The following is a 70,606-nucleotide window of genomic DNA, read 5'->3' on the forward strand; positions in this document are numbered from 1 at the left end:
CTGAGCAGCTCGCGGCTCTGCTCCGCCGTTCTAAAAATAGCTTGCACCGACAATTAAAGGTAACAAACCTACTGCTATGACTATAGGGATTATGGCAATGATGATAATGAAACCGCAACATTCAACCTTCTTGTGGCTGTTAAATCCAACACACGTGACAGGATGTTGAATAAACTCACCTTTGTCACCGTCCGTCTTGTCGGTCAACGACTCAGACTGAAAACAGAGACAGAGAGAAACTGTGACTGTATTTATTCTGCTTCAAACTCAAAAGCAGAACCTCTAATACTTTCTTTTTTAAAGCTCTATTAATATATTATCTATCGACTCCACCCACCTTCTTCACAGCCATCCTCGCCCTCATCTCCGCCATCAGGTCCATTCCCATCACAGGAACCCCAATATGTCGGGGTATGTGTGGATGCTCCTTCTTCTCCACCACCTCCTCCTGTTGCTGCTGCTGCTCCTCCTTCTCCTTCTCCTCCTCTGCAGCAGCAGCAGCGGCAGCAGCGGTCGGACCAGACTCCACCTCAGAGTCCGTGTGGTTCGAGGACGGAGCCCTGTGGAGCTCCTGATGGGACTCGAACACGGCTGCGGCGGGTTTCGCGGGCGGCGTCGGTGGCCGCGGGGGCGTCGGCGTCGGTGTCGATGTCGGCGTCACCTCCTCGGTCACGGGGCTGACGGGCGTAGCGGGTGCGGGGGTGATGGAGGAGGCGGGCTGGGGTGGGGTGATGGCGGCGGCTCCGTGGCTCTTCTCCGAGCGCGACGTCCGGGATTTGATGAGGTTGAAGAAACCGCTCTTCCTGGACTCGCGTTTCTTATCCGCCGAATCCTGCGAGCTGGACGGTTGACCTCTGACGGAGGGAAGTCTGACGAAGATAAAAAATATTAGAATTAAAAAAGTGCACACGGGAATTTGATGCTAATGTTATCCACGTGGCCATAGCAACACTTTAAGTAGTTCTTTAAAGCAGAAGTAAGCGATCCGGTCGTTTTGGCTAACTTCCTGTCAGCCGATGGAGTTAGCAGTCCCCGCCCTCGTCCCTACGTCACCACATTCACGCGCATCCCTTGGCTGCACACACAGAGAGGACCGCCCCTTTATGCCGTTCTCTCTCCTTATTGGATAAAGGTTGTAGGATACAAGGAAAGTTTTCTCCTCGGCTTACAGCAGAGCAGAGTGACTGACAGACCCGTGTTTCAGACCAAACACTCTATATAAGTGATTGCTGTTGGAAGATATAACTATTTAAGACTTATATTAACGCAAACATTCCGCTTACTTCTGCTTTAAAGTAACAAAAACATTGGAAAATCTCACTTGAAGCCGAGTTTGGTGACTTTCTTGGAGAAAAAGTCGTCCAGACCCTCGTCCAGTTTTCCCATGTTGCTGTTCTGCTCCGGCTCTTGTGGCACCGAGCTGCTGGCTGCTTCCCGCTGAGAGGTCGATGGTGGCAAGAAAATAAAAGCACAAAAAATTAGAGTGACTTACATTGTAGGTATTTACTTTTACAGAAGTAAAAGAACTATTTCACCTTGGTCATCAATAATGTTTTAATCAATGGTCAATTGATTGATTCTTGAGATTTCACTAACAGATCAGTGCCAAAGATTTTTTTTTTTCTATTTTCAAGTAATGAGTTTTGGAAAAGATAAACAGAAAATCAATCTTTAAAGGGTTGAATATGAAAAACATTATTTTTTATTAAAAAATAAATCACTTTTTATTAGCTCTTCTAATTAACTCTTATTATAAAATGTGAATACATGCTTATGACTGATGACACCTACATGAGGTCGACTGGGTTTCGTCCTCTTCTTTGGTTTGGGTCGATGTTTGGTTCGATGCTCCAGCGTCACGTGCTCCACAGGCAGCAGCTCGCTCAGACACACAGAGTCTGTGTGCGGTGGGGGAGCGGCGGCGGCGGCGGGCGGGGGAGGGGGGAGGTCTCCCTGGTAGACCGACATCCTGTCCGATGACTGTGAGGGAGGAGGGGGAGGAGGAGGGGGGTCCTCCACGTGGATGGGAACCTCCTCCAGAGCTTTGTCCAGGTCGAACTCCATCTCTGTTACAGACGGAAGCAAAACCATGATGAACGGTTAGTTAGTGACGCCTCTCAGTGGAATTAACTGACTGGAAATAAAGAAAGACGTCAAACTCCAAACAAGCTGAAAGTCATTTTTTTATCATGTTCTTTAACTAAGCAGTCGAATAAAAAGAGATAATGTGTGTGTTTATTTACAAAGACATGAAAGAAGAGTCGTAGATAATATTACTAACTGAGTTATAAATAAACAACAGTGTTTTGATGTATAAAAAAGGAGTTTTATCTTAAGATGTTACTGAACAAAAACACTGTCAATGTTTCTTTAGATATGAGACTGAAGTTGATGAAACAACACACCACATTTAAAAAAATTTAAATTATGTTTCGCCCCTTTTGCATTAGTATTATATCATTTTTAAATTATGTATTGCACTCAAATTATGTAGCACAGTATTTAGCCTATGTCTAAGTTGATCCCTTTGCACTTGTAGTGTATATTCTATTGTTTTAGACATTGTAGGATATATTTTATCATATACTTCCTCTTTGTATCCTATCTATCTATCTATCTATCTATCTATCTATCTATCTATCTATCTATCTATCTATCTATCTATCTATCTATCTAGAAATTTTAATTAGAGCTCCAATCCAGAGCTGACTTTCATTATTATAATAATGTGATCAGGAAATATGAAGGGCAGTGACAAAGTACATGAAAGACCAACAAAGGGGATTGTGTTTAATTTCAGAGGATTTTCTGCATCACTCACCAAACGCCACGGAGACGGGACGCAGCATCCGGACCAGAATACTCTTCCTCTTGGATTTAGTCATCTGAAAACAGAAAACAACAGGTTTTATGTTGTTGTTTTTACTTCTGTCTTCTCTAAATACTTTAAACTCATCACTCTCTCCCACCATGCAGATGTCCTCTAGTCCGTGCTGCTGGTCTCGCTCCTGGATTTGTTTCTGCTCATGGTCCTGGTTCTCTGGTTGGAGGACCGTCTCATCCAGGACCTCCGCCTCCATCGGAGGCTCCGGACGCAGCAGCGGTTGACCCTTCCTGGTCAGGTGGTCGGACTGGAGGAGAGGGAAGGAGGGAGGGAGGGATGAATGGATGGGAAGACAGAATAAAAAGATGAGATATACAGACAGACAGATGGAGAGGAGACTCACCAGAGTGTGTTGTGACCTGGACAGAGACTCCAGGATCTCATCCACGATGCGGTCGGACAGAAACGACGCCATGCTGAGCTTCACTTCACTAGAAAGAAGAAGAAAGAAAAACAAGAAAATTTTAAAAGTTGGATCACAGTTTACTGGATATATTGATTTTTAATGAAGTATATGATCATTCATAATTAATTAAATGAATTAATAATTAATTTAATGTCATAAGTAAAAGAATGTTATGTCAAAATGTAAAAAGCAAAAGAAAAGAAAAGAAAACGATAAAGATTTTATTCTGTGGGTAATGGGGGCGGGACTAGATAAGATTTTGCTTCTCCCGCTTTCCCTTTCGGCCATGTGTATTGTATTACTTGAACTAAGATGAAGTGTGATGATGATGATTTAAATTTGACATGCCCGAAATAAACAAATAAATAAAATGTGTGAGAAAAAAACTATAAATAAGGAAACAAAGTTCTGTTTCAAACTGTCCATAAATTAGATAATCATCAGTTATTCATTCCTAATCCTGCCTATTTCCATCAACCTGTTCACTTTCTTTTACCACAAAGGCCCACTGACTGAGATGAAATGAACTTACAGGCTTGTTACTAAGTATGTACTAATTATCATGATAAAGCTCCATGTTGTCTCTGTGTGGTGTTCAGGGACAGTCAGGACAGTCTGAGGACAGAGCTCTGAGGTTGAAGTTTATATTAATGCACCGTGACACTGTGGCAGGTCTCTGTACGTCTTCACCACAGATCAGATGTTCAGCTGTAGGAGCGGAAAACTCAGCTGTTCTCAGTTCCACCGCGACGTGCGCCTGGCGGTTCTTGTTTTTTTCATATCAAACTCCGTAGCGACCCAGGTAAAATACAGGAGGACTATGGCGAGTTTATTGTGCCAAATCAAGGATTACCAGGAGTAGGAGAAGGAGCAACCTCCCCTCCCGTCGCCGTCTGAACGTGTGGATTTTTGAATGGGAGTGGATGGGACAGCAGATGAGAGACCGGCGGCGACGTCACGGCGAGTGCACTGAAGGAACGTGTGACGGCGGCGACGTGACGGCGGCGTATGTTAGAATTACCAACAAATTTACGCCTGCTCTGGACGTCTGAACTAAGTACGTCGTCACCACAAACGTGTGAAACGACGTGTGAAACACACGTCGTTGCTACTACGCCGTCGTCAGACTGCAGTGAAGTTAGTTTTAAGTTGGATATTTGACAGACATTCACTCCTTCTCAACACATTAAAAATCCATATAAAATATAAGATGTGTTCAAATACAATAAAAACAGGTGTGTGTCATAGAGGAGGCTTAGCTCTACCCTCCTGTGTTGATTTTGAGTCAACAGGTCACATGACCTGGGAGTTATTGTGCTATAATGCTCATATTTACTGTATAAAATACATACAAAATTCATATAAAATATTATTTGTGTTTAAATGCTATTAAAACAGGTGAGTGTCATAGAGGAGACTTGGATCTTCTGTCCTGTGTTGATTTTGAGTCAACAGGTCACATGACCTAGGAGTTATTGAGCTCTAACGCCCATATTTACTGTATAAAATAGGCCTATATAAAAAATTCATGTGACCTGTTGGCTCAAAATCAACACAGAATGGCAGAGGTGAGCCTCCTCTATGACACACACCTGTTTTTATTGCATTTAAACACATTTACTATTTTAAATGAATTTTTAATATATTTTATACAGTAAATATGAGCATTATAGCTCAATAACTCCCAGGTCATGTGACCTGTTGGCTCAAAATCAACACAGGATGGTAGAGCTAAGCCTCCTCTATGACACCCACTTGTTTTTATTGCATTTAAACAAATGTAATATTTTATATGGATTTTTGATTTATTTTATACTGTAAATATGAGCATTAGAGCTCAATAACTCCAGGTCATGTGACCTGTTGACTCAAAATCAACACAGGATGGTAGAGCTAAGCCTCCTCTATGACACACACCTGTTTTATTGCATTTGAACACATCTTATATTTTATATGGATTTTTAATGTATTGAGAAGCGAGTGAGTGAGCGAATGTCTGTCAAATATCCAACTTCAAACTAACTTCACTGCAGTCGTCGTCAGTAGGACAATATTATAGGGCCTGGACTCGATTTAATCTAATTAATTAGAGGCTTTGTAATTAGGCTAATTAATCGAAATTAAGATTAGCCTAGGCTACTGTATTTAATAGCCTACTTAAATCACAGCATAAAGTGATTTGTCCCTGTGTGATGTCGAGGGACAGGTCAGGACAGTCTGAAGACAGAAATCTCTGAGTTTGAAGTCCTGGACAAGTCTGTGTCTTGACCACATGTCAGCTGATCAGCTGCAGCAGTGCAACTCCGCTCTTCTCAGCTCCACCGTGACCATCGCTTTTTTTTTTTCTTTTTTTTTTAATGATGCTCCTAAAGACTGGAGGATAGGCTATTGTAACCCCCCCCATCTGGTCAGACAGAGCTTTTTTAGATCAAGTATCATTTGAACCACGAGCCTTCTCATCCCCCTACAGTAGCCTAGCGCACAGCGTCTCCCAGACCATCATATGTAGCCTACTGTAAATTCTCAAAAAGGAGGGGGGAAAAAAGGCGAAAAGGGAGATGCCGGTTGCACTGGGTCAGGTCTGTCTCCAGGTTTCAGCAAATAAAAGCCGGTCTCAATTAGAAGCCGGGTCTGTTTTGTACAAGTTCTAGTGAATGAACAAAACCTCTGAAAGTGCTTAATTCCTGCTACAGTTCTTAAAGACCTGATGGTCCGATCTGATCCGCTATTGCGGCCAGACTCACGTGCATTAATTCTCGTCCATTCTCGAATTAATTATGATTAGATATTATTTCCCATCTTTGCTGAGCTGATTTGTTTTAAATGAAATAGCTAAAAGCGTCCCATAGATGCTTGTCTATTAACATAACCTACTGTGTGACTATAAACTACAGGTCCACAGGTAACTTATGCTTAGCTCATAACCTGTTATGTTCAGAGTTTAATCATAAAATCGGATATAAGGGCGCCGCTGTTTCACCACTTAACTCATTTACAGCTGCGTCACCTTTACTTTGAAAGTCCAGTGGAGCTGGATCAGAACGGAGCGTTTGTACGGAGGGAGAGATCAGCTGATCCGCTGCTGTTGACTTTCTCTCTGAGCGTCTCCGCCGAGAGTTGTCTCCACCTATGATGTTCTCCTCACCCGTTGAGCTGAGTGTCAGGAGGTCATTAGCTATAGCCTATATTTTACTTTTATATACAGTCACCACTGATAGAAGTTGTTCGCTCGCAGCAGGACGGATAATCAGATGGATAATCGGTAAAGTTAATAATTTCACTTAATGTGGCCGTGAATAAATTAATTCCGATGTGTCGCCTGTTATATTTCAGTGTTGCCCAAACTCAAATCTTGAATAAGTTTCCACTGTTTTCACATTTAAAAAGGTCTTTGTTTATGAGATTTGCTTGTACCTAGCTGCAGCAGCACCTAAAAACACTCACTATAACCTATCCAGCCTCGCTTCCAATAAAACACACACTCGTGTTATAATTGCGATCAGTGAAATATTTAACAATATAAAACACAATTTAAAATGACAGTTGATGTTGCTCCTAGTTTAAATGGATAAAGCTTCATATTTAAAAGTAGCGCAAGAGCTGTCAGAAAAATTAAAAGCAGCCTCCTCTCGCAGCAACACTGTTGCTTCAGGCTGCGATCGTGCTTTTTTTTTATATCGCTCATACTCTCTCCATTAAAACAATTGCACTCCTCTGGGCTGAAATCATAGAACTTAAACATCATAACAAGAACATTATTGATTACAAGCTCTGTCACCAAGAAATGTATTTTTTTTTAATTGTTAATTCTATTGTTCTCTCTTTAGTTAACTCTTATGCTGTCATGTGTAAATCTAGCTATTGTACTGACACCTGGAATGTCTGAATTGTCTGTTGTTCAATAAAGTTGGAAGAAAAAAAAGTAGGCTACGTCGATCCCCTCATTGTCACTTTCCCCAATTTACAGTAATTGAGTGAATTCCAGTCTTTCAATATTGGATTCACTTTTTGTTTTTCTTAGGCCTAAGCTGTGTTTTATATGTACTGACGGTGCTTTGTGCAGCTTAGGCAGTAGTAGCTACTTTTTACAAACTGCAGGTGTGTGTGTGTGGTGGGGAGGAGGGATGGGAGGAGGGATGGGGGGTGGGGGCGGCGGCGTAGGTGAGGCGACGTACTTATCAACACGTAGGTGAGGCGACGTAGTTCAGACGTCAATTCCACACGACAGTCTCCTTTGGCTGGGTAACCGTGGCACTATCCACCCCTCATAGAGGACACCGTGCTGAGGCACCGGGCCGGTCTGAGCTGCGTTCATGTGCCTACTTTAAAACTCTTCAGTCAGTGACCTGCTGGCGGCTGTTTTGGCCGTCGGCATTTCATCCACGGCTTAGTGTTGTTTTATTCTAGGGGTCGGTGGTGGCTGTGAGACAGCAGCGGCTCCACGGTGAGGGGAGGAGGGGGGGCAGTTTCTGCTCACCTGACTCTGTGCAGCTTCTTCATTAAATCCAAACAGTCCGACACAGCGACGCACTGCTCCTCTTTGACTCTAAAGTCTCTGTAGCTCATCAGCCCGGAACTCCAGAAACGACGGCGGCGATTGGCCTCAGACGAGTCTCGGACTTCCAGAGCAGCTACAGCAGCGTTGTGACCTCAACCATGGTTGATGAGAGCAGAAATGTTGTTGTTGTTGTGAAAATGGGCGGGCTCGTGGAGACGCGAATTCACACAAAATGGTCACGAGTCAAAACGAGCGTCAATTCGCTTATCTCGCGTATCTCGCGTTTGGTCGCGCGTCAGAACTCGAGCGAAAAAAAAGCGTTCCTCACGATGAAATAGACGAAGACGCGATGGTCCCGTCGCCCCAAAAGAATCGCGTGTATTGCGTCGCAAAAAAAAAAAGTCGCGTATACCGCGTCTCGCGCCTAATCGCGTCTCGCGCCTAATCGCGTCTTTGCGTTACGGCCTTTTACACCGCGGACGTAACGAATAAACGGTGACGGTGTGAACGAACAACATAGAACAGGACCAGACGTGGCGTTGTTTCCTCTTTTCACCGACAGCTCCACTCTCCCTTACTTACACTAACTACTGTTATTGTTGAGCCCAGAGAATTGTGGGATTTGTAGTTTTTGACCAATCGCAGGTTGTGCTCTTTCTTTTTTGTGATTTTCCCAGTTCACACATGTTTGTTTTTTTTAGGGGCAAATGCGAGGCTAAAATTATTTAAGACTTGAACACAATAATTCAACAAATTTAAGACATTTTAAGGCCTAAAATTTAGATTTTCAAATTTTAGACTTTTTAAGACCCCGCGGATACCCTGTATATTTCATATAAAGTTTAATAGAGAAAAATATTGAAAATTGTGGGAATGTAATGACTAACATCGAAGTAAGAACCAGTCAGGGAGGAAACAGAAGAAAGGAGGGAGTAAAAAGTAAGGGAGTAAAGAAGGACAGAAGAGAGGGAAATAAGGAGTAGAGGTGAAGGAAAGAGTGGATGTTGGGTTCGTTAGCTGAGTTTGAGGCCGAGACAGAGAGCCAGCTCGTTCTTCTGGATCTTTCCATCTCCGTTGATGTCGCAGTGACCCATCAGAGCTTTCCTGAACTTGTCCAGGTCTGTCCCACTGATGCTGGGCTGCAGGAGGGTTTAAAGATAAGTGGTCAATACCTGCTCTTAAAGAAAGTGATATTCCAGCTGTAGCCCAAGCCTCATTTCAAACAAAGAACCAGTGCCATTAAAACTAAGGTTGCTGTTGATGTAATGCATGAAGACCTTTAATGTGAAGATTGATAAAGGAGGAAGTGTTTCACCTTCACCAGCTCCATCATGTCTTTGACAAATCCATCCACCTCCGGACCCTCCAATTCACCTGTCTGACTCTACACACACACACACACACACACACACACACACACAACAGTAAGGACTTTATCCATAACATGATCAGAAAACAAGAACAAAACGTATTGAATTCAGTAAACTGGAGGAACACCTCATTAAAAGCAGCTGAATTCACACTTACAACATCATAGTGAGCAAATATCTTCTCAAAGTCTCTCTTCCTATCCTCCTGGCTGCAGGCCTGACACCGAACACATCAGAAAATTAAAACAACACATGTTCAGAGGAGCACAAAGTATTAATATGTTAATGGGAACATTTAAAGTGATGTTTAATGACTGGGGGCAGATCTGTGCTTGTTATTGTGAAATATTTCTATTTCTTACATCCATCTTAAACTTCAGCAAGAAGTTTTCTTTCAGGGCCAAAATTCTGATGACAACAAGAAACACATAGAATTTATATTTAAATAAGACATTTAATATTTTACATTTCAAAGTAAAAGCATGAAATGACAGCAGGTTATAGACACTTATTCAGGGTTATTTTGTTTTTTTTTTCTTTTTCTTTTTAGCAATATTTAGCGAGGTTCATTGATCAGCTTCAGTGTGTACAACAGGTTCCAGGAGGTTTTGTATTTTTGTTTTATGATGAAAAATCTCATAAATTAACCTGAGTTTGTAATGTAAAATTTTACAAGATAAAGTTTTAGTCAGTACCTGGCCAGGGGCCTCATTTATCATTGTGGATACACGCTTTTTTACACGCTCTTTCCCCCATTTTGTGCGTACGCACTTTTCTCCGCCTAATTTGGGATCTATCAAACCAAAACTTGTCGGGAGTAAGTGCAAAAATTTACGACCAGTCCGACCATGGCGTACCGGCATTTACACGCTTTTTGAAGAACAAGAGGAATTGGCGACACCGCTGCAGAGTCAGAGAACTGCAGTGTGAGAGGGAGAGAGGAGCGCGGACACTGTTTGAAGTGTTGAAGTAGCAAGTGGTGGTGATGATGACCCCCCACCACCACCACCACCACCACCGCACACGTGTTGACGTCGGCACTTTACATGAAAAGCACAGCGACTCAGATTTTTCCCCTGTGCATTTACACTAGTTTGCTCCTAAATACTGGCTTTATAAAACGAATTTCGTTTTCTTTTGATATCATATTGATATTTTCACCCTGCATGTAGGCTACAACTCTTCCACAACCAGTCTGTCCAGTCTGGAAAATAATTTCTGCGACGTGCGTGTGTTAAGTAGCCAGACTGGACACACACAAGCAAGCAGCAAGCACAACTAGAAAATTTCCTCTCGGGAAATTTTGAATGGGCCACGGGAGCTACTGCGGGTTGTGCCATCTCTGTCAACATGGGAATCAAACCCACGATCTTAAGGTCAAGACAGAGCTGATCAGACAGACACATGATCATCTTTCTATAAGCACTGATATGGAGGAGCTGTAACCACATTAGGTTACGTGTGTGTGTGTGTGTGTGTGTGTGTGTGTGTGTGTGTGTGTGTGTGTGTGTGTGTGTGTGTGTGTGTGTGTGTGTGTGTAATCACATGAAGCTGGCTCTAGAGTCTGTGTGTGTGACTGACTTGACACATAGTTAGTTAGTAGCTGCATCCTGTGTCAGTCTGATTTAGCTGTGTCTGTGTTTATAAACATTTAAACGAGCGCCAGGTGGATTGTTTATGAAGTTAACGAGCTCTGGCCTGAGGATCAAAGAGGTTACCACGGCGATAGGGGCCCCCGCAGGCTGAGACAGACAGAAACGTGGAGAAAAAGAGCCATTTTCTGCCTCTAAACCGGTCTCACAATTAGGCTTAGCATGACAAAACGGTAACTCCTATCAAAACAAAACACAGATCAACGTTGCTCTAAGGACTTACTGAAAATTTCGGTACGATTTGGTGTTTCTACAGTAAATATTTTGGCGACGCTGGCAGTTTTAAAACATCAGGCCGTTCTGCTCCTCTCAGAAAATATTTGTATTGGACTCAATGAGGAGCAGGGACAGACGTGGCCGCACTCAGAGGCTGATTCTGTCAATTCTGTAAGTCTCTCTGATATTTTGAGCACATGACATGAGAGATAACAAGTTTGTCTTACAAATTCTGAAAAAATTATGTCTGTAGAGTGTAAATTGTGGCCGTGGTGGCAATTTATCCAGAAAAAATACAGAATGTTTCTTCACTCTCTCCCACTCTAACCGATGATGTCACGCACTCTGACACGAACATTCTGTCCAATACACACCCATTATAAACTCATAATTTCTCCAAAAATGATCATGGTCATTGATCAGGGATTGATCAAAAACTATATTACCTATCAAAACGTGGAGTAATACGACAATACACAAGACTTGTGTCTACTGTTTAAAGTTTAAATGGAGTCTCTAGATGAAAGTATGCCTGAGCAGTAGACTTTTGTTAAACTCCAATGATTGGTCTTTTTCGCTCTTTTTTTCCCGCCCGTCCCATTGACTTACATGCAAAAATTTTGCGCAGTAAATCGCGACTTACGTCGCGAATAATTCGTACACTGTTGAGAAAAGTAATAGCACACCGATCCCGATCAGGACGCACATTTTGATATATAATTTGTCCTGCAACTCTTCGAGTTGCAGGACTAGTAGCGAACCGAAAGTTGGCCGGAAGTGGAAAAATAACTAGATAAAGTATCATTTCCTGATGGAAATGCGTGTGACTGCTGAAAGCAGCTGAACGCTGTTGCAGAATTAGCAAATAGTGCAAGCAGTGATCACCATACAAATGGTTGCCCAAGGTAGGTATCGAACCCACAACCTCATGATCAGCAGACTTTCACTCTGCCTCTAGGCCAGTGTATACACAGTTGCAGAGACTGTTGTCTGTTGATGAACTGCACTCTGTCTCACTCTGAAGTTAACTAGCCCAAAGCTGTAGTTCCAGTGCAAATCAATCTTAGTGCAGTGGTATAAACAAGAAACATGTTAACATAAACCAAGATTGAAAGAGGTAAAGAGAATAGGTGGGGGCGCATATGCATTATCAAGTTTGATCTTGTGACCAGACCAAGTGGTATTGGTTAAAGGTCAAAGTGGCTGACACTAACAAGACTGCTCAGGTGGGATTTGAACCTGTGACCTTGTGATTAGTTGGCAGGAACCTTATCCACTAGGCCATTCCAACACTTCCAATGAAGTAGAGGTTGAGACTTTGATGAATGTGAGATTTTTCAATGATGCTTAAAGTCTCACTCCCCCGACCCTTTTCGGCCATTTTAAAACCAGCTCATTAGCCATGCACATTAGCAATTCACCTCTGGGGGGTGGGCGGAGACTGCACTGTTTTGCACCCGCCCAGCCACCTCCTCGCACCCCACCCCCCGGTTGCTGACAGCTGGACATTGTATAATTACAGATTCAGCGCATTTAGTGTAAAACTCTCCACTGGGATTTGATCCCAGACTGGAGCATAGTCCTTGCTCACAGTGCAAGCTGCTCTACCAGGTGAGCTATACCTATTATACCTTGACAGCTACACCGAGCTGCCAAGCCTTTCAACTCTGAGCCATATGAAGAACTTTTGTGACAGACTGTATATTGTAAAATAGCCAATCTGTTAAAAAAAATGGAAGACCAGAAAAATTTCTGCATCTGTTCCTGTGTTACGACCCCAAACGACCACTATGTACATACACGGGAGGCAACATAAGTGTGGAGACAGGAGTTACAAATGCACGTAAAAAGGTTTATTGTTACAAGCAGGAGGGATAAAACAAGCTGAGCAACGGAGGCGGCTGGACTGGCAGGCAAACTGAAACAAAAGGAAAAAGGAAAGGACGGCCACCGCAGCCAACCCACACAGGGCCGTCGGACCAGGCACCGACCTTCTTCCCTATCCCCAACAGAACCGGAACCTAAACCCTGAACAGAAACAAAAACCGAATCAAAAGGTCTGCCAGCCAGCCGCGAGCACCACGCTCCCGGACCCACGAGAGGAAGCGTGGTCGAGTGGTGGAGCGCAGGACCGGAGAGGGAGGAGAGATTACGGCCAGGCCAGCAGAGGGGGACAATGTAACACCCCCACCATAAGTCACTGAACCATGGCCAAGATGACAACATTAGCAATAATAATAAAGCAACACAATAGCTACATGGTTCAGTAAATCAACATCATTGGCGTGACAACGCGTCGGCCAACACATTGTCACGACCCCGCACATGTTTGATATCAATATTGAAAGCTTGGAGGCGCAAACTCCAGCACATTAAGCGGCGATTCTTGTTGCGCATCCTACTCAAAAAAACAAGCGGATTGTGATCCGTGAACACCGTAAGTGGCCAGCACGTCGAACCGACATAGACCTCGAAATGCTCGAGCGCCAACACGAGGGCCAGGGTCTCTTTTTCGATGGTTGAATACCACTTTTGATGACAGTCCAGCTTCTTCGAAAAAAACGACACGGGATGGTCCACGCCATCAGGACCCTCCTGCAAGAGCACGCCGCCCACCCCGGTGTCACTGGCATCCACAGCCAGCTTAAAAGGACAGTCGAAGCGCGGTGCTGAAAGGACAGGAGCATTGGAAAGTAGACTTTTAGTGTGTTGAAACGCCGTCTGGCAGGCCTCGGTCCACGTAAAGCTGACCTTGGGACTCAACAAATCAGTTAGGGAAGAGGCAACAGATGAAAAATTCTTACAGAACCCCCGGTAATAACCCACCATCGCCAGGTAACGGCGCAGCTCAGTGCGGTTAGTTGGAGCCGGAAAGTTCAAAATACTCTCCACCTTAGCATGGACAGGACGGACCTGTCCTCCCCCCACCACTTTTCCCAAGTATGTGACCTTCGCCTGCGCGAACTCACATTTCGTCAGGTTGACGGTCAACCCAGCCCCCTTCAGACGAGAAAACACACTCTCCAAATGTTCCACATGTTCAGCCCACGACTCCGAGCACACAACCAGATCATCAAGATACGCTTCACAACACGACAGACCAGACAAAGTGACGTTCATCAAGCGCTGGAACGTGGAGGGCGCGTTCCGCATCCCAAACGCCATAACCCTGTATTGGAGAAAGTCATCAGGGGTCACAAAGGCAGAGATCTCTTTAGCACGCTCAGTTAGCGGCACCTGCCAATACCCCTTCAGCAGGTCCAGCTTGGTCACGAACCGGGCCCCCCCCACACGATCAACGCAATCCTCCATGCGTGGAAGCGGGTAACAGTCAGGCTTCGTCACACTGTTTACTTTCCTGAAATCTGTACAGAAACGATCATCACCATTTGCCTTAACAACAAGCAAACACGGAGAGCTCCACGCACTACAACTAGGCTCAGCAATACCGTGCTGCAACATATAGCTCACCTGCTTTTTCAGACGCGCACGCTTCTCAGGACTGGCCCGGTACGGATGCTGTTTAATAGGACCGGAACCCTCCACGTCAATGTCGTGAGCTATCAGGTGAGTCTGAGAAGGAACATCAGTGAACAACTCACTATACGAACCTATCAAAGCAACCACATCAGCACACTGCGTCTCTGTGAGGTGAGACAATCGGGCAGGCAGCTCCGCCAGCACCGCAGAGTTTGACAGCTTCCCCTCCGTCAACGCCACTGACAGCGAGCTGTCAGTTTCAGCACTGGAGAGCTCCCCACCCGTCGCGCCTGTCACCAGGCTGACGCGCGGCGACACAGCTTCAGCACCGGACAGCGACTCGGGAGACCTGTCAGTCTCAGGTACCTGCACCTCTTCTCTCTCACAATAAAGTTTCAGCATGTTAACGTGACAAAGGCGGTGCTTGCGCCGCCGATCTGGAGTAGCAACAATGTAATCTCTGTCACCCACCTTTTCTTTGATCAGGTAGGGACCACTGTACCGAGCCTGCAGGCTACATCCAGGAAGCGGCAACAACACCAGGACCCTGTCACCAGGACGAAACACTCTGTTTTTTGCATTTTTATCAAACCAACACTTCATTTTAGCTTGAGCAGACTCCAAGTTCCCCCTGGCAATCTCACAAGCCCGGCGCAGTCTCGTCCGAAAGTCACACACATAGTCAAGCAGATTTTTCTCAGTGTTCTCATCCAGCCACTTCTCTCGTAACAGCTTCAACGGCCCACGCACCGCGTGACCAAACACCAGCTCAGCCGGACTAAACCCCAGGGACTCCTGAACCACCTCCCTGATCGCAAACAGCTGCAAATGCACCCCCTCGTCCCACTCTTTCTGACAATCCAGACAGTAAGTGCGCAGCATGCTTTTCAGCGTCTGGTGAAAGCGTTCAAGAGCACCTTGACTCTCAGGGTGGTACGCACTGGAACACGAGTGTTTAATCTGGAGCTGCTTCAGGACCTGCGCGAACAGACGAGACATGAAGTTAGAGCCCTGGTCCGTCTGCACCACTTTAGGCAACCCAAACAGTGAAAAAAACTTGGTCAACGCTCTCACAACCACAGGAGCAGTAATTTTCCGCAGAGGGAACACCTCGGGAAAACGAGTTGATGCACACATCACTGTCAGCAGAAACTTGTTGCCGGATTTCGTACGGGGCAGCGGACCCACACAGTCAACCAACACTCTTTCAAATGGTTCACACATCACAGGTATCGGGTACAGGGGAGCCGGCGGAATGACTTGGTTCGGCTTCCCAGCCACCTGACACGTATGACAGGACTTACAAAAACGCGCCACATCACCCTTCAACCCAGGCCAAAAGAAATTACGCAGAATGCGGTCGTAGGTCTTTCTCACTCCTAAATGACCAGAAAGAGGATTCTCATGAGCCAGACTCAGAATCTCAGACCGGTACGGGCGGGGCACAACAACCTGAGTGGACACACACCAGTCATCGGCCGGAGACACTTTCGGCGGCGTAAACTTACGCATCAACACACCATCCTTCACAAAGAAACCCGTGGACAGAGAGTCCACCGACTCCGCTGCCACGGCGGCTTCAAACAGCGAGGACAGTGACACGTCCGCCTTCTGGCTCCGGCCCAACTGTTCCCGAGACAGAGTCAAGTCCTTCAGCTCCGGAGAGACACCGGCCTCGGTGACCCCCTCAGACGGAGACAGGTCATCATTAACACAGAGGAAACTGTCCCTCAGATCAACCTCCTCCTCACTTCTCTTGTACCTGGACCGGGTGACAGCACAGGCAGCAAACACAGTGGGAAACTTGCGCGCCAACTCGTCTGGAGACTGACTAACAGGGACTGGCGTCACCGCCGGGGTAACCAGCACTTTACCCCCGGCCAGATCGTTCCCCATCAAGAACGCCACCCCCTGCACTGGAAACGCAGGGCGCACCCCCACAGTTACCTCGCCTGACAGCAGGTCTGACCGGAGATGAACCCTGTGCAAAGGCACATCTAAGTCCTCCATGCCAAAACCCACCACTGGCACATCTGAGCCCAGCGCTGACAGCTGACCCAGCGGCAACACTCCCTCCAGAATAAACGACTGAGAGGCAGCAGTGTCACGCAGTATTTTAACCGGGACCTCACGGCCGCCACCAGACAACGAAACCCAGCCATCCATAATGAACGGAGCAAAATCAGCGAGGCCAGCAGACACCCCAGGCACGTCCAAAGGCTTCTCCAACGAGTTGACCAAAGACACAGGCTTCACATTTCCTCTTCCCAACACGGGGCAATCAGCCACAATGTGCCCCCTTTCTTTACAGTAGAAACATTTCACACCCTCTTTAACAAACGGGCCGCCTCTATCAGGTTTAAAGGCAGGCCTATTAAACGAGGCAGGTTTCCTCTCACCTTCCGAGACCCCCACTGAGGCCCGACCGCCCTCAAAACTCCCACGGTTCAAACCCCCAACAGGTTTATTAAAGGGACGATCCACAAACACAGGTTTATGAGTCAATGTATACTCTTCCACCAACACTGCCGCTTTAAACACATCGTTAGCTTTGTGCTCATTTAAATATGTGGCCACTACTTCAGGGAGGCAGTTTTTAAAATCCTCCATCAGCACTAACTGCTTCAACTCATTGAATTCAGTCACCCCGCTGGAAGAACACCAACGGTCAAACAGGGCTTCTTTTTCACGGACAAACTCAACGAAAGTCTGGCCCCCTTGCTTCCTCAGCCTCCTGAACCTCTGCCGGTACGCCTCCGGAACCAGCTCATAAGCCCGAAGCACCGCCACTTTCACTTTATCAAAGTCCACACTATCCTCCGGGGGAAGCAACGAGCACACCTGCTGCGCTTTCCCCACCAAGACGCACTGTAACATCAATGTCCACACATTTCTCGGCCACTTTAACGTTGTAGCGACCCGTTCAAACAGCACAAAGTATTTGTCCACATCATCCTCATTAAACGGAGGCACCAAACGAATGTATTTTGCGACATCAAACTCTGCTGGTCTCACAATTGCCCCCAACTCCAACTCCTTCATACGAACCTCGAGCTTCCTCATCTCGAGCTCGTTCATGAGCCGCAACTCCCTCTCCCTGGTGGCTAAACGCTGCGACTCAACATCCAGCTCCTTAAGTCTCACCGACTCAGCACCAGACTGACGCGCCTGCCCAGGAGCCCTTTGCACAGCAGGCAGAACCCTTCCGCCAATCAGCGCTGCACTCACCTCCTGCAACAGCGCGGCCTTCTTAGCCTGCTTGTTCACTTCCACACCATAGTGGTCAGCCATCCAAAACAAATTATCCTTTGTGCAACGCCAGACCGCCTCCCATGACGGATCGGCCACAAACTCCCGTAAATTAAACTCCATCCCTACAGCCACAGCTGATACTTCTCCACACACTTCCTAGTGCAATCACAGCACTTCACTAAACCAATCCCGAAAGATCAAAAAGACGAGCCCCCAATTTATGTTACGACCCCAAACGACCACTATGTACATACACGGGAGGCAACATAAGTGTGGAGACAGGAGTTACAAATGCACGTAAAAAGGTTTATTGTTACAAGCAGGAGGGATAAAACAAGCTGAGCAACGGAGGCGGCTGGACTGGCAGGCAAACTGAAACAAAAGGAAAAAGGAAAGGACGGCCACCGCAGCCAACCCACACAGGGCCGTCGGACCAGGCACCGACCTTCTTCCCTATCCCCAACAGAACCGGAACCTAAACCCTGAACAGAAACAAAAACCGAATCAAAAGGTCTGCCAGCCAGCCGCGAGCACCACGCTCCCGGACCCACGAGAGGAAGCGTGGTCGAGTGGTGGAGCGCAGGACCGGAGAGGGAGGAGAGATTACGGCCAGGCCAGCAGAGGGGGACAATGTAACATCCTGCACCACATGATTACACACACCCGGTCCCTTGTCATAGAGGCACCACTCAAGGAGCCTGGGAAAGTAGATAATCTCACAATTCAGATGATGTTTACAGCTCGTCTCTATCATAAACAGTTCAGATGTTATAATGTCTTGTTGATGTTTTGCAAAACAAGTAATCATATCATGGTCACACAATGAATACTTGAAGTTTCTATTCAGCATAAACACAATTCTGAGTTGAGGACACCCCTAGACACAACAATATAGACTATTAGGCTACATTGTATCATGAAATACTCATAACATCTAAGACATGACAGGTGTGGCATGATAAGCTGGGGGCCAATTTTGGCCAGCTGTAGTCACTATAGAATAGAAAATACTTTATATTAACCTATATTATTTAAATTTCGCATTTTTGCATGTACGGTATGTATTATTTCCAAACTAGTTTTTATTTTCATTTAACATTCATTTATATGCCAATCAAGAGTGGGTGAGTGAAGGAGTGCAAGAGAAGCACCTGCCCACCTCTCATGTCCAAGAGACTTTGTCCTGTCCTCACAACATGAACGAGGAAGGATAGGATGATAGCCCAGGTTTAATTATTATTATAACCTTTATTTAAATTTGGAAATATATTGAAGAGCAACCTCATTTACTATAATAATGAGGATTAATGATGAGGAAACTGTCACTGTCACATCTGTGCAACACCACATCTAGGCCTGCAAGCCTGCCCGTCTTGTGAGTTCGGGCTGGGCTCCAGCTCACTGAACTCAAGTTACATTAGGCTTGTAAATGTGCAGAGAACCTGAGTTACAATGAGCTTTATACTATCAGGAATCAAAGACTGTCCAATGACAGCTGAATAATCGGAATCAAAAGTCAAGCAATGATGTGAAATGACTGAGGTAGGAATCGAACCCATGACCTTATGATCATTAAGCCTTTACTCTGCCACTCAGCTACAGAGAGCACACTGCTTTCAAGACTGTTGTCATTCATTGTAATGTGATGATGTGCTGCAAACTGGTATGAGTAATCAAGGAGATAACAAACACCTGTAACCAATTGAAGGCGGTGGAGGAGAGCAGAATTCAACATAACATAACAAGAGTTCTTCCCTTGGATTCGAACCAGTGACCTTAGGGTTGGCAAACGGCCACCCTAACCCCTACACTACAGTGAAGTTGTGGTGAAGAGAGGTTGAGACTTTGATGAATGTGAGATTTTTCAATGATTCTTAAAATAAAGAGAAATTAGTATAAATTAGCCACACCAAGTAAGAAGAGGACTTTTTTGTGACCTGTGACTATTTTTTGGTGAATTAAAATGAATTAAAAAGCACCTAACAGCAAGTTACAAAGTTGAGCTCCTTCTCCTGCTGCTGTGAAAAAAATACATTGAGCTGAATGAGAGCAGAGAGCTCCCTGGCTGCATTTAAAAAATATTTTAAATTATTATCTAAGTCTCTTTGCATTTTTGACCAGAATTTTAGCCAGAAGACAAGTGTGGCTACAAAACTGGAGAAAATAATTTGTCTAGAGTTTAATTTGTGGCCGTGCTGACAGTTTAGCCAGAAAAACTCTAAAATGTTTTTTTGCCTCTCTCCACTCTGGCACCACTCTGGCTCTGCTCGTTAGACGCAATACACACACATTATAAAGCTGAAAAAAATCAGAAAAAGTTAAATATTTTAAAAAGTATAAAGAGTTAAAAAGAGAAAAGTAATGCCGATAAAGTTCAAAAAAAGCTGCACGTTTTGATATATGAATTGTTGAAATAGCACAAAGTATGAAGGACTAGAAGAAGACCGTAAAAAGGCGGAAGAAAATGGCCAAACAGAAGAACAATAGTGTGACTGCTTCAGCAGTCACACTAATAAGAAAAAATCCACACAATAACAGTAGTGCCCGGGCTTCGCCCGGGCACTGGTCCCTGCAGCTATTTCATAGCTGTTGGGACCAGTGCCCGGTGCGATTGCCCGTGGCCCTAATAATGTCGGCGCAAATCAAAGCAAATGAGAAAACATGATCGATATTTTTTGTGTGAATAATATTTATTGTATTTAACAAAAATGGGTGCTGCCCAACATCATTTTAGGAAAAGTCACAGACTGGTGGACTTCAATGTTTTTTTTTTTTTTTTTTAATATATAGCTATGCACAAATGAAAATCAAAGTCGTCAGTGAACGGCAGTGGGGGGTTAGTGGAAAGGGGTGCAAAGTACTGACTGGCAGTGGAAACCCTGCTTTAAATTATTATGACATAATCTAAAATAAGGGGCAGAATAAATATGATTCTTCTTCTTTCTGTTCTGTTTCATTTAGATTTGGGAGTTTTTTGTTTTTATTGTAGCCTTTCAATGCAAGATGATGTTTCTGACTGATATTGCCGTGTTACCGTGTATCTCGCTTTCAGAGAAATTCCGCTTCTTTCTCCGCTCTCCGTCCGTCTGTTGTCTTCACCGTCTTCCACTGACGTCATTCCACACGTTTCCAGAGTGCACATGGCTACTTAATATGCACGTAACTGATTTGCATTGACCACATATGGTTGTATGGGGCCGTTTAGGGGGCTGGGTATGAGGCGTGTTCTCATCCACGCTTTTCTCAGGTCCGGTGTGATCTATCAAGGGAAATACCGTGCAGCCGTGTGTACGCGGAGTTTGATAGATCTGAAAAGAGTGTATATTTTTTGGTCGTACGCACATTTTGCCTTTCCGTCGTACTGAAAATTTAAGAGGACTTTTACACGCTCTTTGATAAATGAGGCCCCAGGTCGTTTAGATCCAGTCTGCCATCTTTGTTTTTGTCAAACATCTTCATCTACAGAGGGAAAATTTGTCAGAATGTATTTATCATTCGGTGATGGACCAATCAGATGATCAACCACCACTCTGCTTGTTACCATGGTGTCAGTGTAGTCATCCAGTTTCTCAAGAGTGACTGACTTCCTGTGTTGGAGGAACAGGTCCTGAAGGAAGCCCTGAAGGACCAAACAAGACACAGGGATAACAAGATTTACCACGTCAATTATCATCAAAAGTTAATTGCTTAGAGGCAAAAAGACAGAAATTCAATGTAGAAGGACCTGAAACTGACACAACACAGATAAAAAACTGACATAGTTTGGTGTACGTTTTAATTTTAGTTACCTTGAGCTCGACAGCTGAGATGTATCCGCTGCTGTCTGTGTCGTAGTTTCTCCAGATCTGCAAACGATACTGTTAGTCCCGATTCTTTGTATTGGAAGCCCAAGAACAAACCAGAGAAGTCTTTCATACAAAAGTAGTAGAGTTTACTCAGGTCACAGATAAAGTACATCAGCGCTGGACTCAAAGTGACAGAGCTCTCGCAGGATCTCGGTCAGGAGTGAGTCCAGATTTCAGGAAATGGGTCACACTTATCTTCTTGGGCTGGGCCTGCCCCGTACAGAGGTTGGATGTTCTCAGAATGTGATAAGCAACATGATGTGTGTGTTGTTGTTCAGGCGTGTATCTAATGCAACAGACCTAACTGACAGACTAGGAGAACTCTGCAGTTACAGTATGTCCTTGGTTATCAGGCTAGAGTCACACTATCTGGCTTCATGTTCACACACATCAGGTTATGTGCGTTCAAGTACTAAATTAGAATACATGATATCTCAAAGCATACATGACGTCATTGAAGTATAAAAACAAAGTACCTAACGTCCCAGAACAGGTCCAATTGTAACAATCCCCCTTTTGACATGATTTTATTATGTCAATCAAATAGAAGTAGGGACGTTATCCCTGTATTGTATCACATCTACTGGCAGTAGCCATCCCAGCAGGCCCCCAAACTGCAGGTGACCACATTCTTTAAGATGTAACACAACCAGGCAGGAGATTTTTATGTATCCCCCTTTTGATATAAATCATTCATATCAACAATCACCTAAATCAAATATTGTGCATAAGCAGGTCTTCATTGCAAAATAGCAGCCTATATGTGAGCGACTATGTGTAAGCTGTTCTTCTTTGCAATTACCAGCAGCAAGCATTTCTTCATTGCACACGCATGTGGAAATATTTAAACAGTCCCATGATTGGTTAAGTAAAAACATTTTTATTATTATTTTTTTTTTTTAACAAAAACACATTAAAAACACATCCTTTAAAGCCCTAGCAGAACTCTGCACTGAACATCCTAACTAAAAAGAAAAACTATAAGTCTCACGCCTCTACGTGTATGCAAGAACTATATGTAAAAAATGTAATAGGCATTAGCAGTTTGTCATGTATAGGGAAAGGGTTCAGGTGTACAAGTAAGGGTCTTCATCATCCTCCGATTTGGGTTCTTCAGTCTCGTCCTCTCCGGGCTCAGAGAGGGAGACCAGCGGCATTACTTCTCCAGGGTGTTGTACTAACTGGTAAGGAGGTGGTGTAGGGAATTTATCATCAATAGCTGTAGTAATACATTTTAGACAGAGGTGCCTGATGCATGGAATGCAGCAACATCCACATAATGTTAACAGGGTCACTGCTGCAATCAGTGAAAGAATTACTGATGAAATCAAAGATTTCCATTTGCCAAATGTTTTGTCTAACCAGTCAGCTAACGGATTCTCTATCCCTGAGTGTTCTGCTAACTCTTCAGACATAGTTTTGAGGCCAGAAAGGGCTCGAGTTATAGAGCCGTCTGGAGCAGTGTTATTAGGAATGAACACACAACAGTCCTGGCCAAACATGGAGCATACACCACCTCTCTCAGCTAAAAGAAAATCCATGGCTACTCTATTTTGGTAAGTCATCAGTGAGGTTGCAGCCAGTTGTTCGTGCAGGCCAGCTATGGCATCTCTGGTTAAGTTATTAAGTCTTTGAACATTAAAGTGGACATAATTCACTCTATCCACATTCTTGTTGATGGTTACCCACCAGAACAATGATGATTCAAATCCTGCAGCAACTTGGTTTACTAACTTATATTCATCAGGCACACCTCTGGGAACCCCAATTGCGTCTATGTAAGCAGGTGAGTCTAAATACAGATCAAAAACAGCTCTCTGGTGCACGTGAGAGTGGGAAGATGTTACGGAATCACGATGATAGGTTGACGGCCACGATTCTATTTCAGATACGGACGCTTTAATTACTTTTATCGGCGCAATTAATGACACCAGAGTGCAAGTCCCTGACCAATTATTAGGGAGTGTATTTCTCAACCGGTTTCCACCACAATATACCAGTAAACATCCGCCCGGGCATAGGTTAGTTGTGTGGCATTAGTCCAATTCGTAACATCGATGGTATCTATACACCAGTCATTGGGAATATCACCTACTTTGACTCCAGAGGTTTTAATTCTAGTTAAGCAGGTATGTTTATTCTTGACCGGTGTGAAAATCGGAGGAAGTGCTGTTGGTGGGGATAACGGGTAGGGGGTTTCAAGGTACTTACATTTCTCCTCAGGATTTTCACTCATATGTAGATGCATCATGCAGTAAGTTTCATTATCGGAAAAGGTGATGGCACAGTTAGAAGGGCTGGTCTAGGAGAGGAGCAGACTATACAATCCTCTTTGATCGATATTTTGGCGGCGTTTACTACCCAGTCCACCCAATAATTTTTCTGTGTGAAACCCGTCTCTATAGCCAGAGTGTCCTCTACGGATAGATCGGTGACACTCTTAGCCACGGTACCATCCCCGGCCAATTGGGAAGTACTGGTCACAGGGGCAGAGGCTCGTGAGGTAACATTTAACATCAAAAAACCTAGGGGATCAGTCCCAGTTTCGTAGGATCCGAGCACCAAGTGCGTAGTATCTGACATTTTAGGGTTTTTTAGCGTAAGTATGAGTGGATTGCATGAACCCTTGTTACAAGGATAAGTTGGTGTGCCTTTAATTAATGATAAACGCGATTTCAACTGGTTATTAAGTTGGTAACCCCAATCCTCTGGTCCAGTGTTAGTTATTACCCTCTCCCAAGGACAGTAAGCACGACCAAGTAAGTATTCACCGTCCTGATAGCCCACATTTGTACAATCGCATAGATATTTCTCTGACCATTCGTAACTGTGCTCGTTTGAACCACATGGCACGATTGAGCATAGGTCGAACGTTACCATGCCATCCTGGTTCTCAGTAAACACAAAATTTGGAAGATCCTCCCTTCTTTTCAGCGCTCTTTTAGCCAATTGGTGTACAGCTGTGGGGGGAGAGGTCGGACGAACGTCACTTTTAAAGCTCTTGGCTTCTTTGGATTTCAATGCCTGCCCCTCCCTGCACAAGAGGGGCATGACAAAAAGCAGGGTCGCTATGGATAGCATTGTTACTGAGACTCTGGCCCTACAGGCTAGTCTCCACTGTGACATCATCATCATGTCTGTTCACTGTAAGTTTCGGTCTTTGCAGGTATGGTAGAGTCCTTGTCAGTAAATGAGGTTGTCATGTCAGTCCGAACCTCAGTCAATGTTCTTTCGTCAGGGTGTGAGTGAGAGTACAGTGAGTCTTATGACTCCAGCTACTCAGTCGTTGTCCATCAACCATACCTTTAAACAATGAGATGTAGCTTCTGCTACCTTGTATGGTCCCTTATTTATCCACCATTTCTAATGACCTTGACACATTTCGATAGCTTTACATGTGTTAGACAGATCGGGGTGAATGACACAGTGCCCAAGTGAGGACCCGATCAAGAAACTTCTACACAGAGTCTATTACTCCGTGCGCTTGACCGCTGGGGGTTCTCCCAGTCTAATCACTCGTTTTAATTCACCAAGCTCTGCCACACCGTAGTTAACAGTTTCCCTTTACCCTATTCCAATGCCCCCCAATACAGAACTACTTGAGATCTGAGTCAGTGCAGAAATTCTCGATCAGTCTCAACTGCTCGATACCAAAACACTCACACAATCAAATGATCATCAAGTAGGAAACCACCCCACAGTTAGGCCTAATATGAAAAATAAAAAAAGTTATCCCTGTGACTTCATGAAGTATTAGACTCTATTGATGAACAGGAACAACACTACTAATTAATAGTAGTCTTCGGCACATTCCGGCATCGGCACATTCCGGCATCGGCTCATTCCGGCATCGGCACATTCCGGCATCGGCTCATTCCGGCATCGGGCACATTCCCGGTATTAAAATGTCCTTATGAATTTTAGAAGACAACCTTTAGAGGTTTTCCATGCAAGTGATGAGTTTTGCGTCTTCCAAAAACAGCTGGGCTTGGTTAAAGACAACCCTTAGTGGTTTTCCATTCAAGTAATGAGTTTTACGTCTTTCAAGAACAGCTAGGCTAGGACACTTGCTTATATGATATAAGCTTTCAAAGACAACCCTTAGTGGTCTTGTAGTGTATTATACACCTTAACTTTCTTGCTTAAATATCTTGTATTATCTTATGTTCTTCTTATTGTGTGTGCTTTCTCTGAACTGAAGGAATGTGTGAATTGATGCTCTGCTTCATGGGTTCCAGATGTTGCCTAGAAGCAACTTGGTCTGTTGGAAAGTTGATGATTGTTTTGTTTAGCCTAAAGGCTGAAACCTTAGGTCAGGGGTGTCTTCTTCCGTTGACCTATGGTGGCCCAAAGGTTATCAATTTGGTCAAGAGGTGAAATCCCAGAAAGTAAATAGTCCAGATCAAGGTAGTCTTTGTTGATTGGTTGCATTCCTTAGTTTGGAGAAGGTGGAGTGTTTGGAGTTAGAAACATATATAAGGTCAGAGCTTTGGGCCAGTAGAGAGAGATCTCATATTGGACCAGAGATACTCCAGGATTCGGCATTTTTGTACACTGTTCTTCTTCTTGTTAATAAACTTCTTTTTTGAATACAAGCGAAGACGTGTCAGCGGTAATCCCTTCTTTTCATCAACACATCAATATACCACAATTTTGGCGTCACGAACAGGATGTGTTTGTGGCTCTTCAGTTTTTCTTCAGCTTTAGCCAGCCGGCTCCTGCATCAATCTGGGCTTCTGGGAAGTGTGAGTTTTTCACAATATTATGTGCTGGTCTGTTTGTTGGAGCTGTTGTCTGTCTGCTGTTGGGTCACACCGTTAAAGAATCTTTGTGTGGGTGATTGTTGCTTTGATGATTAGAAGCTGTTTATCGTTCTAAATTTTTCTAAATTAACCCGTTTAATCCCAAATTTTTCCCTGCAAAATAAGTGCATACATTTCACTCCTTGGACCTCCCTAACACATAATATGTATGTTTTTTTTCATATCATGTTGGTTTTATTAGTGAAAATTTAGGTTTTATACTCGGCAACAATTGTTGCCGGTGGGAAACTGCATAGTCAAAATTTTCACAAACTCTATAATTTGACCTATTTACACATATAAAAAATAAAAAATGACACTAACATGTGAAACATATTTTAACAAGGCATGTACAAATGTGCATCCTAGAGGAACTTCTGCTTGTTTACCTTGACCAAGGACTACACCTGGACCCTGTCCTATAGGCTACTTTTAGGCGGATATGTGTGGACTCCACAATAGGGCTCCATGTAAAACATGCACACTGTGGGTGAAACAAGGCTCCACAACTTGTACTCAAACCAGATTGGTTTGCCCCTGATTACCTGACTGCTGCCATGCTTGCCATACTACTATTATTACCACTTCTACTACTACAACAACTACTACTACTAATAGTATAATAAAAGCCATATGTGAGCAGAATCCCATGAAAAGTCAGCAACTCATCCATGCTCCAATCAAGTGCCTTCCCTTGGTTTGCATTGAATAGACATTTGACATCTCAACAGTGAGCTCCCTCAGAGAAGGATACATCAGCAGAACAAATCAACAGGGTCTGGGTGTAGTTTTTATAGCCTACTGCAGTTGGACCGTCACAAAATCTGGTATATTGGATGTGGCTGGTCACCGTGTCACCACACACATCACTTTGGGGTCTTTTTAGGTCTAGAAGATCCAAGATCAATGATATTTTTAAGATGTGTAGAAAAAAACACAAGATCAATAGAATAAGCAGCTAAAACCTTTGACATCTAGTATAACGCTATGTGACTATGTGTTATGCTAGCGGCAACAATTGTTGCCGTGCTTACATCTACTCTCCTTATGATCAAAATATGCATGCAGGCATACAATTCTCATTACATATCAGTAGTAGACCCTTTAAAGAATATATGTACAAAAAATGTCAGTTATATCTGTTAATTAAAGTATTTTATTTACTTCCTCATGTACACGTTTGAGGCAGACATCTCCCCCAAGAGGTGCAAGCAGGAAGTAAAGAGGCCTGGTCATGTGACCTTTTGCACTATTTACATGAAATTGATACAATTTAGAGTAAACAGCATATTATTTCATTTTAAAACTTGCATTAGGTGCCCAAAGCTAAAACAGCAGTTTTAGAGCTTCCAGAAGTTAAAAGAAATGACCGGCAACAATTGTTGCCGGTGGGATTAAACGGGTTAAGGGGGGTTTTTGGTCTTTCATTTTTGGCTTTTGGTTTTTGTTTGCGTTGCAGGCAACGCAAAAAGGGGGGTATAGGGAATTTGGAATAAAGGTTGTTGGGGGGTACTTAAGGTTAAGGGGGGTAAGGATGAGTAAAGTTAAAGGTGGTTAAAGATTTCAATAGAGGGAAAGTTACAGGGGGGTATATAAAAAGTAAGGATTAAAGGGGGGTAAGGATTTGAATAGAGGGATTTTTTGAGTAAAAAGAGGTAAAATAGAGGGACATTTTGGGATATTAAAAGAAATAAGGTTAAAGGGGGGTTTATTAAGAGTAAAAATAAAGTTAGAATAAAGAGTTAGAAAGAAGCTTTAATACATATGTGATCACTTGTTTTGTGTTTGTTTGTTAAATCCCCATTTTTGTGTGTGTGTGTGTGAAGATTGGTTTTCTTTTGTGAATAAAGTTTATGATTACTTGATATGATAGAGTGTATGTTGAATAAAGGTATAAGAGTGAATAACGTATAAGAATAAGACGTTTGAGTAAGTTATAATATGTTATATTATATATATAATTATATATTCTTTAAGTTTTAACAAATATGAGCCTGAGAAGGATGTTTATGAACCTTTAAAGGACGTTTAATAAGAAATAAACCTTAAGAATCTTCTAAGGGGACTTTGTGATTAACTTGCTATGAGCCTCTATTTAAGGGGACCTTTGGGAAAATAAATCCATAAGAAACTTATGAACCTCGGAAGAGTAACTTTTTGTGTGGTGGAGAATTTTTTGATAAAGCCTGATTAATTTTGGGAAAACACTTATTTAAAGTGAGAATGTTTTTATGAAAATTATAACGTTCTAAAGTTATAATACAGAATTTTTGAAAGAAAGGAAAAACTTGCAGTAGGAATGTGTTTTGTGCATCTAGTGATTTTATAAAACACTGAACTATTTGTCTGTCTTCCCTTCATGGAGCGAGAGTTCAAGGAGGAGACCAGAGTTTAAGAGGTGTGTCTAGAGGAGGACAGAGGACAGCTGGCTTGGATCACAAGGATTGAGGCTTGCAGACGACAGCGCATGCATCTGGATCCAGTGATAAAGGCCAGTGTGATTTTATCCACAGACTCTTTCTGACATTGTTGATGCATATTTAGCTTGATTGATAATAGTACACTCATTTACATTTAGTACACACATCTACAGTACATGCATCATACATATGTTGTAGTTAATTAGAAGGAAGACTTGGCAACTGACTGATTAATCAAGGCTAACTGATGTTGAGCTTTTGTAATTTGATAGATCTGATAGGAATTCCTTTGAAGTTATTTGTTTCATCTTTCTTTTGCTGACCTTGGCAATACAGAGGTTATAAATGAATTAATCAATATAAATAAACTAAATAATATTTAATTAGTTAAGTTAAAGTTAAGCACAAGAATAAATGGGAGCCATGAGAATGATAAAATAGATGTAAACAATCCAGAAGTACATACTCCTGTTGAACTAGAAGAATAATCCTAAATTATTAATCAAAATAATACAGTTGTTGGTGTCCACATGAAGTGATCGAAATAATAAAAAGGTGAAAAATATAAAGAGAAGAGACAAATAGAGCTTGATATTCTCCAGTTGCTTGAAAAGAGCTAGGGTCAAAAATGGATGAAGGTTATGGGAAAGTTGTAGAGAAAGTTGTAGAGGAAGTAGAAAAGAATGTAAAGAAAGTAGAAATGTTGATGGCAGAGATTGATATACTCCTCTCACATTTGGTCCCAGTACAGAGACCCTCACCTTATGAGAAGGAGGAGGAGTTTAGGGAAATGTATCCTCAGCTCCCAGTAATTAGTCAGGAGGAGGTCGAAGATCAGAGTGATGAGGAAAAAGCTGTGGGAGGATATGATTCAGCAGTTAGAAGGTTATTGGCTAGTGCAGAAAGAAGAAGAGGTGGAGTAGAGAGGGAGAAGGATTTAAGAGAAGGAAGTGAAAGGGAAAGCAAAGATGAAAATGAGAATAGGGATAGTAATGGAGATTTGGGGAAAGAGAGTCCTTCAGTTTCAAGAGGGCTTGCCAAGAGTAAACAGCTACAATCATAGTTAAATCAGTTTCAGTATCAGGCACCACAGCCTTTATCAATGGTTCCTGTTGTTTATAATGCACAGCCGACCTTTGGTCTGCAGCAGCAGGCATGGAGAGGAAGAGGTCGAGGAAATGTAGGGAGAGCAAGAGTAAATTTCAATCCAAATTTTCAACAAGTTCCTGAAGTGTGTTATAATTGTGGACTGGTTGGTCATTTTGCTCGTGAGTGTAATAAACTAGGAGGAGGAAATTTCAGAGGGAATTTCAGAGGAATCCCAAGGGGCTTTAGAGGTCAGCTAATGACATTCCGAGGACTGGTGAATCCCTTCAGGTGCCCGCAGCTAGGATTCTAGGGCTGCCCAGAAAATTCGAAAGGGAGGTGTCAGTTGGTACCTCTTACAAAATCAATTGAGCTTTGCTACAAAAATAAAAAAAACTACAATACCTATACTGGTATCAGGAGCCTATACCTATCTGTACTTTTGAGAAGAGATGTTTTGTGTTCTGTGATGACACTAGCATTAAAACCAGTTAATTTGTTCTCCTTTTATGTCTCAACTGTCCATTGCATTGCCTGGCATATTATCAAAACAAGATGTAAACATTTAGGAAGTGCAGGAGAAAATATCAACATCAGGATAAGGACATATTTTGACTTATACTTGTCTGAATGAGATTAGTGTTGTAGTGTTGAACAGCCACTCCTCAACACTCATGTGTTGTATTGTTTTGATTTTTGTTGATAGTAATGAAATCTCGTAGAATTCATAAGTTGTAGTTTAGCATTTATTGACCAAACTGACATGCATCAGATGCTAAAGTAAAGAAAGTAAAATTGCACTGCTTTGGCAGTAACATGTAGTATGAGCAGAAATGTGAAGTCTAAACAGTTGTTTTTTGTCATTCTCCATCTTTTCCTTTATATAGTTAAGAATTATTGTTATTGCCATAGTGTAATAAAATGAAACGTAGGCCTGCATAAGAAATATTTCTTAGTATGTTTAAACTCATTGTGTTGGTAAATGTTGATTAGTTGGTTTACTGTGGGAAAAAAAAAAGAATATCTTATTCTACAAGTCTCACTCAATTATCCACAAAAGTGGCTTTCTCATAATAAAATGAAATAGGAAAGAACATGGCATGGTAAGAAAATTGTGTGTCTCCAGTGTAAGACTGGGATCCACTACTCACTCAGGTCAACAGCTCAATTTGAGCCAAAGTGTGAGGCTGCTGCCTCTTAAAGTTCCAGTGTAAAATGTATAATTAAATAATACAAGGACAAATTAGAAATTTAGCAAGCTTACTATACTTATTGCAGTAACATACAGTATATTCAAAGAGCTTAATTTACACAGTGTGAAGTTGTATGGTTACCTTAGAAAGTTGAGATAATTACAAAAAGGAAGCTGTTCTTGAAATAAAGAAATAGTTGTGGATAGGTAGAGGTGACACTTAAGATTCTATTGGTCTTTGGAGAATCATGAAGGATTGATAATAGTGCTCTCAGCCCTTTTAGGTCTGACGATTCAAGAAGCACATGGGTTGGCCCATGTTGCAAGGGGGGAGGTTATAGTATGGATTGTATTTGCTTAAATAGACTGATTGGGTTATAACCAGGTGGATGCTCAGTCACTTGCCAAGTTAATCAAGTTTTTATCAAAATTTTGCAAGGTTTTTGCCACATTTTTGTGAAGAGATGTCATGAGCAGGAGGGGACTTCTGCTTGGATAATGGATGAGAAGTCTGTGGATACAATTGCAAAACTGATTTAGTAAAAATATAGGGATTTATGTGTTTATGTGCATTTGATGTTTGAAATGTATTTGCTGTTGCAAAGATACTGGTTTGTTTTCTCTCTCCCTCCTAGAACATAGGAGAGAGATCACTGTGAAAGTGCCAGGCTGTTCGGGGACCCAGATGTTCTGAGAAGATTCAGTCATCTAAACATGAAGAATGTGAATGAAGTGAAGGGCCCTGAACATGGACACTTAAGTATTTTGACCACATTGAAGATTGACACTGTGGAAGAACTGCAGTATAATTTAATTTGGTGTTTTTATGGAATGCTTTTTGACATTAAAGTTTGATGTCTTTCATGATGATATGTACTCACTGATGTATGTTTTTGCTAGTATGTGGATATTGGAGCCTCAGATGTTTTCTTTCTTTTTGACGTTTAGGGAGAGTAATGTTAGGCAGGGACAGGTCCAATGGAGGATTCGATGGGTTGACCAGCCTGAAATTGGATACTGTTTTGATTTTATTTGTCTGAGGTTTTCATATGTATCTACGGAATTGTTTCATTCAAGTTTTAAGAATTTCTTCTTTTCTAATTGGTTTGGAGTGCTAAACAGTGGTTGCCTAAGGCAGAGGGACCGTGAGAGAATTTCCTGTCCTTATTGTTTGATGGAAACTTTAAGGAAGATTGGCTGCCTGGCAGGTTTTCGCTCTCACACTCCACAAATTGTTTTATTGCTAATGATTGTTTCATTATAGACATTATATAAGAGTGTCTGTTAATTTCATTATGATAATCATTTGATTGTATGTTATCTTTTATGTGTCGAGACTCTACGAGCCTCGAAGGGGGGAAATATGTAGTGTATTATACACCTTAACTTTCTTGCTTAAATATCTTGTATTATCTTATGTTCTTCTTATTGTGTGTGCTTTCTCTGAACTGAAGGAATGTGTGAATTGATGCTCTGCTTCATGGGTTCCAGATGTTGCCTAGAAGCAACTTGGTCTGTTGGAAAGTTGATGATTGTTTTGTTTAGCCTAAAGGCTGAAACCTTAGGTCAGGGGTGTCTTCTTCCGTTGACCTATGGTGGCCCAAAGGTTATCAATTTGGTCAAGAGGTGAAATCCCAGAAAGTAAATAGTCCAGATCAAGGTAGTCTTTGTTGATTGGTTGCATTCCTTAGTTTGGAGAAGGTGGAGTGTTTGGAGTTAGAAACATATATAAGGTCAGAGCTTTGGGCCAGTAGAGAGAGATCTCATATTGGACCAGAGATACTCCAGGATTCGGCATTTTTGTACACTGTTCTTCTTCTTGTTAATAAACTTCTTTTTTGAATACAAGCGAAGACGTGTCAGCGGTAATCCCTTCTTTTCATCAACACATCAATATACCACAGTCTTCAAAAACTTGACTAGGACACTTGTTCATATGATATAAGCCTTCAAAGACAACCCTTAGTGGTCTTCAAAAACTTGCACGTGAGGCTATGTGTTTTAATACTTTATATGTGACCATTCAGTATACAACAAGACAATTCTCTTAATGGTATGAAACACAGCTTTTTGGGGGTTTTTTTTTCAAAATAGTTTTAGGGATGTTAGGATTACCTTATTCAGACAATTTAATTTAGTAGTCTCCAATGTGCAGAAATTTGATAGAAAAGGTTTCCTGCTTACCCTTCGTTTAGCCGGCTTTGAATTGTCTGAAAAAAGTTTTCCTTCGATCCACTCTGGTGGTCCTCAGTCAGACACAGTCTCAGAGTCAACCAATCCGGGTCACGGCACCATTTGTTAGTCCCGATTCTTTGTATTGGAAGCCCAAGAACAAACCAGAGAAGTCTTTCATACAAAAGTAGTAGAGTTTACTCAGGTCACAGATAAAGTACATCAGCGCTGGACTCAAAGTGACAGAGCTCTCGCAGGATCTCGGTCAGGAGTGAGTCCAGATTTCAGGAAATGGGTCACACTTATCTTCTTGGGCTGGGCCTGCCCCGTACAGAGGTTGGATGTTCTCAGAATGTGATAAGCAACATGATGTGTGTGTTGTTGTTCAGGCGTGTATCTAATGCAACAGACCTAACTGACAGACTAGGAGAACTCTGCAGTTACAGTATGTCCTTGGTTATCAGGCTAGAGTCACACTATCTGGCTTCATGTTCACACACATCAGGTTATGTGCGTTCAAGTACTAAATTAGAATACATGATATCTCAAAGCATACATGACGTCATTGAAGTATAAAAACAAAGTACCTAACGTCCCAGAACAGGTCCAATTGTAACACTGTAACACTGAAAATACATCAAACATCTCAAAACTGAAGTCAAACCTGTTTCGTCCATTACAATGTTTGTCCTGAGGGAGGCGCTAAAAGAAAAGTCCTTCAGTATCCAACTGTCAGAATCTGTACAGACTGACAGATCTGAGGACCAAGAGTATTTAACAGCTTGGTCAGTACTGAAGAGCAAACTGTTGGAGACATCCTCCAGACCAGACAAGAATAAAGCCTCATTTCTGCTGAAGGAACTTTCCCAAAGAACTAGGAAGCTTTTGAAGAACTATGTGCATTTCTACCACAGGAACCAGAGTCTGAATTAAGGTCTTGTGTAATTGACCTTCCACTAAATAAGTCGTAGTACTCTCTCTAGGTTCAGGAACTTTAGGGGGTGTGGTCTGCAGTACTGGACATTTTTGATTGCTCCAGTACTTGCTACATTGTATTTCACCTCAATATGGAGTGTTTTTCCATTGCGGTTCAAGGTGGAGTCAGCAACCTACAATGGAAAGGTCTATGTCAACAATGTGGAACGAGCTCAACATTATCCACCCCACCAAACATGTCCAGGAGAAGTTTCAAAAACTAAAGCGACTACAAAAAAAGTCAAGAACCACAACATGGTCATTGTCATTGACCGCATTCAAAGCATTGCCATCTTTCCTTGCGTCATCACTCGGGGTGGGTAAACAACATTTGAGTTAAAGACCCACTCCCATGAAAATCGTGTTTTTCGTGCTTTTCACATGTTCCTGTGGCATTTTTCTTGTGTTAGAGGACGTATCAGCAGAAAAGGAAGTGCAAAATTGCATTTCTGAGTTTTTCTGCCTTCAAATTGCTGTGAACCAATGGCAGACGCAAACTGGCAGTTTCAGGGAGACTGGAGCTGACGTGTCACAGCTCCAGGGGAGGGCACTAGTGCTACAAGCTCCCGCCCCGGTCTGCATCTGGCTCACAGCTCGGTGTAGCTGTCAAGGTATAACAGGTATAGCTCACCTGGTAGAGCAGCTTGCACCGTAAGCAAGGACTATGTTCCAGTCTGGGATCAAATCCCAGTGTGGAGTTTTACGCTAAACACGCTGAATCTGTAATTGTACAATGTCCAGCTGTCAGCAAGCGGGGGGTGGGGTGCGAGGAGGTGGCTGGGCGGGTGCAGAGCAGCGCAGTCTCCGCCCACCCTCCAGAGGTGCATTGCTAATGAGCTGGTTTTAAAATGACCGAAAAGGGTCGCGGGAGTGGGACTTTAAACTGATTTGAATTACGTTAGCCGGCGTTAGCTGCAACTGCTAACGGTAACGGTAACATCAATGTTGATATGACAACCTTGCTAATGTAATGTAAGATAGGAAAGCAGTAAAACTGTGGATAGTCAACGCACACCCGAGATACTATTCACGTTATTCAAGCCTGGAAGAAGCTTGTATTTTTAGCTGATATCAGATGTTGTGGTGAACACCGGAACGTTAAATAGCTCAATGGTTGTTGTTTTTTTTCTTAAAGCTTCAATGGTTGTTGTGTGATGGCGTTGAGACTTCCCACCCGTAATGATGACGTTTAGCAAAAATGGTGATGCTATGAATATGGCGGATTGGCCTGATTTGGATACTCCTCCCTGGACTTTTGGACTGCGGTCATGGAAATGCAGTCAGCAATGGGCCTTGGTAAACTTTTGGTTCCTGAAGAAAAATACCTGGAACTAAAAAGATCCCAAAACTAAATGGTCTAGGTACTTTTTGGTTGAAATGCACCATAAGATTTTGTCCCCATCTGATAGAGTCTTTACTTCAATTACATTAGCATAAGTGTTTTAACCCCACATCCTAAACTATCATTAATTCTGTCTTTGTATTACTTATGAATGGATATAGTATGGCGAAAATCAATGATTCTCCCTTTTTTCTGGGAACCTCCCTGATGTTGAGAACCCGTTCTGGACCTCACCCTCATGAACTCCACGCTGTTGTTCAGCGGCGTCTCTCTGCGAAACAGAAGCAGGAAGTTTTCTTCCTCCGGCAGCATCATGGCGGCCAACTGGAGGAAGAGGAGTTGTGTTGGTTTTGCTTTTTTTATGTGATACAATTCACAATTTGCAATCACCTACGTATTGTTACAACTGTTGATCTACACCGACACCTGAACCATTGCCTATTTCAACCTCACTTCCTGTTTCTGACCTGCTGGTTTAAATCCTATTGCTGACATGATCTTGACGTGTCGTCCTCTGTTAAAGCAGTAGGTGCTCGTACCTCTTGGATCTGCAGACGTTTGTCGGCTGCAGCGTCGAATCTCTCTCTGAGTCGTCTGATTGTGTCCTCAGTTATCTCCTCTCTCTGGAAAACCAACATGGACACAATGCACAGGTCATCTTCTGCCTTTAGGGGTAAATTGATCAAGATAAGTGCACTGGTGAACACAAGACATCTTGGAGGAGCTGCAGATGTTTACTCAGCCAATTCCTCTATTAATGAAAAATCCAGATATTCAGTACTAAACTGTCATGACCAAGATCTAACACTGACAAATGCTCTGGTTTCAGAACCAATAGGAATATTTGGGATTTAATGGAAGTGGTAAAGTACAATTTAGATATTTAATGTGCAACAGTTATTTGTTGTACCTTCAAGAAAACAATCAATTCAGTCCCTTCCATATTTAACTGTAATTTTCTGTCACAATTGAACGTTTCTGGCTCTAGCGCCCCCCTGTGGCTCCTTCACTTTATCAACAGGTAGATTGAAAGAGATTTGAATTGTATTTTCTCTCTTTACCTCCATCCCTCGTTTTTCCAACATGCGCTGAAAGAAGGCGTCCAGCTGTTTTCCATCGATGTAACCATTGTCTAAAAAACACACACAAACAAACAGATGTCACAGCAACAACCTCAGTGAACTGGTCATGTTTGTATTAAATAAATTATGACATAAAATTATAAAGGAAACAGAATCAAGATGGTTGATCCAATATACTATAATATAATATTCTGATATGTATTTATATTAGCTATTATTATCAGTTTGCATCTAATGTATCTAATTTGTAATGGAACTAAATAAACAGAATTACTGAAACAATAATTAACACTATTACCAATTTAAACTGCTTTATTGTGTTAATAAATGCTCTAGTTTGGAAAAACATTACGAAAAACACAATGAGGATCTTAATTCTCAAGTTTCAATGATTCATTTAATGTCACACGATGTCATAAAATCATTGAGCTGAACCTTTGTTTAACTAAAATAACAGCAGCAATAACAGAACATGTTAATTCTCTCAATAATGAACAGAGTTGTTATAGGCTATAATAAGTTCAAGGTAAATGTTAAGACGGGGTCGGTGTCACATTGACGTCAGACAATGAATCGTTCTCACCGTCAACGTCGAAATGTTGCCAGATCTGGAGAAAACCTGCAGCGTCCAGACCATCCAGAGAGACGTCCATGGTGCCGGAGACCAGAGAGGAGGACGAGCTGAAAAACAACAAGAGGAAGAAGAGGAGGAGTAGACTCTTCTAGAGATGGAGAGAGAGAGAATATTATCCTGATTTCATCTCTGGGGTGAGAGAAATGAAAGAGGAGAGTTTCAACAACTTGTTTTTGAAGGGAGGAGAGACAGAGAGAGGGAGAGAGGATGAGAGTGGGAGGCAGTAGAGGAGAGGGGAGAGAGGGAGAGAGAATGAGGGGAGGGAAAGAGAGAGAGGGGTTGAGAGAATAAGGGGGTGTGAGAGGGGGAGGATCAGAGAGCGAAGGAGAGGGGTGAGGAGAGTGGGAGAAGGTTGAGAGAGAGAGGGGAAGGAGTGAGAGGGTGAAAGAAAAAGGGAGGGGAAAGACGGGGGAGAAAAAGGGAGGGGAAAGAGGGGAGGGGAGAGAGAAAGGTGAGGGAGGGGTGAGAGAGACTGAGTCGTAGCAGTAAATCAGTTTTTATTGATATAAACAAACGATACAGAAACGAGCGACGTCTCACAAACATAAACAATAAAAACTTTTTAAAATAAAAATATTTTTCCCAGTAAAATAAAAAAAAAAAACCGTCACCGTGAAAGTGAAGTGAAGATCAATAATAAATCAATAATCAATAATTATACAGTATAAACCCCAGAGTTTGTGTGTTTGACTCTGATCTCTCTAGTGTTAGTTCATATTTACACTGACACATAAAAACATCTGTAAGTGCAGCAGTTCATGATTCACGATCAATCGGTGTGATCGGTGATCGTGAGGATACAGCAGCAGCAGCAGAGGTGATAGCAGAGCAACATCTGGAATCAATAATATGTCAAATGGGGGGAAATGATCTGATTGGTTGATTGGCGACACCTCGGCTGCTCTTTCTTCTCCGCCCACTCAGGAAGGAGGAGGAGCAACAACGGAGCCTTTCAAAATAAAATACACCCTCAATTTTCATTCATTGGACCTTTTTTTTTTTTTCTTTTTTAGCAAAATATGAGTTTTCCGGTCACATCTGGACACAAACACTGGATCTTCTTCAACATCTGTAACTTTTCTTGGCTCTTGATCCAAATCTTTCTCATTTTCATTCATGTCTGTCAGTTTTTTTGTTGTTGTTTTTTTTTAGAAATGCTGCCCTTGAAGTCGGAATAAAAATGACTCTGTTTGACATTGATGTTTATTCCCAGGTGGAAGCTGGAATATTTTCTAAACATGGACAGGAGGAATGAAAAAAAAAGACCAACAACCCTGATTTGCAGCAGATTTATAATGTTGAAGATAAAAAAAACTGAGTGTAAATTCCTATGAAAGCTGAGGGCGACATCACACATCATCAGCTCTGTTAGGTTAGCATCGTTAGCACTGTTAGCATCGCTGACGTCCTGTTAAAAATAAAAGTGAGAAAAACAAGCAGACTCATTTGTTTCAGTCTGATTCAGTCTCGTTGGTGATAAAATATGTAATAATAAAAAAAAAAAGACTTGAGGGTTTTGAACTCTTTGGTTTTTTTTTTTGTTTCCTCCTCTGACAGGTAAAAAAAAACAAAAAAACGTCTGTGCCAGGTCGTTATCTCCAGACGAGCTGATGGTTAGTTCACTTGCTGCGTTGTGAAGTAAACACAGTAAAAACCAAAGACCAACCAAACAGCCAGACTCGTCCTCCTCAGTGCTTTGGACTAATTGAGCTCTTTTTTTATATCCGGAGCTTCTGCTCGGCTCTTTATGGTCTGTTGACGAGAGACGGTGATAAGACTGCGGCCGATCATCTGGACTGATCCAAGGTCAGGAAACTCCCCTGATAACGGCGTTCAGCCTCGTTCCAGTCAGTAAAGGTTTATGACGCCCTCATGTTTACACGAGTCAGTTACTGTCCACTGTGTGATTGTCCCCATGGTGAAGGAAGAAGGAGCTTTTAAAACGACCTTCAGACTGATGGAGGGTCGTCCCCGGACTCGTCCTCTGATTTGTTCTCTGACGGAGTTTGAGCCTCCTCTTCGGCTGGACTGAGATCTGTGTCGGCCACAGATGGAGGCCGCACTGAAGAGGACAGACAGAAAGAAAGAAAGAAAGAAAGAAAATGATAAATTTAGGTCTTAAAAGCATAAAAACCTAGCCTAGAAATCTAGACGCACCCTAGCGGCAGCAAATCTATTTGCTCCGTAGGTGGGTCTAGAAACGAGCCATAGGAACTTTTTGAGTCTCGAACACCGTTTGTGTTCAACAATCACAGCGCTCTATCTGTTTAGAGAGTCGTTGGGCGGCTTAACGCGATGACGACATACATTTTAATTGGCTTGTCAGGCTAACGTCATCCTGCTCTTTGCTCTGATTGGTCGTAGCGCTACCCTATTGCGTGCAGAGGCAGTTTGAAAGACAGCCTTCATCCCGCCCCCTGGATTGAGCCGAGGTCTACCGGTTGTTGCCAGACTAGACATGTTAATGATATAGTCTGGCTTGTCAGGCTAGTAAAAACCTAAAATTTCAAAACAGTCTTAGAAAACAGACGAACCATGAGCAGGGAGGGATTTGGTGCGCTCCCGCTCGTCCTCCTCGGCTGTCGGTGGACTGGCTGAGCTCTTCAGAGACGACCACTGTCTGCCGCCGCCGCCGCCGCCAGGTGTCGAGCCTGGTGCCTCAAATGCATCTCCACCGTCTCCAGAAAAGTCAACTGTAGGAAATAAAAAAGACACATGAGAAACCTGATGTGTCACATGAACTTAGCTTAAACCAACAACCATCAAACTCTCTGTTCTGTGTCACTGGAAACATCTGGAACTGGGATGAAGAAAAAACAGAAAAAAAAATCATGTAAATATATTACGTAAAGGGTTTAAAGGTTCCATGTTTTACAGTTTTCCTCTTTTTTTATTTGATCCATCAGAATACATATCTGTAGTTTAAAGAACCAAAAACCATCTCAGTGTCGTTTTCACATCTGGAGCTGTGGTTACAACAGTCAGTATGTGAGCCAATCAGGAGAGAGGGATATCTGAGTCCCTCTTCTGATTGGCTGACTGTTTTTTGTGTCATCCAACAGAAATGTAGCAGATTTCACGTAAAACACCCAGAGAAACCAAATCCTGCAAGTGTTGTATGGTAGGTCCAGGTGGGCGGGGCTTGGTCACTGCTTTGTTGTGACATCACAACGTGACAGGAAGTCCCGACGGCTGGTTTTAAGGCTCAGTTTCTGAATACAGGCTGTGTGCATTTCTCTGTGGACTGTGGCTTTGATACTTTCACAGTATTAATATAGAACCTAGAGCTGCTTTATAATCACACTACACATGGACATCTACCTTTATACTGTATGGAGCTTTAACACAAACATCTACCTTTATACTGTATGGAGTTTTAACACAAACATCTGCATTTATTTATACAATATCGGACCTTTAATCCAACAAAATACATCTTAAAAGAAAGACAGATTTCTCCTCTTCCTTACTGAATGGACAGAAAACAAAAATAAATCCTGTATCCTGTTTTTAAAAAAAAATTTTTTTAATTATTTATGTCTCATGTCCAACACAGATGTGCAAAATGTGCCTTTTGTGTTGGGTGATTTTTTGTTTTTAAAACAACATCTTCCTGCATCACAGCAGACGACTTTTTGATTACACAGAAGCTGTTTTAAGGAAAAACACAGACTTCCTGTGAGTGTTAATTACACAAGTCGAGTGTTAAACCGCACACACACACACACACACACACACACACACACACACACACACACACACACACACACACACACACACACACACACACACACACACACACACACACACACACACACACACACTCTCTGACACTTGGACATGTCAAGTACAGGCTGGGACTGGATGCATGTGCTTGGCTTCAGATGTCCTGTGTGTGGAGGCGTCAAACGCGGCTCTGAAAGCGTTCATTAAACAAGCTGTCGCCTGTTAAACTCTGTGTTACACTGTCAGCGATGCTGCGGCTCACAGGCAGAAAACCTTCATCACTGAGAGAGAGCATATAGGAGGAGGGGATATTACCCAGAAGCCACTGCTGCCTGTCGTCTCAGTGGTTTCTATTTTTCAGTGTATTGTTCCTCTCTCTTTTCATTCTATGCTGAATTTTAAAAAACTGAATTATTTTAAAATAGTTTATTTAATGCAAACAGAAAAGAGAGAGAACAAATATATTACAGAACTGTTGTCCTCAAAAATAAAATGAAGAAATGCAAAGCCAAGACTTTGATCCAAAAACGATAAACTATGCTACAAATTAAGTTAAAGTTTAATCTCTAAGGGGAGGATTAAAGAATAAATAATCAGTGTAAATATTATTTTACATCACTGTTTATCTTCTGAATGCCCTCTAATAAGATCAGTTATAACAAGTTTAAACTAGGAACTACATTATAGGACCATTCATCATTATTATGGGTTACTCCAATTCAGGAGTGAATTAAATACATATTTAACATATCTAATATCCAAAGTATGGAATTTGATTTCATACATTCCCAGGTATGGAAAAGTATGGAAAATGGAAACTATTGTACTATGGAAATGTATTTATCTTAATACTTATCTGGGTTTGGTCTTATCTGATGTAATTTGGGTTAATTATTTTGCTGTTGTACCTAGCTACAATCTCCTGGAAATTATTTGGTGAAATAATGGCATACAAATTCAGAATAATGAAAACAAATGTTTAATTGCATGATTTATTTACATGATACACATCTATTTTCTCAAATGTCACAAAATACAAAGTATTAGATTTTTTTTTACTGAGAAGTCTGGAAAAAGTCTGGAATTTTGAAATTTCAATTGTGTAGGAACCCTGCAATACAAATTTAGTTAATATTTAAAACCTTTCTATAGTTTATTCTTATGAAATTAGGTTTTTTATTTTGTTTAATCTTGTAACATAACTATTTATACTGCAACAAATCCCTAAAATGCCTAATATGAACTGATTTGTGTTGTGCACCACCAACCGTCCAGTGATGGAGACAGGGGTCCTGCAGAGCTGCTGCTGGTGCTCTCTCGCTCCTGCTCCGATGGCGCCCTCTTGAGGCGAGGAGCAGGAAGTGGCCCTTTAGAGGGGGAGCTGCCAGACGGAGCCTCAGCAGAGTCGTCTGAGAACCACACATCAATAAAAGAACCAATGAATCGACTCTGAGAACAAATCTAAGGCGATAATAAAGAACAATGTGATCTCCTGGTCCACCTACCATGAATGGAGGAGCTGCTCGTTCTGGGACTGGTCGGACTGGTTGAACTGGTTGGACTGGTTGGACTGGTGTGGCCAGCGGTGTGAAGCCCCTGTGGTTTGGCGGCCTGAGGTGGAGGTGGTTTGGGGGTGACGCTGGGGGGTTTGGACCTGGGAACTGGCTCTGGTTTGGCCTCATCAGCATCTGCAGGGACAACAGGTCTGATTTAACTTTGTGTTTGATTAATGAGCGTCAATACTGTGTGTAGTAATAATGCAGATATCTCCAGTAGTTAGGGGTCAAAGTCTTCAACACAGCACAATACAGTGATGAATTTAGAGGGATAGTTCAACATTTTGGCAAATTGGCCCATTGCCATAATCTCCTGCTCAGAGCTACAGAGCCTCATGGGATTTCTTGGTTTCCCTCATCAAACTCATCAAATACACAATCCAACAACTCCAAAACGCTCTGGTGGACAAGTTGTGACCTGCACATTCACCACGCTATGAGATAATAACAGAACGTTACGAGACAGAGTTGTTTCAGAGGTAAATGCAGAGACTGCTTGCTGAAAAACTGCCCCTGAAGGCAACACGTATCAGCGGTTTTGCATGAATTTACCTTGTCTTGTAACGTACATTTATTATGTCATAGCGTGGTGAATGTGCAGGTCACAACTTGTCCACCAGAGCGTTTTGGAGTTGTTGGATTGTGTATTTGATGAGTTTGATGAGGGAAACCAAGAAATCTCATTAGCCTCCGTAGCGTAGCTCTGAGCAGCTCGCGGCTCTGCTCCGCCGTTCTAAAAATAGCTTGCACCGACAATTAAAGGTAACGAACCTACTGCTATGGCTATAGGGATTATGGCAATGATGATAATGAAACCGCAACATTCAACCTTCTTGTGGCTGTTAAATCCAACACATGTGACAGGATGTTGAATAAACTCACCTTTGTCACCGTCCGTCTTGTCGGTCAACGACTCAGACTGAAAACAGAGACAGAGAGAAACTGTGACTGTATTTATTCTGCTTCAAACTCAAAAGCAGAACCTCTAATACTTTTTTTTTTAAAGCTCTATTAATATATTATCTATCGACTCCACCCACCTTCTTCACAGCCATCCTCGCCCTCATCTCCGCCATCAGGTCCATTCCCATCACAGGAACCCCAATATGTCGGGGTATGTGTGGATGCTCCTTCTTCTCCACCACCTCCTCCTGCTGCTGCTGCTGCTCCTCCTTCTCCTTCTCCTCCTCTGCAGCAGCAGCAGCAGCAGCGGTCGGACTGGACTCCACCTCAGAGTCCGTGTGGTTCGAGGACGGAGCCCTGTGGAGCTCCTGATGGGACTCGAACACGGCTGCGGCGGGTTTCGCGGGCGGCGTCGGTGGCCGTAGGGGCGTCGGTGTCGGTGTCGATGTCGGCGTCACCTCCTCGGTCACGGGGCTGACGGGCGTAGCGGGTGCGGGGGTGATGGAGGAGGCGGGCTGAGGTGGGGTGATGGCGGCGGCTCCGTGGCTCTTCTCCGAGCGCGACGTCCGGGATTTGATGAGGTTGAAGAAACCGCTCTTCCTGGACTCGCGTTTCTTATCCGCCGATTCCTGCGAGCTGGACGGTTGACCTCGGACGGAGGGAAGTCTGACGGAGATAAAAAAAATATTAGAATTAGAAAAGTACACACGGGAATTTGATGCTAATGTTATCTACGTGGCCATAGCAACAGTTTAAATAGTTCTTTAAAGCAGAAGTAAGCGATCCGGTCGTTTTGGCTAACTTCCTGTCAGCCGATGGAGTTAGCAGTCCCCGCCCTCGTCCCTACGTCACCACATTCACGCGCATCCCTTGGCTGCACACACAGAGAGGACCGCCCCTTTATGCCGTTCTCTCTCCTCATTGGATAAAGGTTGTAGGATACAAGGAAAGTTTTCTCCTCGGCTTACAGCAGAGCAGAGTGACTGACAGACCCGTGTTTCAGACCAAACACTCTATATAAGTGATTGCTGTTGGAAGATATAACTATTTAAGACTTATATTAACGCAAACATTCCGCTTACTTCTGCTTTAAAGTAACAAAAACATTGGAAAATCTCACTTGAAGCCGAGTTTGGTGACTTTCTTGGAGAAAAAGTCGTCCAGACCCTCGTCCAGTTTTCCCATGTTGCTGTTCTGCTCCGGCTCTTGGGGCGCCGAGCTGCTGGCTGCTTCCCGCTGAGAGGTCGATGGTGGCAAGAAAATAAAAGCACAAAAAATCAGAGTGACTTACATTGTAGGTAATAACTTTTACAGAAGTAGAAGAACTATTCCACCTTGGTCATCAATAATGTTTTAATCAATGGTCAATTGATTGATTCTTGAGATTTCACTAACAGATCAGTGCCAAAGATTTTTTTTTTTCTATTTTCAAGTAATGAGTTTTGAAAAGATAAACAGAAAATCGATCTTTAAAGGGTTGAATATGAAAAACCTTATTTTGTATTAAAAAATAAATCACTTTTTATTAGCTCTTCTAATTAACTCTTATTATAAAATGTGAATACATGCTTATGACTGATGACACCTACATGAGGTCGACTGGGTTTCGTCCTCTTCTTTGGTTTGGGTCGTTGTTTGGTTCGATGCTCCAGCGTCACGTGCTCCACAGGCAGCAGCTCGCCCAGACACACAGAGTCTGTGTGCGGTGGAGCGGCGGCGGAAGGTGGGGGAGGGGGGAGGTCTCCCTGGTAGACCGACATCCTGTCCGATGACTGTGAGGGAGGAGGTGGAGGAGGGGGGGGTCCTCCACGTGGATGGGAACCTCCTCCAGAGCTTTGTCCAGGTCGAACTCCATCTCTGTTACAGACGAAATCAAAACCATGATGAACAGTTAGTTAGTGACGCCTCTCAGTGGAATTAACTGACTGGAAATAAAGAAAGACGTCAAACTCCAAACAAGCTGAAAGTCATTTTTTTAACATGTTCTTTAACTAAGCAGTCGAATAAAAAGAGATCATGTGTGTGTTTATTTACAAAGATATGAAAGAAGAGTCATAGATAATATTACTAATTGAGTTTTAAATAAACAACAGATGCTTTGATGTATAAAAAAGGAGTTTTGTCTGAAGATGTTACTGAACAAAAACACTGTCAATGTCTCTTTAGATATGAGACATAAAGTAGTTAGTATTATATCATTTTTAATTAAATTTGTATTGCACTCAAATTATGTAGCACAGTATTTAGCCTATCTATCTATCTATCTATCTATCTATCTATCTATCTATCTATCTATCTATCTATCTATCTATCTATCTATCTATCTAATTTAATTAGAGCTCCAATCCAGAGCTGACTTTCATTATTATAATAATGTGACCAGGAAATATGAAGGGCAGTGACAAAGTACATGAAAAACCAACAAAGGGGATTGTGTTTAATTTCAGAGGATTTTCTGCATCACTCACCAAACGCCACGGAGACGGGACGCAGCATCCGGACCAGAATACTCTTCCTCTTGGATTTAGTCATCTGAAAACAGAAAACAACAGGTTTTATGTTGTTGTTTTTACTTCTGTCTTCTCTAAATACCTTAAATTCATCACTCTCTCACCATGCAGATGTCCTCCAGTCCGTGCTGCTGGTCTCGCTCCTGGATTTGTTTCTGCTCATGGTCCTGGTTCTCTGGTTGGAGGACCGTCTCATCCAGGACCTCCGCCTCCATCGGAGGCTCCGGACGCAGCAGCGGTTGACCCTTCCTGGTCAGGTGGTCGGACTGGAGGAGAGGGAAGGAGGGAGGGAGGGATGAATGGATTGAAAGACAGAATAAAAAGATGAGATATACAGACAGACAGACGGAGAGGAGACTCACCAGAGTGTGTTGTGACCTGGACAGAGACTCCAGGATCTCATCCACGATGCGGTCGGACAGAAACGACGCCATGCTGAGCTTCACTTCACTAGAAAGAAGAAAGAAAAACAAGAAAATTTAAAAAGTTGGATCACAGTTTACTGGATATATTGATTTTTAATGAAGTATATGATCATTCATCTTTAAAATTAATTTAATGTCATAAGTAAAAGAATGTTATGTCAAAATCTAAAAAGCAAAAGAAAAGAAAAGAATACGATAAAGATTTTATTCTGTGGGTAATGGGGGCGGGACTAGATAAGATTTTGCTTCTCCCGCTTTCCCTTTCGGCCATGTGTATTGTATTACTTGAACTAAGATGAAGTGTGATGATGATGATTTAAATTTGACATGCCCGAAACAAACAAATAAATAAAATAAAATGTGTGAGAAAAAAACTATAAATAAGGAAACAAAGTTCTGTTTCAAACTGTCCATAAATTAGATAATCATCAGTTATTCATTCCTAATCCTGCCTATTTCCATCAACCTGTTCACTTTCTTTTACCACAAAGGCCCACTGACTGAGATGAAATGAACTTACAGGCTTGTTACTAAGTATGTACTAATTATCATGATAAAGCTCCATGTTGTCTCTGTGTGGTGTTCAGGGACAGTCAGGACAGTCTGAGGACAGACAGCTCTGAGGTTGAAGTTTATATTAATGCACCGTGACACTGTGGCAGGTCTCTGTACGTCTTCACCACAGATCAGATGTTCAGCTGTAGGAGCGGAAAACTCAGCTGTTCTCAGTTCCACCGCGACGTGCGCCTGGCGGTTTTTGTTTTTTTCATATCAAACTCCGTAGCGACCCAGGTAAAATACGGGAGGACACCGTGCTGAGGCACCGGGCCGGTCTGAGCTGCGTTCATGTGCCTACTTTAAAACTCTTCAGTCAGTGACCTGGTGGCGGCTGTTTTGGCCGTCGGCATTTCATCCACGGCTTAGTGTTGTTTTATTCTAGGGGTCGGTGGTGGCTGTGAGACAGCAGCAGCTCCACGGTGAGGGGAGGTGGGGCAGCTTCTGCTCACCTGACTCTGTGCAGCTTCTTCATTAAATCCAAACAGTCCGACACAGCGACGCACTGCTCCTCTTTGACTCTAAAGTCTCTGTAGCTCATCAGCCCGGAACTCCAGAAACGACGGCGGCGATTGGCCTCAGACGAGTCTCGGACTTCCAGAGCAGCTACAGCAGCGTTGTGACCTCAACCATGGTCGATGAGAGCAGAAATGTTGTTGTTGTTGTGAAAATGGGCGGGCTCGTGAAGACGCGAATTTACACAAAATGGTCACGAGTCAAAACGAGCGTCAATTCGCTTATCTCGCGTATCTCGCGTTTGGTCGCGCGTCAGAACTCGAGCGAAAAAAAAGCGTTCCTCGTGTTTGGTGGGAAGCCCCTTGTGGGTCTTCCCACCAAACACGATGAAATAGACGAAGACGCGAAGGTCCCGTCGCCCCAAAAGAATCGCGTGTATTGCGTCGCAAAAAAAAAAAGTCGCGTATACCGCGTCTCGCGCCTAATCGCGTCTCGCGCCTATATCGCGTCTTTGCGTTACGGCCTTTTACACCGCGGACGTAACGAATAAACGGTGACGGTGTGAACGAACAACATAGAACAGGACCAGACGTGGCGTTGTTTCCTCTTTTCACCGACAGCTCCACTCTCCCTTACTTACACTAACTACTGTTATTGTTGAGCCCAGAGAATTGTGGGATTTGTAGTTTTTGACCAATCGCAGGTTGTGCTCTTTCTTTTTTGTGATTTTCCCAGTTCACACATGTATTTTTTTTTAGGGGCAAATGCGAGGCTAAAATTATTTAAGACTTGAACACAATAATTCAACAAATTTAAGACATTTTAAGGCCTAAAATTTAGATTTTCAAATTTTAGACTTTTTAAGACCCCGCGGATACCCTGTATATTTCATATAAAGTTTAATAGAGAAAAATATTGAAAATTGTGGGAATGTAATGACTAACATCGAAGTAAGAACCAGTCAGGGAGGAAACAGAAGAAAGGAGGGAGTAAAAAGTAAGGGAGTAAAGAAGGACAGAAGAGAGGGAAATAAGGAGTAGAGGTGAAGGAAAGACATGAATGAGTGGATGTTGGGTTCGTTAGCTGAGTTTGAGGCCGAGACAGAGAGCCAGCTCGTTCTTCTGGATCTTTCCATCTCCGTTGATGTCGCAGTGACCCATCAGAGCTTTCCTGAACTTGTCCAGGTCTGTCCCACTGATGCTGGGCTGCAGGAGGGTTTAAAGATAAGTGGTCAATACCTGCTCTTAAAGAAAGTGATATTCCAGCTGTAGCCCAAGCCTCATTTCAAACAAAGAACCAGTGCCATTAAAACTAAGGTTGCTGTTGATGTAATGCATGAAGACCTTTAATGTGAAGATTGATAAAGGAGGAAGTGTTTCACCTTCACCAGCTCCATCATGTCTTTGACAAATCCATCCACCTCCGGACCCTCCAATTCACCTGTCTGACTCTACACACACACACACACACACACACACACACACACACACACACACACACACACACACACACACACACACACACACACACAACAGTAAGGACTTTATCCATAACATGATCAGAAAACAAGAACAAAACATATTGAATTCAGTAAACTGGAGGAACACCTCATTAAAAGCAGCTGAATTCACACTTACAACATCATAGTGAGCAAATATCTTCTCAAAGTCTCTCTTCCTATCCTCCTGGCTGCAGGCCTGACACCGAACACATCAGATAATTAAAACAACACATGTTCAGAGGAGCACAAAGTATTAATATGTTAATGAGAACATTTAAAGTGATGTTTAATGACTGGGGGCAGATCTGTGCTTGTTATTGTGAAATATTTCTATTTCTTACATCCATCTTAAACTTCAGCAAGAAGTTTTCTTTCAGGGCCAAAATTCTGATGACAACAAGAAACACATAGAATTTATATTTAAATAAGACATTTAATATTTTACATTTCAAAGTAAAAGCATGAAATGACAGCAGGTTATAGACACTTATTCAGGGTTATTTTGTTTTTTTTTTCTTTTTCTTTTTAGCAATATTTAGCGAGGTTCATTGATCAGCTTCAGTGTGTACAACAGGTTCCAGGAGGTTTTGTATTTTTGTTTTATGATGAAAAATCTCATAAATTAACCTGAGTTTGTAATGTAAAATTTTACAAGATAAAGTTTTAGTCAGTACCTGGCCAGGTCGTTTAGATCCAGTCTGCCATCTTTGTTTTTGTCAAACATCTTCATCTACAGAGGGAAAATTTGTCAGAATGTATTTATCATTCGGTGATGGACCAATCAGATGATCAACCACCACTCTGCTTGTTACCATGGTGTCAGTGTAGTCATCCAGTTTCTCAAGAGGGACTGACTTCCTGTGTTGGAGGAACAGGTCCTGAAGGAAGCCCTGAAGGACCAAACAAGACACAGGGATAACAAGATTTACCACGTCAATTATCATCAAAAGTTAATTGCTTAGAGGCAAAAAGACAGAAATTCAACGTAGAAGGACCCGAAACTGACACAACACAGATAAAAAACTGACATAGTTTGGTGTAAGTTTTAATTTTAGTTACCTTGAGCTCGACAGCTGAGATGTATCCGCTGCTGTCTGTGTCGTAGTTTCTCCAGATCTGCAAACGATACAACAAAATCACTGAAAATACATCAAACATCTCAAAACTGAAGTCGAACCTGTTTCGTCCATTACAATGTTTGTCCTGAGGGAGGCGCTAAAAGAAAAGTCCTTCAGTATCCAACTGTCAGAATCTGTACAGACTGACAGATCTGAGGACCAAGAGTATTTAACAGCTTGGTCAGTACTGAAGAGCAAATTGTTGGAGACATCCTCCAGACCAGACAAGAATAAAGCCTCATTTCTGCTGAAGGAACTTTCCCAAAGAACTAGGAAGCTTTTGAAGAACTATGTGCATTTCTACCACAGGAACCAGAGTCTGAATTAAGGTCTTGTGTAATTGACCTTCCACTAAATAAGTCGTAGTACTCTCTCTAGGTTCAGGAACTTTAGGGGGTGTGATCTGCAGTACTGGACATTTTTGATTGCTCCAGTACTTGCTACATTGTATTTCACCTCAATATGGAGTGTTTTTCCATTGTGGTTCAAGATGGAGTCAGCAACCTACAATGGAAAGGTCTATGTCGACATGTCAACAATGTGGAACGAGCTCATCATTATCCACCCCACCAAACATGTCCAGGAGAAGTTTCAAAAACTAAAGCGAGTTCAAAAAAAAAGTCAAGAACCACAACATGGTCATTGTCATTGACCGCATTCAAAGCATCGCCATCTTTCCTTGCGTCATCACTCGGCGTGGGTAAACAACATTTGAGTTAAACTGATTTGAATTACGTTAGCCGTCGTTAGCTGCAACTGCTAACGGTAACGGTAACATCAATGTTGATATGACACCCTTGCTAATGTAATGTAAGATAGGAAAGCAGTAAAACTGTGGATAGTCAATGCACACCCGAGATACTATTCACGTTATTCAAGCCTGGAAGAAGCTTGTATTTTTAGCCGATATCAGATGTTGTGGTGAACACCGGAACGTTAAATAGCTCAATGGTTGTTGTGTGATGGCGTTGAGACTTCCCACCCGTAATGATGACGTTTAGCAAAAATGGTGATGCTATGAATATGGCTGATTGGCCTGATTTGGATACTCCTCCCTGGACTTTTGGACTGCGGTCATGGAAATGCAGTCAGCAATGGGCCTTGGTAAACTTTTGGTTCCTGAAGAAAAATACTTGGAACTAAAAAGATCCCAAAACTAAATGGTCTAGGTACTTTTTGGTTGAAATGCACCATAAGATTTTGTCCCCATCTGATAGAGTCTTTACTTCAATTACATTAGCATAAGTGTTTTAACCCCACATCCTAAACTATCATTAATTCTGTCTTTGTATTACTTATGAATGGATATAGTATGGCGGAAATCAATGATTCTCCCTTTTTACTGGGAACCTCCCTGATGTTGAGAACCCGTTCTGGACCTCACCCTCATGAACTCCACGCTGTTGTTCAGCGGCGTCTCTCTGCGAAACAGAAGCAGGAAGTTTTCTTCCTCCGGCAGCATCATGGCGGCCAACTGGAGGAAGAGGAGTTGTGTTGGTTTTGCTTTTTTTATGTGATACAATTCACAATTTGCAATCACCTACGTATTGTTACAACTGTTGATCTACACCGACACCTGAACCATTGCCTATTTCAACCTCACTTCCTGTTTCTGACCTGCTGGTTTAAATCCTATTGCTGACATGATCTTGACGTGTCGTCCTCTGTTAAAGCAGTAGGTGCTCGTACCTCTTGGATCTGCAGACGTTTGTCGGCTGCAGCGTCGAATCTCTCTCTGAGTCGTCTGATTGTGTCCTCAGTTATCTCCTCTCTCTGGAAAACCAACATGGACACAATGCACAGGTCATCTTCTGCCTTTAGGGGTAAATTGATCAAGATAAGTGCACTGGTGAACATAAGACATCTTGGAGGAGCTGCAGATGTTTACTCAGCCAATTCCTCTATTAATGAAAAATCCAGATATTCAGTACTAAACTGTCATGACCAAGATCTAACACTGACAAATGCTCTGGTTTCAGAACCAATAGGAATATTTGGGATTTAATGGAAGTGGTAAAGTACAATTTAGATATTTAATGTGCAACAGTTATTTGTTGTACCTTCAAGAAAACAATCAATTCAGTCCCTTCCATATTTAACTGTAATTTTCTGTCACAATTGAACGTTTCTGGCTCTAGCGCCCCCCTGTGGCTCCTTCACTTTATCAACAGGTAGATTGAAAGAGATTTGAATTGTATTTTCTCTCTTTACCTCCATCCCTCGTTTTTCCAACATGCGCTGAAAGAAGGCGTCCAGCTGTTTTCCATCGATGTAACCATTGTCTAAAAAACACACACAAACAAACAGATGTCACAGCAACAACCTCAGTTAACTGTTCATGTTTGTATTAAATAAATTATGACATAAAATTATAAAGGAAACAGAATCAAGATGGTTGATCCAATATACTATAATATAATATTCTGATATGTATTTATATTAGCTATTATTATCAGTTTGCATCTAATGTATCTAATTTGTAATGGAACTAAATAAACAGAATTACTGAAACAATAATTAACACTATTACCAATTTAAACTGCTTTATTGTGTTAATAAATGCTCTAGTTTGGAAAAACATTACGAAAAACACTATGAGAATCTTAATTCTCAAGTTTGTCATGTCATAATATCATTGAGCTGAACCTTTGTTTAACTCAAATAACAGCAGCAATAACAGAACATGTTAATTCTCTCAATAATGAACAGAGTTGTTATAGGCTATAATAAGTTCAAGGTAAATGTCAAGACAGAGTCGGTGTCACATTGACGTCAGACAATGAATCGTTCTCACCGTCAACGTCGAAATGTTGCCAGATCTGGAGAAAACCTGCAGCGTCCAGACCGTCCAGAGAGACGTCCATGGTGCCGGAGACCAGAGAGGAGGACGAGCTGAAAAACAACAAGAGGAAGAAGAGGAGGAGGAGACTCTTCTAGAGATGGAGAGAGAGAGAATATTATCCTGATTTCATCTCTGGGGTGAGAGAAATGAAAGAGGAGAGTTTCAACAACTTGTTTTTGAAGGGAGGAGAGACAGAGAGAGGGAGAGAGGATGAGAGTGGGAGGCAGTAGAGGAGGGGGGAGAGAAGGAGAGAGAGTGAGGGGAGGGAAAGAGAGAGAGGGGTTGAGAGAATAAGGGGGTGTGAGAGGGGGAGGATCAGAGAAGAGAACAGGGTGTGAGAGCGAAGGAGAGGGGTGAGGAGAGTGGGAGAAGGTTGAGAGAGAGAGGGGAAGGAGTGAGAGGGTGAAAGAAAAAGGAAAGGGAAAGAGGGGGGAGAAAAAGGAGAGGGGGCAAGAGAGGAGGGGAGAGAGAGAGACAGAGATGGAGTCGTAGCAGTAAATCAGTTTTTATTGATATAAACAAACGATACAGAAACGAGCGACGTCTCACAAACATGAACAATAAAAACTTTTTAAAATAAAAATATTTTTCCCAGTAAAATAAAAAAAAATAAAAAACCGTCACCGTGAAAGTGAAGTGAAGATCAATAATAAATCAATAATCAATAATCATACAGTATAAACCCCAGAGTTTGTGTGTTTGACTCTGATCTCTCTAGTGTTAGTTCATATTTACACTGACACATAAAAACATCTGTAAGTGCAGCAGTTCATGGCTCACGATCAATCGGTGTGATCGGTGATCGTGAGGATACAGCAGCAGCAGCAGCAGCAGAGGTGATAGCAGAGCAACATCTGGAATCAATAATATGTCAAATGGGGGAAAATGATCTGATTGGTTGATTGGCGACACCTCGGCTGCTCTTTCTTCTCCACCCACTCAGGAAGGAGGAGGAGCAACAACGGAGCCTTTCAAAATAAAGTACACCCTCAATTTTCATTCATTGGACCTTTTTTTTTTTCTTTTTTAGCAAAATATGAGTTTTCCGGTCACATCTGGACACAAACACTGGATCTTCTTCAACATCTGTAACTTTTCTTGACTCTTGATCCTAATCTTTCTCATTTTCATTCATGTCTGTCTGTTTTTTTTAGTTTTTTTTCTTTAGAAATGCTGCCCTTGAAGTCTGAATAAAAATGACTCTGTTTGACATTGATGTTTATTCCCAGGTGGAAGCTGGAATATTTTTTAAACATGGACAGGAGGGATGATTTGAATAAACAAAAAAAAAAAGAAAAAAAAAAAGACCAACAACCCTGATTTGCAGCAGATTTATAATGTTGAAGATAAAAAAAACTGAGTGTAAATTCCTATGAAAGCTGAGGGCGACATCACACATCATCAGCTCTGTTAGGTTAGCATCGTTAGCACTGTTAGCATCGCTGACGTCCTGTTAAAAATAAAAGTGAGAAAAACAAGCAGACTCATTTGTTTCAGTCAGATTCAGTCTTGTTGTTGGTGATAGAATATGTAAAAAATAAAGACTTGAGGGTTTTGAACTCTTTGTTTTTTTTGTTTCCTCCTCTGACAGGTAAAAAAAAAAAAAAACGTCTGTGCCAGGTCGTTATCTCCAGACGAGCTGATGGTTAGTTCACTTGCTGCGTTGTGAAGTAAACACAGTAAAAACCAAAGACCAACCAAACAGCCAGACTCGTCCTCCTCAGTGCTTTGGACTAATTGAGCTCTTTTTATATCCGGAGCTTCTGCTCGGCTCTTTATGGTCTGTTGACGAGAGACGGTGATAAGACTGCGGCCGATCATCTGGACTGATCCAAGGTCAGGAAACTCCCCTGATAACGGCGTTCAGCCTCGTTCCGTTCAGTAAAGGTTTATGGCGTCCCTCATGTTTACACGAGTCAGTTACTGTCCACTGTGTGATTGTCCCCATGGTGAAGGAAGAAGGAGCTTTTAAAACGACCTTCAGACTGACGGAGGGTCGTCCCCGGACTCGTCCTCTGATTTGTTCTCTGACGGAGTTTGAGCCTCCTCTTCGGCTGGACTGAGATCTGTGTCGGCCACAGATGGAGGCCGCACTGAAGAGGACAGACAGAAAGAAAGAAAACGATAAATTTAGGTCTTAAAAGCATAAAAACCTAGCCTAGAAATCTAGACGCACCCTAGCGGCAGCAAATCTATTTGCTCCGTAGGTGGGTCTAGAAACGAGCCATAGGAACTTTTTGAGTCTCGAACACCGTTTGTGTTCACCAATCACAGCGCTCTATCTGTTTAGAGAGTCGTTGGGCGGGCTTAACGCGATGACGACATACATTTTAATTGGCTTGTCAGGCTAACGTCATCCTGCTCTTTGCTCTGATTGGTCGTAGCGCTACCCTATTGGTGCAGAGGCAGTTTGAAAGACAGCCTTCATCCCGCCCCCTGGATTGAGCCGAGGTCTACCGGTTGTTGCCAGACTAGACATTTTAATGATATAGTCTGGCTTGTCAGGCTAGTAAAAACCTAAAATTTCAAAACAGTCTTAGAAAACAGACGAACCATGAGCAGGGAGGGACCTGGTGCGTTCCCGCTCGTCCTCCTCGGCTGTCGGTGGACTGGCTGAGCTCTTCAGAGACGACCACTGTCTGCCGCCGCCGCCGCCACCAGACGTCGAACCTAATTCCTCAAATGCATCTCCACCGTCTCCAGAAAAGTCAACTGTAGGAAATAAAAAAGACACATGAGAAACCTGATGTGTCACATGAACTTAGCTTAAACCAACAACCATCAAACTGTCTGTTCTGTGTCACTGGAAACATCTGGAACTGGGATGAAGAAAAAACAGAAAAAAAAATCATGTAAATATATTACGTAAAGGGTTTAAAGGTTCCATGTTTTACAGTTTTCCTCTTTTTTTATTTGATCCATCAGAATACATATCTGTAGTTTAAAGAACCAAAAACCATCTCAGTGTCGTTTTCACATCTGGATCAAGTGTTATATGGTAGGTCCAGGTGGGCGGGGCTTGGTCACTGCTTTGTTGTCACATCACAACGTGACAGGAAGTCCTGACGGCTGGTTTTAAGGCTCAGTTTCTGAATACAGGCTGTGTGCATTTCTCTGTGGACTGAGGCTTTGATACTTTCACAGTATTAATATGGGCATCTACCTTTATACTGTATGGAGTTTTAACACAAACATCTGCATTTATTTATACAATATCGGACCTTTAATCCAACAAAATACATCTTAAAAGAAAGACAGATTTCTCCTCTTCCTTACTGAATGGACAGAAAACAAAAATAAATCCTGTATCCTGTTTTTAAAAAAAAATTTTTTTAATGTTCATTATTTATGTCTCATGTCCAACACAGATGTGCAAAATGTGCCTTTTGTGTTGGGTGATTTTTTGTTTTTAAAACAACATCTTCCTGCATCACAGCAGACGACTTTTTGATTACACAGAAGCTGTTTTAAGGAAAAACACAGACTTCCTGTGAGTGTTAATTACACAAGTCGAGTGTTAAACCGCACACACACACACACACACACACACACACACACACACACACACACACACACTCTCTGACACTTGGACATGTCAAGTACAGGCTGGGACTGGATGCATGTGCTTGGCTTCAGATGTCCTGTGTGTGGAGGCGTCAAACGCGGCTCTGAAAGCGTTCATTAAACAAGCTGTCGCCTGTTAAACTCAGTGTTACACTGTCAGCGATGCTGCGGCTCACAGGCAGAAAACCTTCATCGCTGAGAGAGAGAGAGCATATAGGAGGAGGGGATATTACCCAGAAGCCACTGCTGCCTGTCGTCTCAGTGGTTTCTATTTTTCAGTGTATTGTTCCTCTCTCTTTTCATTCTATGCTGAATTTTAAAAAACTGAATTATTTTAAAATAGTTTATTTAATGCAAACAGAAAAGAGAGAGAACAAATATATTACAGAACTGTTGTCCTCAAAAATAAAATGAAGAAATGCAAAGCCAAGACTTTGATCCAAAAACGACAAACTATGCTACAAATTAAGTTAAAGTTTAATCTCTAAGGGGAGGATTAAAGAATAAATAATCAGTGTAAATATTATTTTACATCACTGTTTATCTTCTGAATGCCCTCTAATAAGATCAGTTATAACAAGTTTAAACTAGGAACTACATTATAGGACCATTCATCATTATTATGGGTTACTCCAATTCAGGAGTGAATTAAATACATATTTAACATATCTAATATCCAAAGTATGGAATTTGATTTCATACATTTCCAGGTATGGAAAAGTATGGAAAATGGAAACTATTGTACTATGGAAATGTATTTATCTTAATACTTATCTGGGTTTGGTCTTATCTGACGTAATTTGGGTTAATTATTTTGCTCTTGTACCTAGCTACAATCTCCTGGAAATTATTTGGTGAAATAATGGCATACAAATTCAGAATAATGAAAACAAATGTTTAATTGCATGATGTATTTACATGATACACATCTATTTACTCAAATGTCACAAAATTATTAGATTTTTTTTTACTGGGAAGTCTGGAAAAAGTCTGGAATTTTGAAATTTCAAATGTGTAGGAACCCTGCAATACAAATTTAGTTAATATTTAAAACCTTTCTATAGTTTATTCTTATGAAATTAGGTTTTTTATTTTGTTTAATATTGTAACATAACTATTTATACTGCAACAAATCCCTAAAATGCCTAATATGAACTGATTTGTGTTGTGCACCACCAACCGTCCAGTGAAGGAGACAGGGGTCCTGCAGAGCTGCTGCTGGTGCTCTCTCGCTCCTGCTCCGATGGCGCCCTCTTGAGGCGAGGAGCAGGAAGTGGTCCTTTAGAGGGGGAGCTGCCAGACGGAGCCTCAGCAGAGTCGTCTGAGAACCACACATCAATAAAAGAACCAATGAATCGACTCTGAGAACAAATCTAAGGCGATAATAGGAAACAATGTGATCTCCTGGTCAACCTACCATGAATGGAGGAGCTGCTGGTCCTGGGACTGGTCGGACTGGTTGAACTAGTCGGACTGGTTGGACTGGTGTGGCCAGCGGTGTGAAGCCCCTGTGGTTTGGCGGCTTGAGGTGGAGGTGGTTTGGGGGTGACGCTGGGAGGTTTGGACCTGGGAACTGGCTCTGGTTTGGCCTCATCAGCATCTGCAGGGACAACAGGTCTGATTTAACTTTGTGTTTGATTAATGAGCGTCAGAACTGTGTGTAGTAATAATGCAGATATCTCCAGTAGTTAGGGGTCAAAGTCTTCAACACAACACAATACAGTGATGAATTTAGAGGGATAGTTCAACATTTTGGCAAATTGGCCCATTGCCATAATCCCTTTAGTTTTAGCAGTAGGTTTGTTACCTTTAATTGTCGGTGCAAGCTATTTTTAGAATGGCGGAGCAGAGCCGCGAGCTGCTCAGAGCTACGCTATGGAGGCTCATGGGATTTCTTGGTTTCCCTCATCAAACTCATTAAATACACAATCCAACAACTCCAAAACGCTCTGGTGGACAAGTTGTGACCTGCACATTCACCACGCTATGAGATAATAATGTAACATTATGAGACGGAGCCGTTTTAGAGGTAAATGCAGAGACTGCTTGCTGAAAAACTGCCCCTGAAGGCAACACGTATCAGCGGTTTTGCATGAATTTACCTTGAAAACAACTCTGTCTCATAACATTCTGTTATTATCTCATAGCGTGGTGAATGTGCAGGTCACAACTTGTCCACCAGAGTGTTTTGGAGTTGTTGGATTGTGTATTTTATGAGTTTGATGAGGGAAACCAAGAAATCCCATGAGCCTCCGTAGCGTAGCTCTGAGCAGCTCGCGGCTCTGCTCCGCCGTTCTAAAAATAGCTTGCACCGACAATTAAAGGTAACGAACCTACTGCTATGACTATAGGGATTATGGCAATGATGATAATGAAACCGCAACATTCAACCTTCTTGTGGCTGTTAAATCCAACACACGTGACAGGATGTTGAATAAACTCACCTTTGTCACCGTCCGTCTTGTCGGTCAACGACTCAGACTGAAAACAGAGACAGAGAGAAACTGTGACTGTATTTATTCTGCTTCAAACTCAAAAGCAGAACCTCTAATACTTTTTTTTTTAAAGCTCTATTAATATATTATCTATCGACTCCACCCACCTTCTTCACAGCCATCCTCGCCCTCATCTCCGCCATCAGGTCCATTCCCATCACAGGAACCCCAATATGTCGGGGTATGTGTGGATGCTCCTTCTTCTCCACCACCTCCTCCTGCTGCTGCTGCTGCTCCTCCTTCTCCTTCTCCTTCTCCTCCTCTGCAGCAGCAGCAGCGGCAGCAGCGGTCGGACCAGACTCCACCTCAGAGTCCGTGTGGTTCGAGGACGGAGCCCTGTGGTGCTCCTGATGGGACTCGAACACGGCTGCGGCGGGTTTCGCGGGCGGCGTCGGTGGCCGCAGGGGCGTCGGTGTCGGTGTCGATGTCGGCGTCACCTCCTCGGTCACGGGGCTGACGGGCGTAGCGGGTGCGGGGGTGATGGAGGAGGCGGGCTGAGGTGGGGTGATGGCGGCGGCTCCGTGGCTCTTCTCTGAGCGCGACGTCCGGGATTTGATGAGGTTGAAGAAACCGCTCTTCCTGGACTCGCGTTTCTTATCTGCCGATTCCTGCGAGCTGGACGGTTGACCTCGGACGGAGGGAAGTCTGACGAAGATAAAAAATATTAGAATTAAAAAAGTGCACACGGGAATTTGATGCTAATGTTATCTACGTGGCCATAGCAACAGTTTAAATAGTTCTTTAAAGCAGAAGTAAGCGATCCGGTCGTTTTGGCTAACTTCCTGTCAGCCGATGGAGTTAGCAGTCCCCGCCCTCGTCCCTACGTCACCACATTCACGCGCATCCCTTGGCTGCACACACAGAGAGGACCGCCCCTTTATGCCGTTCTCTCTCCTCATTGGATAAAGGAAAGTTTTCTCCTCGGCTTACAGCAGAGCAGAGTGACTGACAGACCCGTGTTTCAGACCAAACACTCTATATAAGTGATTGCTGTTGGAAGATATAACTATTTAAGACTTATATTAACGCAAACATTCCGCTTACTTCTGCTTTAAAGTAACAAAAACATTGGAAAATCTCACTTGAAGCCGAGTTTGGTGACTTTCTTGGAGAAAAAGTCGTCCAGACCCTCGTCCAGTTTTCCCATGTTGCTGTTCTGCTCCGGCTCTTGTGGCACCGAGCTGCTGGCTGCTTCCCGTTGAGAGGTCGATGGTGGCAAGAAAATAAAAGCACAAAAAATTAGAGTGACTTACATTGTAGGTAATAACTTTTACAGAAGTAGAAGAACTATTCCACCTTGGTCATCAATAATGTTTTAATCAATGGTCAATTGATTGATTCTTGAGATTTCACTAACAGATCAGTGCCAAAGATTTTTTTTTTTCTATTTTCAAGTAATGAGTTTTGGAAAAGATAAACAGAAAATCGATCTTTAAAGGGTTGAATATGAAAAACCTTATTTTTTATTAAAAAATAAATCACTTTTTATTAGCTCTTCTAATTAACTCTTATTATAAAATGTGAATACATGCTTATGACTGATGACACCTACATGAGGTCGACTGGGTTTCGTCCTCTTCTTTGGTTTGGGTCGGTGTTTGGTTCGATGCTCCAGCGTCACGTGCTCCACAGACGGCAGCTCGCTCAGACACACAGAGTCTGTGTGTGGTGGGGGAGCGGCGGCGGCGGCGGGCGGGGGAGGGGGGAGGTCTCCCTGGTAGACCGACATCCTGTCCGATGACTGTGAGGGAGGAGGGGGAGGAGGGGGGGGGTCCTCCACGTGGATGGGAACCTCCTCCAGAGCTTTGTCCAGGTCGAACTCCATCTCTGTTACAGACGGAAGCAAAACCATGATGAACGGTTAGTTAGTGACGCCTCTGAGTGGATCTTTTTACATTTGATCATCTCCAAACAAGCTGAAAGTCATTTTTTTAACATGTTCTTTAACTAAGCAGTCGAATAAAAAGAGATAATGTGTATGTTTATTTACAAAGACATGAAAGAAGAGTCATAGATAATATTACTAAATGAGTTTTAAATAAACAACAGATGCTTTGATGTATAAGAAAAGGAGTTTTGTCTGAAGATGTTACTGAACAAAAACACTGTCAATGTCTCTTTAGATAAGAGACATAAAGTTGATAAAACAACACACCTCATTTTAAAATTTTAAAATTATGTTTCGGCCCTTTTGCATTAGTATTATATCATTTTTAAATTATGTATTGTACTCAAATTATGTAGTATTTAGCCTATCTATCTATCTATCTATCTATCTATCTATCTATCTATCTATCTATCTATCTATCTATCTATCTAAAAAACTGTAGAAAATTTGGGGATTAGAGCTCCAATCCAGAGCTGACTTTCATTATTATAATAATGTGACCAGGAAATATGAAGGGCAGTGACAAAGTACTTGAAAGACCAACAAAGGGGATTGTGTTTAATTTCAGAGGATTTTCTGCATCACTCACCAAACGCCACGGAGACGGGACGCAGCATCCGGACCAGAATACTCTTCCTCTTGGATTTAGTCATCTGAAAACAGAAAACAACAGGTTTTATGTTGTTGTTTTTACTTCTGTCTTCTCTAAATACCTTAAACTCATCACTCTCTCACCATGCAGATGTCCTCCAGTCCGTGCTGCTGGTCTCGCTCCTGGATTTGTTTCTGCTCATGGTCCTGGTTCTCTGGTTGGAGGACCGTCTCATCCAGGACCTCCGCCTCCATCGGAGGCTCCGGACGCAGCAGCGGTTGACCCTTCCTGGTCAGGTGGTCGGACTGGAGGAGAGGGAAGGAGGGAGGGAGGGATGAATGGATTGAAAGACAGAATAAAAAGAAGAGATATACAGACAGACAGACGGAGAGGAGACTCACCAGAGTGTGTTGTGACCTGGACAGAGACTCCAGGATCTCATCCACGATGCGGTCGGACAGAAACGACGCCATGCTGAGCTTCACTTCACTAGAAAGAAGAAAGAAAAACAAGAAAATTTAAAAAGTTGGATCACAGTTTACTGGATATATTGATTTTTAATGAAGTATATAATCATTCATCTTTAAAATTAATTTAATGTCATAAGTAAAAGAATGTTATGTCAAAATGTAAAAGCAAAAGAAAAGAAAAGAATACGATAAAGATTTTATTCTGTGGGTAATGGGGGCGGGACTAGATAAGATTTTGCTTCTCCCGTTTTCCCTTTCGGCCATGTGTATTGTATTACTTGAACTAAGATGAAGTGTGATGATGATGATTTAAATTTGACATGCCCGAAACAAACAAATAAATAAAATAAAATGTGTGAGAAAAAAACTATAAATAAGGAAACAAAGTTCTGTTTCAAACTGTCCATAAATTAGATAATCATCAGTTATTCATTCCTAATCCTGCCTATTTCCATCAACCTGTTCACTTTCTTTTACCACAAAGGCCCACTGACTGAGATGAAATGAACTTACAGGCTTGTTACTAAGTATGTACTAATTATCATGATAAAGCTCCATGTTGTCTCTGTGTGGTGTTCAGGGACAGTCAGGACAGTCTGAGGACAGAGCTCTGAGGTTGAAGTTTATATTAATGCACCGTGACACTGTGGCAGGTCTCTGTACGTCTTCACCACAGATCAGATGTTCAGCTGTAGGAGCGGAAAACTCAGCTGTTCTCAGTTCCACCGCGACGTGCGCCTGGCGGTTTTTTTTTTTTTTCATATCAAACTCCGTAGCGACCCAGGTAAAATACGGGAGGACACCGTGCTGAGGCACCGGGCCGGTCTGAGCTGCGTTCATGTGCCTACTTTAAAACTCTTCAGTCAGTGACCTGGTGGCGGCTGTTTTGGCCGTCGGCATTTCATCCACGGCTTAGTGTTGTTTTATTCTAGGGGTCGGTGCGGCTGTGAGACAGCAGCAGCTCCACGGTGGGGGGGGGAGGTGGGGCAGTTTCTGCTCACCTGACTCTGTGCAGCTTCTTCATTAAATCCAAACAGTCCGACACAGCGACGCACTGCTCCTCTTTGACTCTAAAGTCTCTGTAGCTCATCAGCCCGGAACTCCAGAAACGACGGCGGCGATTGGCCTCAGACGAGTCTCGGACTTCCAGAGCAGCTACAGCAGCGTTGTGACCTCAACCATGGTCGATGAGAGCAGAAATGTTGTTGTTGTTGTGAAAATGGGCGGGCTCGTGAAGACGCGAATTTACACAAAATGGTCACGAGTCAAAACGAGCGTTAAATCGCGTATCTCGCGTTTGGTCGCGCGTCACAACTCGAGCGAAAAAAAAGCGTTCCTCGTGTTTGAACACGATGAAATAGACGATGAAATAGACGAAGACGCGATGGTCCCGTCGCCCCAAAAGAATCGCGTGTATTGCGTCGCAAAAAAAAAAAGTCGCGTCTACCGCGTCTCGCGCCTAATCGCGTCTCGCGCCTAATCGCGTCTTTGCGTTACGGCCTTTTACACCGCGGACGTAACGAATAAACGGTGACGGTGTGAACGAACAACATAGAACAGGACCAGACGTGGCGTTGTTTCCTCTTTTCACCGACAGCTCCACTCTCCCTTACTTACACTAACTACTGTTATTGTTGAGGCCAGAGAATTGTGGGATTTGTAGTTTTTTGACCAATCGCAGGTTGTGCTCTTTCTTTTTTGTGATTTTCCCAGTTCACACATGTATTTTTTTTTAGGGGCAAATGCGAGGCTAAAATTATTTAAGACTTGAACACAATAATTCAACAAATTTAAGACATTTTAAGGCCTAAAATTTAGATTTTCAAATTTTAGACTTTTTAAGACCCCGCGGATACCCTGTATATTTCATATAAAGTTTAATAGAGAAAAATATTGAAAATTGTGGGAATGTAATGACTAACATCGAAGTAAGAACCAGTCAGGGAGGAAACAGAAGAAAGGAGGGAGTAAAAAGTAAGGGAGTAAAGAAGGACAGAAGAGAGGGAAATAAGGAGTAGAGGTGAAGGAAAGACATGAATGGATGTTGGGTTCGTTAGCTGAGTTTGAGGCCGAGACAGAGAGCCAGCTCGTTCTTCTGGATCTTTCCATCTCCGTTGATGTCGCAGTGACCCATCAGAGCTTTCCTGAACTTGTCCAGGTCTGTCCCACTGATGCTGGGCTGCAGGAGGGTTTAAAGATAAGTGGTCAATACCTGCTCTTAAAGAAAGTGATATTCCAGCTGTAGCCCAAGCCTCATTTCAAACAAAGAACCAGTGCCATTAAAACTAAGGTTGCTGTTGATGTAATGCATGAAGACCTTTAATGTGAAAATTGATAAAGGAGGAAGTGTTTCACCTTCACCAGCTCCATCATGTCTTTGACAAATCCATCCACCTCCGGACCCTCCAATTCACCTGTCTGACTCTACACACACACACACACACACAACAGTAAGGACTTTATCCATAACATGATCAGAAAACAAGAACAAAACGTATTGAATTCAGTAAACTGGAGGAACACCTCATTAAAAGCAGCTGAATTCACACTTACAACATCATAGTGAGCAAATATCTTCTCAAAGTCTCTCTTCCTATCCTCCTGGCTGCAGGCCTGACACCGAACACATCAGATAATTAAAACAACACATGTTCAGAGGAGCACAAAGTATTAATATGTTAATGAGAACATTTAAAGTGATGTTTAATGACTGGGGGCAGATCTGTGCTTGTTATTGTGAAATATTTCTATTTCTTACATCCATCTTAAACTTCAGCAAGAAGTTTTCTTTCAGGGCCAAAATTCTGATGACAACAAGAAACACATAGAATTTATATTTAAATAAGACATTTAATATTTTACATTTCAAAGTAAAAGCATGAAATGACAGCAGGTTACAGGCACTTATTCAGGGTTATTTTGTTTTTTTTTCTTTTTCTTTTTAGCAATATTTAGCGAGGTTCATTGATCAGCTTCAGTGTGTACAACAGGTTCCAGGAGGTTTTGTATTTTTGTTTTATGATGAAAAAACTCATAAATTAACCTGAGTTTGTAATGTCAAATTTTACAAGATAAAGTTTTAGTCAGTACCTGGCCAGGTCGTTTAGATCCAGTCTGCCATCTTTGTTTTTGTCAAACATCTTCATCTACAGAGGGAAAATTTGTCAGAATGTATTTATCATTCGGTGATGGACCAATCAGATGATCAACCACCACTCTGCTTGTTACCATGGTGTCAGTGTAGTCATCCAGTTTCTCAAGAGTGACTGACTTCCTGTGTTGGAGGAACAGGTCCTGAAGGAAGCCCTGAAGGACCAAACAAGACACAGGGATAACAAGATTTACCACGTCAATTATCATCAAAAGTTAATTGCTTAGAGGCAAAAAGACAGAAATTCAACGTAGAAGGACCCGAAACTGACACAACACAGATAAAAAACTGACATAGTTTGGTGTAAGTTTTAATTTTAGTTACCTTGAGCTCGACAGCTGAGATGTATCCGCTGCTGTCTGTGTCGTAGTTTCTCCAGATCTGCAAACGATACAACAAAATCACTGAAAATACATCAAACATCTCAAAACTGAAGTCGAACCTGTTTCGTCTATTACAATGTTTGTCCTGAGGGAGGCGCTAAAAGAAAAGTCCTTCAGTATTCAACTGTCAGAATCTGTACAGACTGACAGATCTGAGGACCAAGAGTATTTAACAGCTTGGTCAGTACTGAAGAGCAAACTGTTGGAGACATCCTCCAGACCAGACAAGAATAAAGCCTCATTTCTGGAACTTTCCCAAAGAACTAGGAAGCTTTTGAAGAACTATGTGCATTTCTACCACAGGAACCAGAGTCTGAATTAAGGTCTTGTGTAATTGACCTTCCACTAAATAAGTCGTAGTACTCTCTCTAGGTTCAGGAACTTTAGGGTTGTGTGGTCTGCAGTACCGGACATTTTCGATGGCTCCAGTACTTGCTACATTGTTTTTCACCTCAATATGGAGTGTTTTTCCATTGTGGTTCAAGATGGAGTCAGCAACCTACAATGGAAAGGTCTATGTCGACATGTCGACAATGTGGAATGAGCTCATCATTATCCACCCCACCAAACATGTCCAGGAGAAGTTTCAAAAACTAAAGCGAGTTCAAAAAAAAAGTCAAGAACCACAACATGGTCATTGTCATTGACCGCATTCAAAGCATCGCCATCTTTCCTTGCGTCATCACTCGGAGTGGGTAAACAACATTTGAGTTAAACTGATTTGAATTACGTTAGCTGGCGTTAGCTGCAACTGCTAACGGTAACGGTAACATCAATGTTGATATGACACCCTTGCTAATGTAATGTAAGATAGGAAAGCAGTAAAACTGTGGATAGTCAACGCACACCCGAGATACTATTCACGTTATTCAAGCCTGGAAGAAGCTTGTATTTTTAGCCGATATCAGATGTTGTGGTGAACACCGGAACGTTAAATAGCTCAATGGTTGTTGTGTGATGGCGTTGAGACTTCCCACCCGTAATGATGACGTTTAGCAAAAATGGTGATGCTATGAATATGGCTGATTGGCCTGATTTGGATACTCCTCCCTGGACTTTTGGACTGCGGTCATGGAAATGCAGTCAGCAATGGGCCTTGGTAAACTTTTGGTTCCTGAAGAAAAATACCTGGAACTAAAAAGATCCCAAAACTAAATGGTCTAGGTACTTTTTGGTTGAAATGCACCATAAGATTTTGTCCCCATCTGATAAAGTCTTTACTTAAATCACATTAGCATAAGTGTTTTTGACCCCACATGCTAAACTATCATTAATTCTGTCTTTGTATTACTTATGAATGGATATAGTATGGCGAAAATCAATGATTCTCCCTTTTTTCTGGGAACCTCCCTGATGTTGAGAACCCGTTCTGGACCTCACCCTCATGAACTCCACGCTGTTGTTCAGCGGCGTCTCTCTGCGAAACAGAAGCAGGAAGTTTTCTTCTTCCTCCGGCAGCATCATGGCGGCCAACTGGAGGAAGAGGAGTTGTGTTGGTTTTGCTTTTTTTATGTGATACAATTCACAATTTGCAATCACCTACGTATTGTTACAACTGTTGATCTACACCGACACCTGAACCATTGCCTATTTCAACCTCACTTCCCGTTTCTGACCTGCTGGTTTAAATCCTATTGCTGACATGATCTTGACGTGTCGTCCTCTGTTAAAGCAGTAGGTGCTCGTACCTCTTGGATCTGCAGACGTTTGTCGGCCGCAGCGTCGAATCTCTCTCTGAGTCGTCTGATTGTGTCCTCAGTTATCTCCTCTCTCTGGAAAACCAACATGGACACAATGCACAGGTCATCTTCTGCCTTTAGGGGTAAATTGATCAAGATAAGTGCACTGGTGAACACAAGACATCTTGGAGGAGCTGCAGATGTTTACTCAGCCAATTCCTCTATTAATGAAAAATCCAGATATTCAGTACTAAACTGTCATGACCAAGATCTAACACTGACAAATGCTCTGGTTTCAGAACCAATAGGAATATTTGGGATTTAATGGAAGTGGTAAAGTACAATTTAGATATTTAATGTGCAACAGTTATTTGTTGTACCTTCAAGAAAACAATCAATTCAGTCCCTTCCATATTTAACTGTAATTTTCTGTCACAGTTGAACGTTTCTGGCTCTAGCGCCCCCCTGTGGCTCCTTCACTTTATCAACAGGTAGATTGAAAGAGATTTGAATTGTATTTTCTCTCTTTACCTCCATCCCTCGTTTTTCCAACATGCGCTGAAAGAAGGCGTCCAGCTGTTTTCCATCGATGTAACCATTGTCTAAAAAACACACACAAACAAACAGATGTCACAGCAACAACCTCAGTTAACTGTTCATGTTTGTATTAAATAAATTATGACATAAAATTATAAAGGAAACAGAATCAAGATGGTTGATCCAATATACTATAATATAATATTCTGATATGTATTTATATTAGCTATTATTATCAGTTTGCATCTAATGTATCTAATTTGTAATGGAACTAAATAAACAGAATTACTGAAACAATAATTAACACTATTACCAATTTAAACTGCTTTATTGTGTTAATAAATGCTCTAGTTTGGAAAAACATTACGAAAAACACTATGAGAATCTTAATTCTCAAGTTTCAATGATGCATCACACGATGTCATAATATCATTGAGCTGAACCTTTGTTTAACTCAAATAACAGCAGCAATAACAGAACATGTTAATTCTCTCAATAATGAACAGAGTTGTTATAGGCTATAATAAGTTCAAGGTAAATGTTAAGACGGGGTCGGTGTCACATTGACGTCAGACAATGAATCGTTCTCACCGTCAACGTCGAAATGTTGCCAGATCTGGAGAAAACCTGCAGCGTCCAGACCGTCCAGAGAGACGTCCATGGTGCCGGAGACCAGAGAGGAGGACGAGCTGAAAAACAACAAGAGGAAGAAGAGGAGGAGGAGACTCTTCTAGAGATGGAGAGAGAGAGAATATTATCCTGATTTCATCTCTGGGGTGAGAGAAATGAAAGAGGAGAGTTTCAACAACTTGTTTTTGAAGGGAGGAGAGACAGAGAGAGGGAGAGAGGATGAGAGTGGGAGGCAGTAGAGGAGGGGGGAGAGAAGGAGAGAGAATGAGGGGAGGGAAAGAGAGAGAGGGGTTGAGAGAATAAGGGGGTGGGGTGAGAGAGGGGGAGAATCAGAGAAGAGAACAGGGTGTGAGAGCGAAGGAGAGGGGTGAGGAGAGTGGGAGAAGGTTGAGAGAGAGGGGGAAGGAGTGAGAGGGTGAAAGAAAAAGGGAGGGGAAAGACGGGGGAGAAAAAGAGAGGGGGAGAGGAGAGGGGGCAAGAGAGGAGGGGAGAGAGAGACAGAGAGAGACTGAGTCGTGGCAGTAAATCAGTTTTTATTGATATAAACAAACGATACAGAAACGAGCGACGTCTCACAAACATAAACAATAAAAACTTTTAAAAATAAAAATATTTTTCCCAGTAAAATAAAAAAAAAAAAAAACCGTCACCGTGAAAGTGAAGTGAAGATCAATAATCATACAGTATAAACCCCAGAGTTTGTGTGTTTGACTCTGATCTCTCTAGTGTTAGTTCATATTTACACTGACACATAAAAACATCTGTAAGTGCAGCAGTTCTTGACTCACGATCAATCGGTGTGATCGGTGATCGTGAGGATACAGCAGCAGCAGCAGAGGTGATAGCAGAGCAACATCTGGAATCAATAATATGTCAAATGGGGGAAAATGATCTGATTGGTTGATTGGCGACACCTCGGCTGCTCTTTCTTCTCCGCCCACTCAGGAAGGAGGAGGAGCAACAACGGAGCCTTTCAAAATAAAATACACCCTCAATTTTCATTCATTGGACCTTTTTTTTTTTTTATTTTTTAGCAAAATATGAGTTTTCCGGTCACATCTGGACACAAACACTGGATCTTCTTCAACATCTGTAACTTTTCTTGGCTCTTGATCCGAATCTTTCTCATTTTCATTCATGTCTGTCAGTTTTTTTGTTGTTGTTTTTTTTTAGAAATGCTGCCCTTGAAGTCGGAATAAAAATGACTCTGTTTGACATTGATGTTTATTCCCAGGTGGAAGCTGGAATATTTTCTAAACATGGACAGGAGGAATGATTTGAATAAACAAAAAAAAAAGAAAAAAAAAAGACCAACAACCCTGATTTGCAGCAGATTTATAATGTTGAAGATAAAAAACTGAGTGTAAATTCCTATGAAAGCTGAGGGCGACATCACACATCATCAGCTCTGTTAGGTTAGCATCGTTAGCACTGTTAGCATCGCTGACGTCCTGTTAAAAATAAAAGTGAGAAAAACAAGCAGACTCATTTGTTTCAGTCTGATTCAGTCTCGCTGGTGATAAAATATGTAATAAAAAAAAAAAAAAGACTTGAGGGTTTTGAACTCTTTGGTTTTTTTTTTTTGTTTCCTCCTCTGACAGGTAAAAAAAAACAAAAAACGTCTGTGTCGGGTCGTTATCTCCAGACGAGCTGATGGTTAGTTCACTTGCTGCGTTGTAAAGTAAACACAGTAAAAACCAAAGACCAACCAAACAGCCAGACTCGTCCTCCTCAGTGCTTTGGACTAATTGAGCTCTTTTTATATCCGGAGCTTCTGCTCGGCTCTTTATGGTCTGTTGACGAGAGACGGTGATAAGACTGCGGCCGATCATCTGGACTGATCCAAGGTCAGGAAACTCCCCTGATAACGGCGTTCAGCCTCGTTCCGTTCAGTAAAGTTTTATGGCGTCCCTCATGTTTACACGAGTCAGTTGCTGTCCACTGTGTGATTGTCCCCATGGTGAAGGAAGGAGCTTTTAAAACGACCTTCAGACTGATGGAGGGTCGTCCCCGGACTCGTCCTCTGATTTGTTCTCTGACGGAGTTTGAGCCTCCTCTTCGGCTGGACTGAGATCTGTGTCGGCCACAGATGGAGGCCGCACTGAAGAGGACAGACAGAAAGAAAGAAAGAAAGAAAGAAAGAAAACGATAAATTTAGGTCTTAAAAGCATAAAAACCTAGCCTAGAAATCTAGACGCACCCTAGCGGCAGCAAATCTATTTGCTCCGTAGGTGGGTCTAGAAACGAGCCATAGGAACTTTTTGAGTCTCGAACACCGTTTGTGTTCACCAATCACAGCGCTCTATCTGTTTAGAGA

The 70,606-nt window shown here is 42.4% G+C and overlaps 5 protein-coding genes across 8 annotated transcripts in view; all 5 read right to left on the reverse strand.

Annotated features, from left to right (window-relative positions):
* Positions 1–1,740: 1,740 nt before the first annotated feature.
* LOC146978209 (F-actin-uncapping protein LRRC16A-like) lies at positions 1,741–2,885 on the reverse strand. The gene is made up of 2 exons (XM_085790484.1): positions 2,822–2,885; positions 1,741–2,066 (listed from the first exon to the last, which is right to left on the reverse strand). The coding sequence occupies exons 1-2, from the start codon at positions 2,883–2,885 to the stop codon at positions 1,741–1,743; spliced, it is 390 nt and encodes a 129-aa protein (XP_085646610.1).
* Positions 2,886–8,763: 5,878 nt separating this feature from the next.
* Positions 8,764–37,327, reverse strand: LOC146978210 (secretagogin-like). 2 transcript variants are annotated; one of them, XM_085790896.1, is made up of 11 exons: positions 37,258–37,327; positions 36,654–36,724; positions 36,132–36,209; positions 35,827–35,916; positions 21,547–21,603; positions 21,300–21,377; positions 21,166–21,217; positions 9,521–9,570; positions 9,316–9,375; positions 9,104–9,172; positions 8,764–8,927 (listed from the first exon to the last, which is right to left on the reverse strand). In XM_085790896.1, exons 1-11 carry the CDS (start codon positions 37,325–37,327, stop codon positions 8,802–8,804), a joined length of 801 nt encoding a protein of 266 aa, XP_085647022.1. In that variant the 3' UTR covers positions 8,764–8,801. The 2 variants fall into 2 exon arrangements, with proteins under 2 accessions (XP_085647022.1, XP_085647021.1); XM_085790895.1 differs by having other exon boundaries at positions 36,132–36,215.
* An 11,191-nt stretch (positions 37,328–48,518) lies between these two features.
* LOC146978211 (secretagogin-like) lies at positions 48,519–52,922 on the reverse strand. 2 transcript variants are annotated; one of them, XM_085790892.1, is made up of 11 exons: positions 52,853–52,922; positions 52,270–52,340; positions 51,748–51,825; positions 51,443–51,532; positions 50,000–50,056; positions 49,753–49,830; positions 49,615–49,670; positions 49,282–49,327; positions 49,077–49,136; positions 48,821–48,889; positions 48,519–48,644 (listed from the first exon to the last, which is right to left on the reverse strand). In XM_085790892.1, the coding sequence occupies exons 1-11, from the start codon at positions 52,920–52,922 to the stop codon at positions 48,519–48,521; spliced, it is 801 nt and encodes a 266-aa protein (XP_085647018.1). The 2 variants fall into 2 exon arrangements, with proteins under 2 accessions (XP_085647018.1, XP_085647017.1); XM_085790891.1 differs by having other exon boundaries at positions 51,748–51,831.
* Positions 52,923–54,880: 1,958 nt separating this feature from the next.
* The window catches only part of LOC146978212 (F-actin-uncapping protein LRRC16A-like), a 44,360-nt gene continuing 28,634 nt past the window's right edge, over positions 54,881–70,606 (reverse strand). Inside the window, exons 28-39 of the mRNA XM_085790485.1 lie at positions 70,306–70,390; positions 61,841–61,928; positions 61,583–61,744; positions 61,437–61,500; positions 60,514–60,786; positions 60,042–60,171; positions 59,067–59,604; positions 58,905–58,945; positions 57,882–58,081; positions 57,645–57,785; positions 55,454–55,612; positions 54,881–54,993 (exon numbers count right to left, since the gene is read on the reverse strand). Of these exons, the coding sequence (XP_085646611.1) occupies positions 54,881–54,993; positions 55,454–55,612; positions 57,645–57,785; positions 57,882–58,081; positions 58,905–58,945; positions 59,067–59,604; positions 60,042–60,171; positions 60,514–60,786; positions 61,437–61,500; positions 61,583–61,744; positions 61,841–61,928; positions 70,306–70,390 (1,994 nt within the window). The remainder of the gene's footprint in view (positions 54,994–55,453; positions 55,613–57,644; positions 57,786–57,881; positions 58,082–58,904; positions 58,946–59,066; positions 59,605–60,041; positions 60,172–60,513; positions 60,787–61,436; positions 61,501–61,582; positions 61,745–61,840; positions 61,929–70,305; positions 70,391–70,606) is intronic.
* LOC146978213 (secretagogin-like) lies at positions 63,963–68,320 on the reverse strand. 2 transcript variants are annotated; one of them, XM_085790887.1, is made up of 11 exons: positions 68,251–68,320; positions 67,654–67,724; positions 67,132–67,209; positions 66,824–66,916; positions 65,385–65,441; positions 65,138–65,215; positions 65,000–65,055; positions 64,668–64,713; positions 64,463–64,522; positions 64,265–64,333; positions 63,963–64,088 (listed from the first exon to the last, which is right to left on the reverse strand). In XM_085790887.1, the coding sequence occupies exons 1-11, from the start codon at positions 68,318–68,320 to the stop codon at positions 63,963–63,965; spliced, it is 804 nt and encodes a 267-aa protein (XP_085647013.1). The 2 variants fall into 2 exon arrangements, with proteins under 2 accessions (XP_085647013.1, XP_085647012.1); XM_085790886.1 differs by having other exon boundaries at positions 67,132–67,215.

The sequence above is a fragment of the Trachurus japonicus genome, chromosome 11 (assembly GCF_045865225.1).
Source record: "Trachurus japonicus isolate A0001 chromosome 11, Traja_1.0".
Taxonomy (NCBI): domain Eukaryota; kingdom Metazoa; phylum Chordata; class Actinopteri; order Carangiformes; family Carangidae; genus Trachurus; species Trachurus japonicus.

Coding starts and splice junctions, on each gene's coding strand:
- LOC146978209 (XM_085790484.1), bottom strand. CDS start 2,885: ATGACTAAATCCAAGAGGAAGAGTATTCTGGTCCGGATGCTGCGTCCC. Junction 2,067..2,821: donor TCCCGTCTCCGTGGCGTTTG/GTGAGTGATGCA, acceptor CGTCTGTAACAG/AGATGGAGTTCGACCTGGAC.
- LOC146978210 (XM_085790895.1), bottom strand. CDS start 37,327: ATGGACGTCTCTCTGGATGGTCTGGACGCTGCAGGTTTTCTCCAGATC. Junction 21,604..35,826: donor ACAGCGTGGAGTTCATGAGG/GTGAGGTCCAGA, acceptor TATCGTTTGCAG/ATCTGGAGAAACTACGACAC. Junction 9,173..9,315: donor TATTTGCTCACTATGATGTT/GTAAGTGTGAAT, acceptor GTGTGTGTGTAG/AGTCAGACAGGTGAATTGGA.
- LOC146978211 (XM_085790891.1), bottom strand. CDS start 52,922: ATGGACGTCTCTCTGGACGGTCTGGACGCTGCAGGTTTTCTCCAGATC. Junction 52,341..52,852: donor GCAACATTTCGACGTTGACG/GTGAGAACGATT, acceptor TGTGTTTTTTAG/ACAATGGTTACATCGATGGA. Junction 51,533..51,747: donor AACGTCTGCAGATCCAAGAG/GTACGAGCACCT, acceptor CTCTTCCTCCAG/TTGGCCGCCATGATGCTGCC.
- LOC146978213 (XM_085790886.1), bottom strand. CDS start 68,320: ATGGACGTCTCTCTGGACGGTCTGGACGCTGCAGGTTTTCTCCAGATC. Junction 65,442..66,823: donor ACAGCGTGGAGTTCATGAGG/GTGAGGTCCAGA, acceptor TATCGTTTGCAG/ATCTGGAGAAACTACGACAC. Junction 64,523..64,667: donor TGCTGAAGTTTAAGATGGAT/GTAAGAAATAGA, acceptor GTTCGGTGTCAG/GCCTGCAGCCAGGAGGATAG.